The sequence below is a fragment of the Pelophylax lessonae genome (assembly GCF_965119305.1).
Source record: "Pelophylax lessonae genome assembly, chromosome: 3".
Taxonomy (NCBI): Eukaryota; Metazoa; Chordata; class Amphibia; order Anura; family Ranidae; genus Pelophylax; species Pelophylax lessonae.
The window spans coordinates 67,809,151-67,881,239 of NC_138770.1; the positions used below are offsets into that span (position 1 = coordinate 67,809,151).

Genomic DNA, 72,089 nt, shown 5'->3' on the forward strand with positions numbered 1-72,089 from the left:
CCTGCTTAATACCAACCCAGGGAAATGAATGGCTGCCCACCAGCTCAGTGCAGAGAGTCACTTCCTGCCCAAGGTTTACACCACTCAGCTCCAGCCAAAGAGGATCATCATGCAGGCAGCACTCCTGTGGGCTCCCTTCCTGCCTCTTGCCCCCCCCCCCCAACACTGGTGGAAAGCCAGGGCCTGGTAGTTCAGCCACTGCCCCTGACACCTGGCATCTTCCTCTGTCCATTCTTCCTCCCCCACTGCCGCCCCCTCCCCTCAGCTCACAAGGATCATTCATGATGGACAGAGAGTGCCGACTCATGGCTGCGCCCCTAGGTTGCAAAGCGCCCTAGGCGGCTGCCTAGTTTGCCTAGTGGAAGCACCGGCCCTGCTAGTACCTCCCCTCACACTGTAGATGGCTTCGCTTCTCTCACTTGCAATAAGATCATCCAGTGGGGGTGTCAAAATTCGCACTTCACCTTATGCACTGGCATCTTCTTTGTCCTCATACTGCACTTGGAAAACACAGTTAGCCAGACCTCTGAGTTTTTCAAGTGATATTGATGAGCAGGGAGCAGAGGGACTGGGCCAAAGGTGGTGGAACTGAGTTCCACCAATTTCCAGCTTAAAAAAAGCCCTGGTTTTCATTATTTCCCCCCTCTTGTAATGTCTGCATATATTTGTGTGATTTGGTGAGGCTGTCCTTGTGTTTGTATGTTTCTGGCTCCACTTGTCATCCTGGCTTTCTGTCTCTTTCTGTTCTTTTTCATTATCTCTACTCGCTCTTGCTATCTCTACTCGCTCTTGCGGAGTGTGGACAGGAGGGGCGCTCTTCCTTTGGACGTCCTTTGGAGGGGTATCAGAGACTGTCAGATCCCGAGATGTCGATGCACAATACAGTACATCATTTGTACAGGTTAGATTACCAGAGACTGCTAGATCCCACTAATATTGACAGGACTCCAGGATGTGGACGGGCAGCTTGTGGTTGTCTAGTTTCAGGTTACCAGAGACTGCTAAAGATTGTCATTGTGCATTAATAGGCAGGATTTGAGAATATGGATTTGCAGCAAGAGACTGTTAGATCTCACCATTGTGCACAGGACTTGTGGATGTGGATGGGCAGTGTGTAATTTGTGTTATTTGTACACTATATGTGTAGCTTGTTCAGCATCACCAGTCTGCTAGAGATCATCGCTGAAAATCATAGATAGGGTTGGGAAGATTTGGATGTACAACAAGAGACTGTCAGATCCCACTGTTGTGGACAGTGTGGGATTTGTCTAGCTTCAGGTTAGCAGAGACTGTTAGAGACCACCATTGTAGTCTATAAGCAGGGTGTGGTGGTTACAGTTTAGGTGTGGCCTGTTGCAGGTTACTAGAGACTGTAAGAGACCACCATTGTAGTCTATAAGCAGGCTGTGGTGGTTACAGTTTGGGTGTGGCCTGTTCCAGGTTACTAGAGACTGTTAGAAACCACCATTGTAGACTATAAGCAGGGTATGGTGGTTACAGTTTAGGTGTGGCCTGTTCCAGGTTACTAGAGACTGTTAGAAACCACCATTGTCAAACTTTACACAGGATTTGAAGATGTGGATGTAGAACAAGAGACTGTTAGATCACCATTGTAAACTATAAACAGGGTGTGATGGGTTAGGCTCCATGTACACGGGACGTTAGAAAAAACGTGCTGCAAAGCTAGTTCTGACACCGGGAAAAAGCAGCTGTAAAACGTGCTTTCAGTAGCTTTTTCCATTGGCGTTATTGCACGTTTGGCCAGGTTGCTTTTAGCAGCGTGTTTTCTGCCTCCATTCAAAATCAATGGTTCCCTATGGGATCCTATTGATTTGAATGGAAGGCGCACCGCAGGTCGGATCAGGATGATCCGACTTGCGGTGCGACTTGCGCTGTGAGAATCTTGAGAGGGAACTCCACTCCAAAAATTGGAAAAAAAACTGCGTGGGAGTCCCCCCCAGGTTCCAAACCAGGCCCTTCGGGTCTGGTATGGAATTTGAGGGTAGCCCCACGCCGAAAAAATGGCGTGGGGTCCCCCCCAAGATCCATACCAGACCCTTATCCGAGCATGCAGCCCGGTAGGGCAGGAAGGGGGAGGGGACGAGCGAGCGGCCCCACCCCACCCTGGACCATACCAGGCCACATGCCCTCAACATGGGGGGGTGTTGGTGCTTTGGGGCAGGGGGAGCTCTGCACCCCCCACCCCAAAGCACCTTGCCCCCATGTTGATGAGGACAAGGGCCTCATCCCCACAACCCTGGCCGGTGGTTGTGGGGGTCTGCGGGCAGGGGGCTCATCGAAATCTGGAAGCCCCCTTTAACAAGGGGGGCCCCCCCAGATCCCGGACCCCCTCCCTATGTGAATGGGAAGGGGTACACTGTACCCCTACCCATTCACCCCATAAAAGGCAGTGTATGTAAATAACGACAGGAGACGTTTTGGAAAGCTTATTAAAAATCTTCATCTGGTCTTCTCCGCTCTGGTCTTCTCCACTCTGCTCTTCTGCTCTTTTGCTGTCCGCTCTTCTGCTCTTTTGCTGTCCGATCTTCTGCTCTTTTGCTGTCCGATCTTCTGCTCTTTTGCTGTCCGCTCTTCTGCTCTTCTTTTTCCTCCGGTACTCCTCAGATTATGCTGGTCTCCGGTCTCTGCAGCTTGTTATATAGCCATTGTGGGCGTGGCCGCCAGGTGACATCATCAGGAGACCCCCGCCCCCTCATGTCACAGATGACGTCATGTGAAAGTAAAAGGGGCTGAATAATTTTGCACGCCCAATTTTTCAGTTTTTTATTTGTTAACAAAGTTTGAAATATCCAATACATTTCGTTCCACTTCATGATTGTGTCCCACTTGTTGTTGATTCTTCACAAAAAATTACAGTTTTATATCTTCATGTTTGAAGCCTGAAATGTGGCAAAAGTTCAAGGGGGACGACTACTTTCGCAAGGCACTGTATATGTGAGTTATTGGGAGTTCTTTTTGAGAGCCGTTTTATTCCCTTGTCCCTTTAACTACTATTTTTTGTGTTGTTTAAAATGCTGGGCATGTAATACGCTTCTATTATCCAATTTTGTATACTTTATACTTGTATATGATATATTCTTTGGATGTATATGTTGTTTTTTTATATTTATTTTTATGACTACACCAACGATTTATCATGAATGTTATTAACAATTGATATTTGTAAACATTGCATTTGGAGCCCATGATTAACCCCTCGTTCACATGCAGGCGACGCTACTTCGCACCGCGACCTCCGAGGTCGCGGTGCGAGCAGCGTGCCGCGACCTCGGAGCGGCCGCCACGGACTTCATAACATTGAAGTCTATGGCGGTCGCCTCCTGGTCGCCCCAAAGAAGCTCCGGACCCTTTTTCTAAGTCGGAGCGGCTTGTGTCGCTCCTATTAGAACGGGTCCACAGCTTCCCTATTGGAGGCGACCTACAGCGACCTGTGAGGCGACCAGGTCGCCTCACAGGTCGCCTTAGTGTGAACGGGGGCTAAATGTTTGCTATTGTTCCTCCGTGTTTGTTTTTTCCTATCCCCCCGACGCACACAGGGGACGGGATCGATTTCTTCTGTCTTGTCCCCTGTTTCTTTCCTGATCAGGGTTGAGCGCCATTCTGTGGTTCGCTCTTCCCTAAAGGATTTCCTGCGTCGGCGTGTCTGGAGCGCAGGACTCCGTCCGATTCACAGACTGGGCGGGGCCGTGCGTTCCAGACACAGGGGATCTTATTGGCTGCTTGCGTTGACACTCTTGATTGAGTCCATTGGTGCATGCGTGGGCGTCCTTTTAACCGGCGCAGATCTCGCCGCACCGGGGGAAGATCGTACCACCACTGCAGACAACAGGTATCCCACTGAAGGCTCCTCACGTATCGTACTTCATCGTTGAACCCCCCCTTTTTCTTTTATGTTATGAGCCTTTTGTGATCAGATTTTAAGTATATCTATCATATGTTTCCCTTATTAGCCTCACTACTTCCCGTGGCCTCCTGTTCACATATACGTCTACATATAGGTCGGTATCAGGGGCGTAACTACAGGGGTTGCAGGGGTTGCAGGGGTTGCAATCGCTACCGGGCCCCATGCTCCAGGGGGCCCGGTAGCAAACCAGTGGGTGAACTTCTAGGATCTCAAAGGTCACACTTGCGACCGGGCCCTGGCATTTCACCACTGTGGGGAGGCCCCAAGATTGCAGGAAGGGGGCCCACTGCAGAACTTGTGAAAGGATCCTGATGCGGGACCATAATAAAAGGCCATGCAATGAGATTAAAGAGCCCCAGGATTAGTGGGAAGAGCCCGGGGCTTGAAGGGAAGGGCCCCGGCCAGGGGTCTGGGGGGCCCTTCATGGTTTCTTGCATCGGGGCCCTGAAGGTTCTAGTTACGCCTCTGGTCGGTATACATTATTATTTTCCCAATACCTCTTTGTGTGGATTTCATTTTCACACCCCATCACTTCCTCACTCGTATCGGACCATCTCCCCGTCCTTGCACTTTTTTACACATGGTGGAGGTTCCCTCACATTTATGGTCTTTACCAGGCATTGTCACTGTTTCTTTTGCCTCCTTTTCCCCCCTCACCTTCCCCTTTTGTGTTCCCCAGTGTTTTTCTCTTTTTTTCTCCTGTTTTTTTCCCCCTTTCCCTCCTCTTTTTCTCCCTTTTCCTTCCCCCCTCTGTTCCCTCTCCCATGTTCTCCTTCCTTCAGCTACCACTCCTTTTCACCACCTCCTTTCCATCATTCTGGCACCGTCACATGCACACACTCTTCCCCTCCTCCCTGGTCTTTCCTCACACACCCCACATTCAATTTGTCCTCCTCTCACTCATTCAATTTCCCCCCCCCTCTTTTCCCTTCCCCCCTCCCTCCCTTTTCCCTCCCCTTTCACCTCCCCACCCTTTTCCGTTCTTTTCCCCTTTTCCCCATTTTGATCTTTTCTTTTCCTTCCCCTCCTTTCCTCGCTATTACCCTACCCCCTTCTTTTTTTTCCCCTCCTTTTTCCCTTTCGTTTCTTTTTCTTTTCTTTTTCTACTCACATTCCTACACATATGTTCATTTTTTCCTTTTTTTCTCATCTACACCTAAAACATTTTTCAGTGTTTTATTATATATTTTTTATTCAGATACTCTTTTGTGCCTCGCTAATTGCCCTCTGAGATCCGCGCGGGATAGGCCACGGAGGACCCAAACATAATAAAACCAACAAACAAGCTACAACACTTTTTACTTGATCCATTCATTGTTGGCTCTCCTACTCCCTCTTTCCCGTTGGTCTTCTCGCCTCCCCCTGACTGGTGCGCTTTTATTCAGTGCCGCAGACTTTTTGGACTGCGCCACTTTTTTGTATGCGGTTGCAATCATCTGGAAACTCGGCGAGTGGTGCGTATATATACATACCCTTTTTGTATTATGTATTACTGATTTATTATTATTTTTTTATATTTTTCGTCTTTTTCTTCACAAAAGATTTTTCTTTGGACAACGAATGCAATGTATATTCTCTTACTGTCTAAAGTACTGTTTTTGTGAGATAGAACTAATTTGTCTTTTTCATCCATACATAGAAGTGTATCCCAATTGACCTTCGGATAAAGGGTTTTCCCCGAAAAGCGTCAGGTCTAGTTCTGGGAGACTCCTATATTCTCGCCTTGTAGTTATCTCAGTGATGTATTTTCACCGCAAATCATGTTCAATGTTTTTTATCCTTGTATTTGATTTCTTACTTGTACATTTTCAATAAATTTATATGATCTTACAATTGTGCATATACTTGTACTTACTTTTATTTCTTTTGACGGTCAATTGCCTAAAAAGTCCCGCCCCCAGGGGAACCCTCTTTCTTTCCACAGTCTAATTATAAAGCTATATCCTCAGTTTAATTATAAAGCTATATCCTCTGATCTTTATCAAGTGCTGGGGGCTGGATCGTCTCCTTCAATCAGCTTCCCCGCAGGTCCTCCCCCCCCCCCCCCCCCCACTGGAGACTTGCCGAACTCAACTCAAGTGAATTAACCCCTTATAAGACAGATCGGCTTTATCTGGATGACAGCAGGACATGGGCTGCGTGACGGGGGGGACATGGGCTGCATAACGACGAGGACACAGGCTGCAAGATGGGGGACATGGGCTGCATGACGGGAGGACACAGGCTGTGTGACAGCGGGGACACAGGCTGCGTGATGGCGTCAGCTATTTCCAGGGCAACTTGAGAGTTTGTGGTCCTCGGCGGGAAGCGAGGAATTCTGGGTACCGCAGAAATCCCTGGACTCTTAGCTATTCAACAGTTTCTTTATTCAATAGTGGTAAGCCAAAAATACCCATATGCAGGTCCCTGTAACAATTAAGCATCGGCCCCGGAAAAAGCATGTGGCCCCAGGGAATCCTATAGTATTTCTGAGCCAAGTTTGAGGCCCCTAGTCACCAGGGTTCAGGTACCACGAGGCCCTCAATTTCAGTCAGCTTGGTGCTGTATGGCAATCTTTGAGTGGGCACAGTTGCTGGGTACCATATTAAGCTCCATATTCTTAGCTATCCAATGGTACCTATGTTCCACCGTATTCTGCAAATTGGACCCTAATGCCAGTCCTCGTAAAAATTAGGCATCAGCCATAAAAAAACTGTGTGGCCCCTGGGATCATCTAGTATCCCTGTACCAAGTTTGATTCCCATGACCCCCGTGGGTCGGGTACCACAGGGCCCTATATTTATGGTAGATTGGCCCACTATGTTAATCTATGGCTCGGTCACGGTTGGGAATTTGAACAGCCACACCTTGGGCCCCAAAACAGTCCAGGCTCCCACAGATTGAGCCCATGGACATGTTTGGGGCTCAAGCTTTGGCTCCTCAAAATTCCATACTGCGCCATATATTAACATAGATAGGCCAAACTAGCCTAAATGTAGGGCCCTGCAGTAGTGGAACCATGCTGTCAGGGGCACCAAACTTGGTACAGGGTTACTAGAGGACCCTCGGGCCACAAAACGTTTTTGGGGCCAATGCTTAATTTTCATTGGGCCTGCATGGGGGTGGAATTTGCCCGACCACCGTAGGACACACGAACTGCAGAGCCCCTCTCTGCAAATACTGTTAAATAGCAGTCCAGAGATTCCTGCAGTACTTAACAATCCCCACTCCGCAGTTGCACCCGAGGGCCACACACTCCCAAGGAGCCCCTTAAAAAGTTGACCATAAAATGTCAGGCTAGCGACCCCAAGATTGTAGGGGTGGTAAAGAAAGACATTCCCTACCTCTGTGCCAAATTTGGGCCCCTGGACAAATTCCCAATCGCGTCTGCACCATAGATTAAAATAGCAGGCCAGGCGAGCCGTGTGGTAGCCTAACCACGGTGTCCAGGGGCACCAAGTTTGGCACAGGGATACTATATGATCCCCAGGGGCCACATACATTTGTTTGGGGCCAATGCTTAATTTTCACACGGACCTGCATTGGGGTAGACTTTAGCTGACCACCGCAGAACATGGGAACTGAGGAGTCCCGCTCTGCAGGTACAGTTGAATAGCTAAGAGTCAAGGGATTCCTGCGGTATCCAGCACTCCCTGCTGCGCCATACGGCCCGGGGGCCACGTACTCTCAAGTGGCTGTAGAAAAAGTTGACCAGGAAATCTTGTGTTGCCAACCCCAAAATGTTTGGGGTGGTAAAGGAAGGCCTCCCTACCTCTATGCCAAATATGCCCCCCCCCCCAGGACTCATCTGGGGTCCAAGCTGTAGCCCCTCAAATTACCAGACCGCGGCCCTGCCATAGATTAACATAGCAGACCAAGCTTCTATAAATGTAGGGCCCAAACCACAGGGGTTCAGGGCACCATACTTTGCAAACTTATAATAGAGGACCTCCAGTAACCACACAAATCTTTTGGGGGCAATGCCTAATTTTCACAGGGACTGGCATGTTGATCGACTTTGGCCAAATACTGTGGAACATAGGTAATGCAAAGCCCCACTGCAAGGGTACTATCGGATAGCGAAGACAATGGAGGTTAACCACTTGCCGACCAGGGCATAGCCCAATGACGGCTACAGCATGGTTGGCTTATTCTGGGAGGGCGTACAGGGACGTCCTCCCAGAATCTCGCTTCCTGCCGATTGTGGTTAAGGGCCAACAACAGCAGCCCTTTACCACATGATCGCTTTATCCAATGACGGAGCGGTCATTCGTCAACAAACCACTGCATGTGCGGTTCAGCTCTCTCCTCGCACGTTGTACACACCGATTGGCACCACCCCTGCCTCATTCATGCTCACCTTTGCCTCATTCATGTGTACAACATCAGTGTTTCCCTCATCATCAAGCCTGTGTCGCCGTCATCATTTAGCCTGTGTGCCCGACGTCATGCAGCCTGTGTCCCCCCCTGTCGCACAGGCATTTTTAGCGGGACTGCAACATTGCGGTGGACAGATCAGACCCCTAACTGACATTTTTGGGGGGACCAGTGACGATACTACAGTAATCAGTGCTAACAATATGCACGGTTACTGAAATAATGACACTGGCAGGGAAGGGGTTAACACCAGGGGCGATCAAAGGGTTAAATGTGAGCCTAGGGGAGTGTTTTCTAACTGTGGGGGGGATGGACTTGTGAAATGATCATAGAGACCTGCGATCCTATATAGAAGGATAACAGGCGCTCTGTGATCATTTCAGAGAGAACAACGGCTTCTCTCTCAGCGGGGTGCGATCGCAGATACCCAGCGGCAATTGGTGCCACTGGTCCCATGGATCAGCATCCCCGCTGCCCCCAGGACCGCTCCTGCAAACAGACGTACCCATACATCGATTTGCGCAGTCGAGCCAGCCTGCCGCAGTATATCGTTTTGTCGTTTTATTTCTGTGTATACATTGTGTGGACTGCTTAATAAAGAATAAAACAAAAATTATATTACAATTAATTGCATTACTTTTGAAAGTGTCCTTCCCTTACACATTACCTGGTAGTTGTGGCCGAGCGGTTAAGGCAATGGATTTGAAATCAATTGGGGTTTCCCCGTGCAGGTTTAGCAGGGTAGCTTACCAAGGTGGAGACTCAAATCCAGTAGGATCTAAGGGGGTCTTCCATTAAGCTGGTGGAAGATTAAGCCCAGGCAGATGCCCACTGGCTAAACAAAAGCCATTACATTACAGGAAGCATGGGGACAGCAAAATCAGCGGGAAAACTTTTAAGGACAACAACAGATTTCAACCCTAGTATATCGCAGGCAGCCGATTCAAGTTGAGCTGAGATCAGGCATAGCGCGAGTCATATTATGTCTGAACTCTTAATTGGATGACCCAGGAAATAATGTGCATGTGCACGGTTGGTTAGCAACCCCGTCCATAACACAATGTATGCTAATGTATCGCAACAGATCACTCAAGTGTGAAGGGGCCCTTATAGATATAAAGTCCTGTGCTCTATTTCTCTTTTCTGTACCCAGAATCATAATAAAAACTTTGGAAGTCATCCGTGAAAAAAACTCAGGGATTGATTTACCCAATTTGGAGTGTGCAAAATCTGGTGCAGCTCTGCATAGAAACCAATCAGCTTCCAGGTATTTTTGTCAAAACTTACTTGAGCAAGCTAAAGTTAGAAGCTGATTGGATACCATGCACAGCTGCAACAGATTTTGCACTCTCCAGTTCTAGTAAATCCCCCCTCAGTGAACTGTCACAAGATTATTTGACCAACTAAACTCTGTCCAGTGGGGTGCCCTCTAGTGGTAAGATAAGAGTATACAAAACTCAGTAACAGAATTTGCAAAACAGTTTTATTAGAAATAAATAAAATGTTTTCCTAGGAAAAAGTAACACACACGCATTGTATAAATAAGGAGAGCGATCTACATGGAGTACTTAATAGATCGATGTATTAAAGTCAATGTCTACTTGGCTCACACTGGGAAGGATAACAGGTACACTTTACCATAGGGCAGTGATGGCGAACCTTGGCACCCCAGATGTTTTGGGACTACGTTTCCCATGATGCTCAACTACACTGCAGAGTGCATGAGCATCATGGGAAATGTAGTTCCAAAACATCTGGGGCGCCAAGGTTCGCCATCACTGCCATAGGGACTCTTCCCCTTCCCTGGGATGCCATGATGTGACACCCATGCTTGCCCAGAATGCAGCGCTCATTGTTGGAGTGGCCATACACCAGCCCTGATCATTGTCATATGAGGGTCAGAGGGAGTGAGCACTGTCCTGTGTAAGTCTGGACTCACTGAGCTGGTAATCTCAGGGGGCCCTTGGGCAGAGCAGAAGGCAAGGTAAAGCCTTAAAGTAGATGTAAACCTTCACATATAACCAGTGAAGTGAATAAGTCTCAGCTGATACACAGAGATTAAACAAATCTCCCTACATAAAATTTTACTTGTATTATGTGCTGTCTTCAGCTATCTACACTGTTTAGAAAGTGCACGTCCTGTTAGAATTTTCTCTTCCTGGTTCACCTGTGGGAGGGAAGTTTGGCCATGCACTGTGAGATAGCTGATTGGAGGAAAGGCACACACCCCCTCTCCACATAGGCAGAAACATGCAGAGCTGTGCTGTGAATAGACCAGCTGTCTGCTAATCTATTATCTATGCATCCACTCCGACACAAAATTCAGCCTGGTTCTATCTCAGTTGACGGAGAACTTGTCAGCAGTTATCATGCTGATAACAGAAGAGAAACAGAGCAGGAGAAAGCCACTTAAGGCTTTGAGGAGAGATAAGTAAACACTACAGATAGATGTGCCCAGGTTAAACTTCATGAATCAGGTTTACAACCACTTTAAAGTGGTTGCAAAGGCTGAAGGTTTCTTTACCTTTATGCATTCTATGCATGAAGGTAAAAAACCTTCTGTTTTCAGCCCCCTCCCTCCCAAATACTTGAGCTCCCTCTAGATCCAGCGATGTCCACAAGAGCCTTGCCTCTCGGGGGACTCGCACTCCTAATTGACTTTTGGCAGCAGCAGGAGCCATTGGCTCCCACTGCTGTCAATAACAGCCAGTGAGCCAATCAGGAGATAGAGAGAGCGGGCCAGAGCCTTGGCTCCATGTGTGAATGGACACAGAGCCATGCCTCAGGAGCACGCCTGCTTGGGTGCCCCCACAGCAAGTTGCTTGCTGTGGGGGCACCCGGAAGAAGAGAGAAGCCAGGAGCGCCGGGGGGGGGGGGGGACCCAAAAAGCAGAGGATTTGGGCTGCTCTGTGCAAAACCACTGCACAGAGCAGGTAAGTATGACAGGTTTGTTATTTAAGAACAAAAAAAACAAGGCTTTAGGCTGGGTTTACACTTATGCGATTGCAGACCTTGCATGGTATTCGCACCACATGCCTGTGGACATGACCTGCGATGTCTGTGCAGTACGAATTCAGCTATACAGTTTGTATTGCTGAAATCACGTAAAAATGGTGCAGAACCCTTTTTTTTTCCAGACCCATGCAATCTGATTCCACAGTTGGCACTGCATTCTGCGAACCAATTTGGGGGTGCCTTTACCCTTATATTGACACTTGCATCGGTTCGCAGCGCGCAGTGTTAACTGCCTGAGATTCAGATGCGATGCGGGAACCCGCACAGGAATGGATGTGGTTCCCGCATCACACAAGGGTGAACCCAGCCTTAATATCGCTTTAACCACTTTAGCCCCGCTCACATGGAGGCTACTGCGGCAAAGTGCCGCGATCCCGTCCAGCGACGTAGACCTACGTCGCTGGACTCCGCTCCTTGTGGGCGGCGCTCGCGCGCCGCCGGAGGCTCGCTCCCGCTGTGTTCATTCACAGCGGGAGTCGGGCCAGGGGAGGAGCAGCGGCGATTGCCGCTGCTCTGCCCCGATCGTCGGGGATCGAGTCTGGAGATCCGCCCGCTGTGTGTAAACACAGCGGGCGGATCTCCATAGTGACAGGGACTGACAGATCGGAGTGTTCAGCATAGCTGGACATCCGATCTGTCCTTCTGTCACAGTCACCTCCCCCCCACACGTCAGTAAGCACCAGGCATACATTAACCCCTCCCTCTCCAATAAAATTAACCCCTTCCCTGCCAGTGTCATTTTTACAGTAACAGTGCATATATATAGCACTGATTACTGTAGAAATGTCACTGGTACCCCTAAAAGTGTCAAAAATGTCAGTCAAGGGTCCGATCTGTCCGCCGCAATGTCGCAGTCCCGCAAAAAAAAATCGCAGATCACCGCCATTACGCGTTAAAAAAAAACCACCAAAAATGACAGAAATCTTTCCCTCAGTTAGTAAAAGCAATAACTTTTGCGCAAACCAATCAAAATACGCTTATTGCGATTTTTTTTACTAAACATAGGTAGCATAAAACAAATTGGCCAAAAATTTAAAAAAAATTTGATTTTTACATTTTTTTTGGGGGGAATTTCATATAAAAAAATGAGAAAAATATATATATATTTTTTTTAAATAAACGCTCTTTTTTTGTTTATAGCGCAAAAAGTAAAAATCGCACAGGTGATCAAATACCACCAAAAGAAAGCTCTGTTTATGGGAAAAAAAGGACGTAAATTTCGTTTGGGTACGGCGTCGCACGACCGCGCAATTGTCAGTTAAAGTCGCACAGCGCCGAATCGCAAAAAGTGGCCTGGACGGAAGACAGCAAAATCCTCCGGTGGTAAAGTGGTTAATGCTCAACTCAATGGCCTAAAGCTCAACTCTGGGCAAAATTCAGGATGACAAAAGAAGCCACAAGATGCCCAGCAATATTAAACTCGGAAGACTGAAGAATTTCAAGGAGGTCCGCTTAAAGTGACATTACAACGGTGCCCTGTATAATGATGCAAGGAAAGGTGATGCCATCATCACATCTGCATCACTGGAGACCACCCACCACCAGGAAAAAGTCCACATAGGACCTTGCATATCAGGTGACCAGACTGGATAAGGCTGAAAAAATAAAATCATGGTGACCACTGGGGTGTGGGAGTGGGCAGTGGTGGATGGGGGGCTAAGTGCAGCGTTTAGCTTGAAGGGTCCCTACAATAAATGAACCTGTTGCCCAGAATGAAAAAGGAGTACATATTCACTTTAAAATGCAGTACTTAAAAGGGTCAGCCTATCCAAAAGTAATATTTCAGCTTTAGTTGGGGTATGGTAAGCAGAAGACCAACAGTGGGATCTCCTCTCCGTAATTCCTGCTCACCGGGGAGATTGTACTGGGGTGATGCCTGCAGCTAGTGGGATCAACCCGGTACCGTTGTTTAGAGCCACGGTAATTTCTTGTAATTACAACCGATGCAACTAAGTAGCTGCTCGGTTGTGATTACAAGGCGCTGCCTTCCACGGCTCACTGGGGTCTCCCGTTCCAACGGCTGGCCGAAGACACGAACAAAAGCTGGAATCGGCTCTGATCAGGTCTCCGATGTACAAACCCAGAAGCGATGTCATGACATCCCTTCCGGTTACTGGAGCCTTAACCACTTTAGCCCAGGAGGATTTGGCTGCTCAATGACCAGGGCCTATTTTGCGATTCGGCACTGCGTTACTTTAACGGACAATTGCGCGGTAGTGCGACGCTGCACCCAAATGAAATTGATGTCCTTTTTTCCCCCACAAACAGAGCTTTATTGTGATGGTATTTGATCACCAGTGCGACTTTATTTTTTGCGCTATAAAACAAAAAAATAGCGACAATTTTGAAAAAATAACAATATTTTTCACATTTTTTATATGAAAATCTCAAAAAAAAATGTAAAAATCAAAATTTTTTAGGCCAATTTGTCTTCCACTACATATTTTTGGTAAAAAAAAAAAAAAAAATCGCAATAAGCGTATTTTTATTGGGTTTGCGCAAAAGTTATTGCGTTTACTAACTACGGGAAAGATTTATGTCATTTTTATTGTTTTTTTTTTAAACTAGTGGTGGCGATCTGCGATTTTTTTTTTTTGTGGGACTGCGACATTGCAGCGGACAGATCGGACCCCTAACTGACATTTTTGACACTTTTGGGGGTACCAGTGACATTACTACAGTAATCAGTGCTATAAATATGCACTGTTACTGTAAAAATGACACTGGCAGGGAAGGGGTTAACTTTACTGGTGATCAAGGGGTTAAGTGTGTCCCTAGGGGCGTGATTCTAACTGTCAGGGGGCGTGGCTTGTGAGATCATCACAGAGACATGTGATCCTATATAGCAGGATCGCATAGCCTCTGTGATAATATAAGGGAGAATGACAGACGGCTGTGTTTACATCAGCCGTCTGTCTTTCTCCCTCTGCTGCGGGAGATAGCGAGTGCTCGGCGGCCATTGGAGCCGCCGGTCACACGCGCTGGCTCCCCAGGGAACGAGCAGGGGGTGGGAGCGCGCCCCCCCCCCCACAAGCGCCTGAGCGAACGACGTAGTACTACGTCGCTTTGCCCAGCTGCGGCAGAGTGCCGCAGTAAATGTACGGTGGGCAGGGCGCAAGTGGGTAAAGAGGCCAAATTAAAAAAAAAAAAAAAAAGGCACTATTCAAAAACAGCCAAACTTGGCTTTTGAATGCTTTTAAGGTGTTTGGGTTTTTTAGACCCCAGATCCCTCCATAAGAGTACCAGCCACTGCCTATTACTGTCACAAGGGATGTTTATGTTTATATTCCTTGTGACAGCAATAAGACCCCGTTCACACTGGGGCGACCTGTCAGGCGACCTGGTTGCCTGCCATAGAGAAGCTGTGGACCCGTTCTAATAGGAGCGACACAAGTCGCTCCAAATTAGAAAAAGGGTCCGGAGCTTCTTTGGGGCGACCTGGAGCGACCTGCATAGACTTCAATGTTATGAAGTCCGTGCCGACCGATCCGAGGTCGCGGTGCGAGCTGCTCACCGCGACCTGTGAGGTCGCCCCAGCAAGTCGGATCGCCCCAGTGTGAACGGGGTCTAAAAGTGATCAAAATTTATTTATTTTTTTTTAAAAAGACAGTGCAAAAATAAATAGAATAAATAAGAAAAAAAACATTTAAAGTGTCCCAATCCTTCCGTATTTTGCATGCAGAAGGGAACGCATACGTAAGTCATGCCCGCATAAGTAAACGGTGTTCAAACCACACATGTGAGGAATCGCTGTGATCGTTAAAGTGAGAGCAATAATTCTAGCACATGACCTCCTCGAATTCCAAACGGGTAACCATTAACATTTTTTAAAGCGTCTCCTACAGAGATTTTTTAAGTACTATAGTTTGTCGCTATTCCACAAGTGTGCGCAATTTTAATGTGTGACATGTTAGGTATCCATTTACTCAGCGTAACATCATCTTTCACATTATACAAAAAATTGGGCTAATGCTACTGTTTTTTTTAAATTTTTTTTATTTCATGAAAATGTATTTCTTCCAAAAAATTTGCATTTGAAAGACCGCTCCCCAAAAACAGTGTGACAAAATATTGCAACGGCCACCATTTTATTCTCTAGGGTCTCTGCTATAAAAATGTAAGCAACAAATGTCAGAAAAAGGCTTAGGCATGAAGGGGGTTAATATAAAAATCAAGCCATCAGGGATGGTGGGAGCCCCTCATAATGGGGACAGCAGGTGTACAGACCCCGGAATGCAGGAAAGGGATGGTGGGAACCTCTTATAATGGGCACAGCAGGTTTAAATACCTGGGATGGGGAAGTAAAAAGCCGCACTTGGTCAAAAACACTGGTAGATGGTAGACCAAAAGGCTTATTACCATCAACTTGGTTAAACAGGGCTGCCAGCACAAAATGACATGATAAATCACCAGCAATACATAAATAAATAAAGTGCAGCGCCAAAAAATGAACAAATAAAGAGAACAATAAAGTTGGGGGGAGTACCGCGCTTTAAAAGTGCTTAAATAACATAGAAAAAAATATATAAATATGTAAATAAGTGAAAAAGTGCCAAAGTGCTTCTTAAATAATATTAAAATTAATGTGTCTTAATGTATACAATAATACAATCCAATACAATTCATACAATAAATATAATAGGTGATGAAATATTCACTAAACAAAAATAGATCTTATCGAAACCAACTATATCAATCCATTATACAGTGAAAAATTTATATAAAATTAAAATCGGTGACTTATTTAAATATAAAAAGTGCTCTAAATAGGTGATATCCAATAAAGTGCTGAAGTGTCCTTTTAAAATTATTTTTATAAATATATAGTGTGATGAACACAATCTTCTTAATCCAAATTTCACATGCAGGTGCTTCGTGCGGTGCCCACTAGGTGTCCTAAGCGCTCACCTCACTGCTCCTTTAAAAGAGCCTTAGGTTGTATTCCCCAGTATGCTGTTCCTTCCTCCTTATTGGCATATATGTACCATTATAAATCCTTGGTTATATCTCCCTTGTAAATGCAGCTATCTTCCAGGGGATATATGCGGTTCTTTGTATCTCCAAAAATATCAAATTGGGCCCAACATAGTGAAGTACGTCCCATAAATTTTATTTAGAAAAGTAAGAGTAACACTCACATTGCTTTGCGTCTTGTTTCTAGCATAACATACGATCCTTTGCCGATACGTCACTTCCGGTTTAGCTATCCTACGCGTTACGCTACGTCATCACGCAGCTTCTTCCAGGGATCTCTGGAAGAAGCTGCGTGATGACGCAGCGTAACGCGTAGGATAGCTAAACCGGAAGTGACGTATCGGCAAAGGATCGTATGTTATGCTAGAAACAAGACGCAAAGCAATGTGAGTGTTACTCTTACTTTTCTAAATAAAATTTATGGGACGTACTTCACTATGTTGGGCCCAATTTGATTTTTTTGGAGATACAAAGAACCGCATATATCCCCTGGAAGATAGCTGCATTTACAAGGGAGATATAACCAAGGATTTATAATGGTACATATATGCCAATAAGGAGGAAGGAACAGTATACTGGGGAATACAACCTAAGGCTCTTTTAAAGGAGCAGTGAGGTGAGCGCTTAGGACACCTAGTGGGCACCGCACGAAGCACCTGCATGTGAAATTTGGATTAAGAAGATTGTGTTCATCACACTATATATTTATAAAAATAATTTTAAAAGGACACTTCAGCACTTTATTGGATATCACCTATTTAGAGCACTTTTTATATTTAAATAAGTCACCGATTTTAATTTTATATAAATTTTTCACTGTATAATGGATTGATATAGTTGGTTTCGATAAGATCTATTTTTGTTTAGTGAATATTTCATCACCTATTATATTTATTGTATGAATTGTATTGGATTGTATTATTGTATACATTAAGACACATTAATTTTAATATTATTTAAGAAGCACTTTGGCACTTTTTCACTTATTTACATATTTATATATTTTTTTCTATGTTATTTAAGCACTTTTAAAGCGCGGTACTCCCCCCAACTTTATTTATCTGTATTGTGTAGGTTACCAATTTTAGTACCTGCAGCATTAAAGGTGCCTATTTTGTAGACAATAATTAGAGAGACAGCGCGAGAATTTCACCAACCCTCTATAAATAAAGAGAACAGTTTCCTGTATACCTTAAAGGTTATGTGCCTTAACAGATATGAGCAAATAAGACATTAGCTATTGGATGTCCATAGGAGCCACAGGGATAAAGACAGTCCAACCAAGGTGAAGAAGAATCATAACCAGATAGAAAAATAAGTCCCTTAGTGAAATAGATGGTAAATTGGAGACAAAGGAAATATCCCAGCTGCCAAGGATGAGACCTAATTCCACCGTCATGCCACGCACGGATATACCCTTACCGGAAGATGTAGACCCCCAAATTAATAAGTGGTCAGATGAGCTTGTGTATATAATGCACAGGTGTCAAACACAAGGCCCGCGAGCCGAATGCGGCCCCCCAGGCAATTTCATATGGCCCTCGCACCTCTTCTGCATCTGTGGCACACCCCTTGTCTCTGCCCCCACCTTGTCTCAGTAGTCGACAGCAGAGAGGACAGAACTCCTTTGCCAGATCCTGTACTTCTCTGTGCTGTTGCAGAAAGGCTCGTCTTTGCCCACCATCTCTTCTCAGCAGTCTGCAGCAGAGAGGAGGGCAGAGCTAATCCTACAGATCCTGCACCTCTTTGTGCAGCCACAACACCACCTTTTCTCTGCCTCCCCTGGTCTCAGCATTCAGCAGACTCTGGAAGCTGACTCCAGCCCTCCTCTGGTCCTTCTCCAGACCTTGCACATTTTTTTCCAAGATCCACCCACATCTTCTTCCTGGCAGTAGCACAAGATAAGGGGGTGCATTGTGATGTAAGGAAGGGTGGGTGACTCTTGACTTATGATGGTGGGGGGCTCTTGACATATCATGTAAGGGTGTAGATGTAGGGCATGAGCTGCTCTGGACATCTAATCTTACAGATACGTATAACCGGCCCTTTGAGGGCAACCATAATGCTGATGCGGCCCGCGATGAAATTTCGTTTGACACCCCTGATATAATGGATAAACATCATCCGCAATCAGTGTTGGGCAATCTCACGCTCCTCAATCTTGTCCAGTGTAGACGAAAAATCCCCCAGATCGCATCAGGTCACACAGACCTATGGAGCCCTTGATCCGTATTCAGTTAGGATGGATCAATCCTCCAACTGTCTCCTCCACCACAGTTTTCCTCTGGTATGTTAACCTCAATGGGATAAGATATTGCCTCCGGTGTTCCTCCTTCCCCTTACTCCTCCTTCTCTCCCGATCAGTGTTTGCTCCATAGGTCTGTGTGACCTGATGCGATCTGGGGGATTTTTCATCTATACTGGACAAGATTAAGGAGCGTGAGATTGGCAAACACTGATTGGGGGGTCTACATCTCCCGGTAAGGGTATATCCGTGCGTTGCACGACGGTGGAATTAGGTCTCATCCTTGGCAGCTGGGATCTTTCCTTTGTCTTCAATTTACCATCTATTTCCCTAAGGGACTTATTTTTCTATCTGGTTATGATTCTTCTTCACCTTGGTTGGACTGTCTTTATCCCTGTGACTCCTATGGACTTCCAGTAGCTAAGGTCTTATTTGCTCATATCTGTTAAGGCACATAACCTTTAAAGTATACAGGAAACTGTTCTGTTTATTTGTTCATTTTTTGGCGCTGCACTTTATCTATTTACATACCTGGGAACCTAGCACAAGGATGGTGTGTACTCAGCATAACACGCAGGTGTGCAGGGATCTCACCATGAGAGTCTTCAGAAACTGTTAGGTGGTTTGACTCTCCAGCATCAACCAAACACTGAAATATCAGTTTTAGGTGGACTAACCCTTTATTAAGATCCTCCCTCAAAGGGCCTATATGAGAAGCCTCATATGGGAGCTGATCTGATCCGATTCCCTGCCTGCAGAGAAAACCTAGGCAGTGACAACTCCCATAGTGATGTTGAAAATGTCTGAGGCCTGGGAGGCCAGTGTGGACGCTTCTGCCTCAGGATCCTCACACAGATCTATTGCTCATGATGTTTACTTTTACATTTAATACATTTTATACACACATTTTACGATTAAAATATCTTACAGAAGGTGACCCGGGGCTGGGCTCATACTGCACCCAGCAAGCCCAATATGACAGCATTGCCAGTAGAACTTGTATCCCAATAAGTCTTTAGTAAATTAAGTGCTACTGGGCTATGGCCTAGAATTAAACTACTTGGCTTGTGTCTAAGAGTTCATGTCCATCGTGTACAAAGTAACTACTGCTCTACAAAAATGGAGTCTGGTATAATGGTCGGTGGAACGGCCTGTTCGCTGACTTCATGCGTCTTGACGTGGACCTTCAGCTGATAGTTGATACTGAAGCTGCGCGGACAGTGGCTACATTTGTATGGCCGCTCCCCGCTGTGACCCCGGAGGTGAATCTTTAGTGTATAGGCCTTGGTAAAGCTTTTCTCGCACACGTCACAATTGTACGGTCTGGCCCCCACGTGGTTTCTCTGATGCTCGACAAAAGAGGAGCAGTCGCTGAACGCCCGCTCGCACTGGCTGCAGTTGTAGGGCCTCTCGCCGGTATGAATCCGTCTGTGCACGGTGAGGTGGGACTTCTCCCGGAAGCTCTTGCTGCAGATGGTGCAGAGGTAGGGCTTGGCGCCTGAGTGGATGCGCTGATGGCGCACCATGGAAGAGTAGTCACTGAAGCTCTTGGCACACTCAGTGCATTGGTAAGGCCGCTCTCCAGAGTGAGTTCTCTTGTGGACACGGAGGTGGGACAATGCGCTGAAGCGCTTCGGGCACTCCGGACAATGGTAAGGGCGCTCCCCGCTATGAATGCGCTTGTGTACAGTCAGTAGGTTGTTCTTGGAGAAGGCTTTGTGGCATTCATCGCACTGGTAAGGCTTTTCTCCCGAGTGGACTCTGAGATGGACCTTCAGGCTGTATGACTTAGTAAAGCTCTTCTCACACACCTCACACTTGTGGACCTTCTCTGGTGGGGCAGTGGGCTTGGCTCTTCGGAACCGGCTGGCCTCATGCGCCCACTCCTCATGCGTGGTCTGGTGGATCTTCAGCCCAATGTTCTGCGAGAAACACTTGCCACACTTCGGACACTGGTAAGGCTTCTCACCTGAGTGAATTCTCTGGTGGACCTTCAGATTGTACGATTTGGTGAAGCTTTTCTTGCATACATCACACACGTGGCTGCCTTTGGTGGCCAGGATGGGCATCGGGCAGGAGGGGTCTTGTCGGAGCAGCAGTTTCACCTCCTTCAGCCTGTGGTCCAACCTGTTATGTTGGTCCTGGCGGTGCTGTCTCAGGGTCGGTTTGTTGGGAAAACTACTGTTGCATTCTGGGCAATTGTAAGGGTTTTCTTCTGTGTGTAACCGGCGGTGAGATTTCAGGTAATCTCTTCGAGAGAAACCCTTACCGCAGTCCTGGCAGAGGAATGGCTTTTCCATGCAGTGAACCAGCGTGTGGTTCCATAAAAGGGAGCGGCTGGGAAAGGCTTTATTGCAAATTTTGCAAGGGTGCACTGAATCAGATCTTCGCAGAGTAACATCATGATCCTCAAGGGGTTCAAGAATTGCTGAAGATAAAGTACTCTTTACTGAGAATATCTTCTGCGACATACCATCATAACCGTTTGGTAGAGAGACCTCAACCAGATCTGAATGCCCACCTTCTTTTTTTATTTGCCTGGGCACCTCGTTAACATACGCACATGTCTTTGTTACCTTCTTTGGCCTGTTATGCGTTTTGGTGAGGAGTGTTGGTGGTAATGTGTGTTCTCTCTTCATGCTTGGTGTATTGTAAAAGTCACCGATCACTAACTCCTCACAGTTCATGCAATCTGCTAAAAGAAATCACTGTCAGTAACATGTTATAACTGTTCAATTTCACATGGTATGACCTTTTAAGATCATCAAAAATAATATAATAAAATTAGTCTGCGCCACAAAAATGTACCTGTGAATGTTAGAAACATACGGGGGCGATCATTAAAGTGGTATAGAAACTCAAGAATGACAAAATCTGCTAAAAAAATCCACTGACAGGCAGTTTTTTTTTTTTAAAGGAGAAGAGACCCTAGAGGGCTCTTCAATTGTAAATATCCCCCCCCCCCCCCGCCTGTCAGCGGAAATGCAATTTGAGCAGTGCATGTGCAGCTTGGACCGCATTTATGGCCCGCTGTGTGTGCCCTGGCGAAGTGACTCCCATGTGCATGCACGAGAGTGATGTTACTGCAGCTTGGCCATTCAAGTGGCTGATGATTCAGAACATGGAAGGAAGACTGGGTTAAGATGTAAGCACCAGGGAGAGCTGTGACAGCCCAGCACTGGAGGGCTCAGTTTTTAGGTAAATCTCTCATAATGTACTAGTACAGTGGTGTAACTAGGGTTGGTGTGAGCTGTTGCGGTAAACAAAGCCGCCATCAGGTGGCGACAGCCAACACACATTTAGGGAGCCCAGGCATCCTGAGGGGCCTGGGTGTCTCGAGGGCAGTGGTGGACTGGGTCAGGGGGCTGCTTTGATGCCCTGTAAAAAGCTGCACAGGTTAACAAGACCCAGAGCAGGAGGTGGAGTCTGTGTGTCTGTGTCTGTGTGTGCCTCCCATTTTTGTCCGTTCAACCCTGCCCACCTGAATGCAATGCACTGTGCTGTGAAAGGAGTTCTGTGGGCAGCTGGGGGGCAACTTTAAAAGGATAGCTGGTAGCTGCCATGACCCTGGGGGAGACATAACTGGTGAGTGAGCCCTCCGCACCCAGAACAGCCCCCTCTCTTTTTGCTCTGCTTCTTCTCTCTCCCCCTATCTCTCCCCTCCTTCTCGCTTTTATTCACTCTCTCATTCTCTCTCTCTCTCTCTCATTCACTCTGTCTCTCCTTCTCTCCCTCGTTCTCTCTCTAGACTGGAGGGGGAGGAGGACATGGGATGGAGGAGATGGGACTGGAGGAGGAGGACATGGGACTGCAGGAGGACATGAGATGGGGGAGGTGGGACTGGAGGAGGAGGACATGAGATGGGGGAGGTGGGACTGGAGGAGGAGGACATGAGATGGAGGAGGTGGGACTGGAGGAGGAGGACATGAGATGGAGGAGGTGGGACTGGAGGAGGAGGACATGAGATGGAGGAGGTGGGACTGGAGGAGGAGGACATGAGATGGGGGAGGTGGGACTGGAGGAGGAGGACATGAGATGGAGGAGGTGGGACTGGAGGAGGAGGACATGAGATGGAGGAGGTGGGACTGGAGGAGGAGGACATGAGATGGAGGAGGTGGGACTGGAGGAGGAGGACATGAGATGGAGGAGGAGGACATGAGATGGAGGAGGAGGGACTGGAGGAGGAGGACATGGGATGGGGGAAGATTGCACTGGAGGAGAAGGACATGGGATGGGGGAAGATGGCACTGGAGGAGAAGGACATGGGATGGGGGAAGATGGCACTGGAGGAGAAGGACATGGGATGAGGGGGGAGAGACACTGTCCTGGCTTTGTTCATGTGGCATGCAATACAATATATCCACTGACCAACTTCAAGAATGTATATCCGGGCTGTTCGCCATGCCCTGACCTACTAGTAGGTTCTGACCTACTTACCTGCAATTTCCTTTTTTTTATGTATGATTTTGGGCTGAGCAAATGAAAGGGACACCAATGTTTCTTCTGTTTTTATTGTTTGAGCTGACCATTCTGGTTGTGCGATCTATTGAATAGACACTGTACCCACTTGTACCCCGTACCTCTGAAGAAAGAGGAATCTCTGAAACGCATCAGTTGGTGGCAACAGGGGGTTTGATTCAGTTTACAGTGTCTATCCATGAATATTATATAGGTTTCTCTATGTCTGTTCAATTGGTCTGGCACTCTAATACCTGCATGTACGCCAGCTCATCTATGCAATGATGTTATTGATTTCTTGTTGTAATAAAGCGATTTTGTATTTTTTATACATATTCCTTGATATTTTTATTTTTTATACTTGACTCTCGAGTCACTTCAATGTTTGGCCTTTAAAGTCCCCCTTAGAGGCATTTCTTTCCTCATTGTTCCGTCTTATATATTTAAGGATGTGGGCCCTAGTCTTGAATTGATCCAACCTTCATTTCCTTCTCCATGGGATGGAGGAGAGGGAACTGGAGGAGGAAGAGGACGTGGGATGGAGGAGAGGGGACTGGAGGAGGAAGAGGACGTGGGATGGAGGAGAGGGGACTGGAGGAGGAAGAGGACGTGGGATGGAGGAGAGGGGACTGGAGGAGGAAGAGGACGTGGGATGGAGGAGAGGGGACTGGAGGAGGAAGAGGACGTGGGATGGAGGAGAGGGGACTGGAGGAGGAGGAGGACGTGGGATGGAGGAGGAAGAGGACGTGGGATGGAGGAGAGGGGACTGGAGGAGGAAGAGGACGTGGGATGGAGGAGAGGGGACTGGAGGAGGAGGAGGACGTGGGATGGAGAAGAGGGGACAGAAGGAGGAAGAGGACATGGGATGGAGGAGAGGGGACTGGAGGAGGAAGAGGACGTGGGATGGAAGAGAGGGGACTGGAGGAGGAAGAGGACATGGGATGGAGGAGGGGGGACTGGAGGAGGATGAGGACATGGGATGGAGGAGGGGGGACTGGAGGAGGATGAGGACATGGGATGGAGGAGGGGGGACTGGAGGAGGATGAGGACATGGGATGGAGGAGAGGGGACTGGAGGAGGAAGAGGACATGGGATGGAGTAGAGGGGACTGGAGGAGAAAGAAGACATGGGATGGAGGAGAGGGGACTGGAGGAGGAAGAGGACATGGGATGGAGGAGAGGGAACTGGAGGAGGAAGAGGACATGGGATGGGGGAGCGGGGACTGGAGGAGGAAGAAGACATGGGATGGAGGAGAGGGGACTGGAGGAGGAAGGGGACATGGGATGGAGGAGGGGGGACTGGAGGAGGATGAGGACATGGGATGGAGGAGGGGGGACTGGAGGAGGATGAGGACATGGGATGGAGGAGAGGGGACTGGAGGAGGAAGAGGACATAGGATGGAGTAGAGGGGACTGGAGGAGAAAGAAGACATGGGATGGAGGAGAGGGGACTGGAGGAGGAAGAGGACATGGGATGGAGGAGAGGGAACTGGAGGAGGAAGAGGACATGGGATGGAGGAGCGGGGACTGGAGGAGGAAGAAGACATGGGATTGAGGAGAGGGGACTGGAGGAGGAAGGGGACATGGGATGGAGGAGGGGGGACTGGAGGAGGAAGAGGACGTGGGATGGAGGAGAGGGGACTGGAGGAGGAAGAGGACGTGGGATGGAGGAGAGGGGACTGGAGGAGGAGGAGGACGTGGGATGGAGGAGGAAGAGGACGTGGGATGGAGGAGAGGGGACTGGAGGAGGAAGAGGACGTGGGATGGAGGAGAGGGGACTGGAGGAGGAGGAGGACGTGGGATGGAGGAGAAGGGACTGAAGGAGAAAGAGGACATGGGATGGAGGAGAGGAGACTGGAGGAGGAAGAGGACGTGGGATAGAGGAGAGGGGACTGGAGAAGGAAGAGGACATGGGATGGAGGAGGGGGGACTGGAGGAGGAAGAGGACATGGGATGGAGGAGAAAGAGGACATGGGATGGAGGAGAGGGGACTGGAGGAGGAAGAGGACATGGGATGGAGGAAGGGGGACTGGAGGAGGAAGAGGACATGGGATGGAGGAGAGGGGACTGGAGGAGGAAGAGGACATGGGATGGAGGAGGAAGAGGACATGGGATGGAGGAGGGGGGACTGGAGGAGGAAGAGGACATGGGATGGAGGAGAGGGGACTGGAAGAGAAAGAGGACATGGGATGGAGGAGAGGGGACTGGAGGAGGAAGAGGACATGGCAGAGGCGTAACTAGATTGATCAGGGCCCCAGTGCAAGAAATCACGAAGGGCCCCCCCCCCCCCCCCCGAAAAAACATTTTTTTGACACTTTTTTTTCCCCCAATGTATAACAAAGTAAAACACACATACAGGGGCGGACGTACAGGGGTCGCAGGGGGTCGCCATGGTGACCGGGCCCCATGCTGCAGGGGGCCTGAGAGGGCCCCCTGTATGTATAGAGATGAATTACTGCACACTTCAGCTTAAAATCATTTAAAAGTCCTTAAAAGTCCATAAACTCAAATAGGCAATACCTTGAAGCACACTCACGTACATATATCCACACACATATAAAACACACACACACACACACATACATACATACATGCACGCACATACAGTACACACACATACATACATACATGCACGCACATACATTACACACACATACATACATACATGCACGCACATACATTACACACACATACATGCACGCACATACATTACACACACATACATACATACATACATGCACCTACATACAGTACACACACATACATACATACATGCACGCACATACAGTACACACACATACATACATACATGCACGCACATACAGTACACATACATACATACATGCACGCACATACAGTACACATACATACATACATGCACGCACATACAGTACACACACATGCATACATATATGCACGCACATACAGTACACACACATACATACATACATGCACGCACATACATTACACACACATACATGCACGCACATACAGTACACATACATACATACATGCACGCACATACAGTACACACACATGCATACATACATGCACGCACATACAGTACACACACATACATACATACACGCACATACAGTACACACACATACATACATACATGCACATATGCACACACATACATACACACACATACATACAGTACACACACATACATACACACACATACAGTACACACACACACACATACATACATACACATACATACAGTACACACATACATATATAGATGCACATATGCACACACATACATACACACACATATATAGATGCACATATACACACACATACATACACACACATACATATATAGATGCACATATACACACATACAATACACACACATACATATATAGATGCACATATACACACATACATACACACACATACATATATAGATGCACATATACACACACATACATACACACACATACATATATAGATGCACATATGCACACACATACATACACACACATACATGCATATAAATACATACATACAGAAAGCCTTTTTAAAAGACGGCAGAGAGAGGACTGTTGTACCTTCCTGCCGGGTATTGCACTGTAGGGGGAGGCAGAGAGCACAGCACACTCTGCTTTCACTTTGCTATGTGAGAGACCAGCTCCTTCAGTGCCGATTTATTGGGGAGCTCGGGTCTCAGCTGCACTTGCCGCTCCTCATCTCTATACATACAGGGGCCCCTCTCAGGCCCCCTGCAGCATGGGGCCCGGTCGCCATGGCGACCCCTGCGACCCCTGTACGTCCGCCCCTGGGACATGGGATGGAGGAGAAGGGACTGAAGGAGAAAGAGGACATGGGATGGAGGGGAGGAGACTGGAGGAGGAAGAGGACGTGGGATGGAGGAGAGGGGACTGGAGGAGGAAGAGGACATGGGATGGAGGAGGGGGGACTGGAGGAGGAAGAGGACATGGGATGGAGGAGAGGGGACTGGAGGAGGAAGAGGACGTGGGATGGAGGAGAGGGGACTGGAGGAGGAAGAGGACGTGGGATGGAGTAGAGGGGACTGGAGGAGAAAGAAGACATGGAATGGAGGAGAGGGGACTGGAGAAGGAAGAGGACATGGGATGGAGGAGGGGGGACTGGAGGAGGAAGAGGACATGGGATGGAGGAGAGGGGACTGGAGGAGGAAGAGGACATGGGATGGAAGAGAGGGGACTGGAGGAGGAAGAGGACATGGGATGGAGGAGGGGGGACTGGAGGAGGAAGAGGACATGGGATGGAGGAGGAAGAGGACATGGGATGGAGGAGGGGGGACTGGAGGAGGAAGAGGACATGGGATGGAGGAGAGGGGACTGGAAGAGAAAGAGGACATGGGATGGAGGAGAGGGGACTGGAGGAGGAAGAGGACATGGCAGAGGCGTAACTAGATTGATCAGGGCCCCAGTGCAAGAAATCACGAAGGGCCCCCCCCCCCCCCCCCGAAAAAACATTTTTTTGACACTTTTTTTTCCCCCAATGTATAACAAAGTAAAACACACATACAGGGGCGGACGTACAGGGGTCGCAGGGGGTCGCCATGGTGACCGGGCCCCATGCTGCAGGGGGCCTGAGAGGGCCCCCTGTATGTATAGAGATGAATTACTGCACACTTCAGCTTAAAATCATTTAAAAGTCCTTAAAAGTCCATAAACTCAAATAGGCAATACCTTGAAGCACACTCACGTACATATATCCACACACATATAAAACACACACACACACACACATACATACATACATGCACGCACATACAGTACACACACATACATACATACATGCACGCACATACATTACACACACATACATACATACATGCACGCACATACATTACACACACATACATGCACGCACATACATTACACACACATACATACATACATACATGCACCTACATACAGTACACACACATACATACATACATGCACGCACATACAGTACACACACATACATACATACATGCACGCACATACAGTACACATACATACATACATGCACGCACATACAGTACACATACATACATACATGCACGCACATACAGTACACACACATGCATACATATATGCACGCACATACAGTACACACACATACATACATACATGCACGCACATACATTACACACACATACATGCACGCACATACAGTACACATACATACATACATGCACGCACATACAGTACACACACATGCATACATACATGCACGCACATACAGTACACACACATACATACATACACGCACATACAGTACACACACATACATACATACATGCACATATGCACACACATACATACACACACATACATACAGTACACACACATACATACACACACATACAGTACACACACACACACATACATACATACACATACATACAGTACACACATACATATATAGATGCACATATGCACACACATACATACACACACATATATAGATGCACATATACACACACATACATACACACACATACATATATAGATGCACATATACACACATACAATACACACACATACATATATAGATGCACATATACACACATACATACACACACATACATATATAGATGCACATATACACACACATACATACACACACATACATATATAGATGCACATATGCACACACATACATACACACACATACATGCATATAAATACATACATACAGAAAGCCTTTTTAAAAGACGGCAGAGAGAGGACTGTTGTACCTTCCTGCCGGGTATTGCACTGTAGGGGGAGGCAGAGAGCACAGCACACTCTGCTTTCACTTTGCTATGTGAGAGACCAGCTCCTTCAGTGCCGATTTATTGGGGAGCTCGGGTCTCAGCTGCACTTGCCGCTCCTCATCTCTATACATACAGGGGCCCCTCTCAGGCCCCCTGCAGCATGGGGCCCGGTCGCCATGGCGACCCCTGCGACCCCTGTACGTCCGCCCCTGGGACATGGGATGGAGGAGAAGGGACTGAAGGAGAAAGAGGACATGGGATGGAGGGGAGGAGACTGGAGGAGGAAGAGGACGTGGGATGGAGGAGAGGGGACTGGAGGAGGAAGAGGACATGGGATGGAGGAGGGGGGACTGGAGGAGGAAGAGGACATGGGATGGAGGAGAGGGGACTGGAGGAGGAAGAGGACGTGGGATGGAGGAGAGGGGACTGGAGGAGGAAGAGGACGTGGGATGGAGTAGAGGGGACTGGAGGAGAAAGAAGACATGGAATGGAGGAGAGGGGACTGGAGAAGGAAGAGGACATGGGATGGAGGAGGGGGGACTGGAGGAGGAAGAGGACATGGGATGGAGGAGAGGGGACTGGAGGAGGAAGAGGACATGGGATGGAAGAGAGGGGACTGGAGGAGGAAGAGGACATGGGATGGAGGAGGGGGGACTGGAGGAGGAAGAGGACGTGGGATGGAGGAGAGGGGACTGGAGGAGGAAGAGGACGTGGGATGGAGGAGGAAGAGGACGTGGGATGGAGGAGAGGGGACTGGAGGAGGAAGAGGACGTGGGATGGAGGAGAGGGGACTGGAGGAGGAGGAGGACGTGGGATGGAGGAGAAGGGACTGAAGGAGAAAGAGGACATGGGATGGAGGAGAGGAGACTGGAGGAGGAAGAGGACGTGGGATGGAGGAGAGGGGACTGGAGAAGGAAGAGGACATGGGATGGAGGAGGGGGGACTGGAGGAGGAAGAGGACATGGGATGGAGGAGAAAGAGGACATGGGATGGAGGAGAGGGGACTGGAGGAGGAAGAGGACATGGGATGGAGGAAGGGGGACTGGAGGAGGAAGAGGACATGGGATGGAGGAGAGGGGACTGGAGGAGGAAGAGGACATGGGATGGAGGAGGAAGAGGACATGGGATGGAGGAGGGGGGACTGGAGGAGGAAGAGGACATGGGATGGAGGAGAGGGGACTGGAAGAGAAAGAGGACATGGGATGGAGGAGAGGGGACTGGAGGAGGAAGAGGACATGGGATGGAGGAGAAGGGACTGAAGGAGAAAGAGGACATGGGATGGAGGAGAGGAGACTGGAGGAGGAAGAGGACGTGGGATGGAGGAGAGGGGACTGGAGGAGGAAGAGGACATGGGATGGAGGAGGGGGGACTGGAGGAGGAAGAGGACATGGGATGGAGGAGAGGGGACTGGAGGAGGAAGAGGACGTGGGATGGAGGAGAGGGGACTGGAGGAGGAAGAGGACGTGGGATGGAGTAGAGGGGACTGGAGGAGAAAGAAGACATGGAATGGAGGAGAGGGGACTGGAGAAGGAAGAGGACATGGGATGGAGGAGGGGGGACTGGAGGAGGAAGAGGACATGGGATGGAGGAGAGGGGACTGGAGGAGGAAGAGGACATGGGATGGAAGAGAGGGGACTGGAGGAGGAAGAGGACATGGGATGGAGGAGGGGGGACTGGAGGAGGATGAGGACATGGGATGGAGGAGGGGGGACTGGAGGAGGATGAGGACATGGGATGGAGGAGGGGGGACTGGAGGAGGATGAGGACATGGGATGGAGGAGGGGGGACTGGAGGAGGATGAGGACATGGGATGGAGGAGAGGGGACTGGAGGAGGAAGAGGACATGGGATGGAGTAGAGGGGACTGGAGGAGAAAGAAGACATGGGATGGAGGAGAGGGGACTGGAGGAGGAAGAGGACATGGGATGGAGGAGAGGGAACTGGAGGAGGAAGAGGACATGGGATGGAGGAGCGGGGACTGGAGGAGGAAGAAGACATGGGATGGAGGAGAGGGGACTGGAGGAGGAAGGGGACATGGGATGGAGGAGGGGGGACTGGAGGAGGAAGAGGACGTGGGATGGAGGAGAGGGGACTGGAGGAGGAAGAGGACGTGGGATGGAGGAGAGGGGACTGGAGGAGGAGGAGGACGTGGGATGGAGGAGGAAGAGGACGTGGGATGGAGGAGAGGGGACTGAAGGAGAAAGAGGACATGGGATGGAGGAGAGGAGACTGGAGGAGGAAGAGGACGTGGGATGGAGGAGAGGAGACTGGAGGAGGAAGAGGACGTGGGATGGAGGAGAGGGGACTGGAGGAGGAAGAGGACATGGGATGGAGGAGGGGGGACTGGAGGAGGAAGAGGACATGGGATGGAGGAGAAAGAGGACATGGGATGGAGGAGAGGGGACTGGAGGAGGAAGAGGACATGGGATGGAGGAAGGGGGACTGGAGGAGGAAGAGGACATGGGATGGAGGAGAGGGGACTGGAGGAGGAAGAGGACATGGGATGGAGGAGGAAGAGGACATGGGATGGAGGAGGGGGGACTGGAGGAGGAAGAGGACATGGGATGGAGGAGAGGGGACTGGAGGAGGAAGAGGACATGGGATGGAGGAGGGGGGACTGGAGGAAGAAGAGGACATGGGATGGAGGAGAGGGGACTGGAGGAGGAAGAGGACATGGGATGGAGGAGAGGGGACTGGAGGAGGAAGAGGACATGGGATGGAGGAGAGGGGACTGGAGGAGAAAGAGGACATGGGATGGAGGAGAGGGGACTGGAGGAGAAAAGACAAGGGATGGAGGAGAGGGGACTGGAGGAGAAAAGACAAGGGATGGAGGAGAGGGGACTGGAGGAGGAAGAGGACGTGGGATGGAGGAGAGGGGACTGGAGGAGGAAGAGGACATGGGATGGAGGAGAGGGGACTGGAGGAGGAAGAGGACATGGGATGGAGGAGAGGGGACTGGAGGAGGAAGAGGACATGGGATGGAGGAGGGGAGACTGGAGGAGGAAGAGGACATGGGATGGAGGAGAGGGGACTGGAGGAGGAAGAGGACATGGGATGGAGGAGAGGGGACTGGAGGAGGAAGAGGACATGGGATGGAGGAGAGGGGACTGGAGGAGGAAGAGGACATGGGATGGAGGAGGGGAGACTGGAGGAGGAAGAGGACATTGGATGGAGGAGAGGGGACTGGAGGAGGAAGAGGACATGGGATGGAGGAGAGGGGACTGGAGGAGGAAGAGGACATGGGATGGAGGAGGGGAGACTGGAGGAGGAAGAGGACATGGGGTGGAGGAGAGGGGACTGGAGGAGGAAGAGGACATGGGATGGAGGAGAGGGGACTGGAGGAGGAAGAGGACATGGGATGGAGGAGGATGGCATGGGATGGCCTGTCTAGCCTGCCACAGTGCCCTGCAGGGTAGGGTGGCTGTCGGCTGCTTGATTTAAAATTTCCACCCACACATCCTTTTCACATACAAAGCAAATGGGCTGCACAGAGTGTGAGTGGGCACAGGGAGGGAGGGGCAATACACCTCTCCTATACTGACTCTGGGTGAGTGCCCAAATACCCAAATGGTCAGTCCACCCTTGCTTCCTACTTGATTGTGTCACCCGGGTGCAGTCCGCATCCCCAAAGTGATGCTATTGTACTAATATGCACTGCATACTAGTACATTATGACTTAGCCCCGGTTCACACTTGTGCGTGTGCGGGGTTCGCATGTAATGTCGGAGCGCACTGCTCCGACATTACATGCGATCGGCTGTGCGGTGCGAATTTAGCCATACAGTTTGTATGGCTAAATTCGCACCGCAGCCGCAGCAAACACGCACAGGGACCCTTTTTGGCAACCGCATCAGGATCGGATCGCACATCGGTTCACACTTGTGCGATCCGATCCTGTGCGAACTGCACGATCGCACTGCGATATGCGATCAAACTGGGGGTGTCGTTAACATTACATTGACACCCCCAGCGTTTCGCATATGGCAGTGTGAACTGCCGGGGGTGCGTGTGCGATGCGGGAACAGGCTGCGGATTCGCAGCCTTCCCGCATCGCATAAATGTGAACCGAGGCTTAAACCTGCAAGGGGTCACTTTTTCTTTTATTTTACCTTCCCAAAGTGGTTGTAAAGGCTGTAAGTTTTTTTTACTTTCATGCATTCTAAGTTGAAGGTAAAAAACCTTCAGTGCGCAGCTCCCCCCTCAGCACCCCCCAATACGTACCTAAGCCCGATCTCAATCCAGCAATGTGTGGGAGACCCGAGGCTCTCCTGGGTCTCTCCCTCCTGATTGGCTGAGATGCAGGAGGCACTGGATGACACAGAGAGCTGGCTTGGGAGCAAGCATGCATGAGTGCCCTCACAGAAAGTGGCTTGCTATGGGGGCTCTTGGCAAGGGCCCAAAGCGCCAGTGGGGGATCCGAGAAGAGGAGAATCAAGGCTGCTCTGTGCAAAACCATTGCACAGAGCAGGTATGCCATTTTTGTTTTTTAACCACTTGCCGACTGTCCACAGTATATTTACTGCGGCAGTCAGCCCCTCACAGGCAAAGTGACATAGGACTACGTCGCTAGCCTGTGAGGCTCTAGGGGGCGGGGGCGAGCGCGCGCCGCCGGAGGCGCGCTCCTGCACATCCCCGCACGCGTGACCGGCGGCACCGATGTCCGCCGGCCACTCGCAATTTCTCCCGGTGGAGAGGGAGAAGGCCAGGCGGCTAATGTAAACAAAGCCGCCTGTCATTCTCCCCTGTGTAAGAACAGAGATCATATGGTCCTGCTATGTAGGATCGTATGTCTCTGTTGTTACACCACAAGCAACACCCCTTTACAGTTATAATCACGCCCCTAGGGACACACTTAACCCCTGCATCACGAATAAAGTTAACCCCTTCCCTGCCGGTGTCATTTTCACAGTAACAGTGCATATGTATAGCACTGATTACTGTAGTAATGTCACTGGTAACCCCAAAAGAGTCAAAAATGTCAGTCAAGGGTCCGATCTTTTCGCCGCAATGTCGCAGTCCCGCAAAAAAAAAAAAAAATCTGCAGATCGCCGCCATTACTCGTTAAAAAAAAAAAAACAACAAAAATGACAAATATCTTTCCCGTAGTGAGTAGATGCAATAACTTTTGCGCAAACCAATCAAAATACGCTTATTGTGATTTTTTTTTACCAAACATATGTAGCAGAAAACAAATTGGCCTAAAATGTTAAAAAATTTAGATTTTTACATTTTTTTGGGGGAATTTCATATAAAAAAATGTGAAAAATATTGTTATTTTTGCAAAATTTACGCTCTTTTTATGTTTATAGCGCAAAAAGTAAAAAAATCGCACAGGTGATCAAATACCACCAAAAGAAAGCTCTGTTTGTGGGAAAAAAAGGACGTCAATTTCGTTTAGGTACAGCGTCGCACGTCCACGCAATTGTCCGTTAAAATCACGCAGTGCCGAATCGCAAAATTGGGCCTGGTCAGGAAGGGGGTAAAATCTTCTGGGGCTTAAGTGGTTAAATAAAAAATTTTCCTTTACAATCACTTTAAAGTGCAAGTTCACCTTTACAGAAAATCTGGACCGCCTCCCCATTCCCGCGATACTGTAATCCAGGGATCCCGCTATGTCAGGGACCGGAATGCAGCTTCTGCGGTCCGGGGATTTGAAATCCCCGTGGCTTAATCTCCTTACCGTACTTTTTACATTAATGGACAAGACACATTCTAATTGGTAAGCACTGTAACATGGACAACGCTGACCAATCAGAATCCGTCTAGTTTGTCCCGTCAGAGGAAGCCAGGAGGATTTCAAATTCCCAGACCAGAGAAGCGGCGTTCCGGTCCCTGACAGAGCAGGATCTCAGGACTACGGCGGGACCGGGAAGGGATGGAGAAGGGGTCCAGTGTAAGGTCCCCTTACAGATTTTCTGTAAAAGTGAACTTACACTTTAAGGAGACTTTTTCTACCGCTTTAAAGTATAAAAAGACTTAAGTTCAGATATTCATCCCTGAAGACTTCAGCATGATGAAACGCGTAGGGTGGGGCTTTTTTGGCGTAATGCAGGATAGGTTAAAGAGGGGTGGGAGAAAGGGGTTGGGGGTGGGTTATTAGTTGCCAGAAGATGAGCTTTTTTTGTTTTTATCTACATTTTATTCATCTTACATGGGCCATTAGTGATCAGCACATATTAGGAAAATCTTTTGCAGGCTGAAGGTGGGACTCTGGACATGTGTAAAAGTGGTCCATCAGATACAGTACTGAACACAACAATGGTGGAAGCCATGTTTCGGGGTGTCACTTACCCTCTTCCTGTGGGTCATTTTCCTTTTTTACACGTATCAGCAGGAAGTCTGAGCTGTGAGCAGGGAATCCTGGGAATAAAAGGACAACTATAATGTATGTTATAGGGCCAAAGGAAAGGAATATGCCAGGCTCTAATAACTAAGCAAGTGCCTAAAAATGCTAAAGCTGAAGTTTAATACACTGATATTTTCCCATTCCTGGTTCCACCCAGCCTTATTAAAACCACGACCTCTGGAAGATTTACCTCCCTTAATGACCATGCCATTTTTTTGCAATAGGGCACTGCGTTACTTTAACTGGTAATTGCGTAGACATGCTGTACCCAAATAAAATTTCTTTTTTTTCCCCCACAAATAGAGCTTTCTTTTGGTGGTATTTGATCACCTTTTATATTTCGCGCTAAAAAAAAAAACAAAAAAAAAAACGAACAACAATTCTAAAAAAAAAACAAAACAATATTTTTTACTTTCTGCTGTAGAACATTCCCAATAAAAAAATAATAAAAATAAAAATCTAATTTTCTCATCATTTTAGGCCAGTTTGTATTCGGCTACATATTTTTGGTAAAAAAAAATCCCAATAAGCGTATTTTGATTGGTTTGCACAAAATGTATCGCGTCTACAAACTTTGGGAAAGATTTATGTCATTTTTATTTATTTATTCTTTACTAGTAATGGTGGCGATCAGCAATTTTTAGCGGGACTGCGACATTGCGGCAGACAGATCCGAAACCTAACTGACACTTTTGGGGGGACCAGTGAAATTACGTATATTGATTATAAGTATTGATTATACGTATAAGTGTATATTGGTTTGTACAAAAGTTTAGCGTCTACAAACTATGGGATATTTTTATTGATTTTTATTTTTTACTAGTAATGGTGGCGATCAGTGTCTTATAACGGGACTGCGATATTGTGGCCGACAAATCGGACACTGACACTTTTTGGGGGCCAGTGACACGAAAACAGTGATCAGTGCTTAAAATATGCATGGTCACTGTACTGACACTGGCAGGAAAGGGGGTTAACATCAGGGGCGATCAAAGGATTAAATGTGTGCTTAGGTTGTGCTTACTTAGTGTGTGGGAGGTGCTTTTACCAGGGGAAAGCAAAGATCCATGTTCCTGATTTACAGAAACACAGGATCAATACCTTCCCCTTTGACAGAACAACAATCTCCCTTACATAGGCAGATTGTCATTCTGCCTGTGTAATCGGCGGGTGCCGGCGGACATTGGAGTCCATCCGCTGCTAGGCTCCCGATGTGTATAATCACAGAGGGAGCGGGTTGCTGACGGTGCATGAGCGCACTTCCCAGACCCGGAAGTGTCAGGTGCAGAGCAGCTGCCCTGACGCAGTATATGTGCGTAATTTTCTTACCTGAGCCTGATCTGATCCAGAGAAGGCAGCAGCTCCAGCCGCTGTCTCCCTCCTCATTGGGCAGAATGAGAACAGTGAGAGCCATTGGCTTCTGTAAATCAAATGCTGTGACGCGGAGGCGGGGCAGAGTCCCGCTGTCTGTGTCAATGGAGGCAGCATCGGGGCTCGGAAACGAGCACACATGGGTGCCCCCATGAAAAGCAGCTTTCAGTGGGGGCACCCGCCAAAGAGGAGGGGCCAGGAGCCCCGGCGGGGGACCCGAGAATAAGAGGATTGGGTCTGCTCTGTGCAAAACCATTGCACAGAGCAGGCAAGTATAGGCATTTTTTTTTTTACTTAAAATAACAAACACACACATAACAAGGCTTTAATACCACTTTAAGGTAAAAAAAAATCTGTGTCCAGTATCTCCCCCCCCCCCCGGCTTATACTTACAGTTTCTGAGCCTGATCTCAATCCAGCACTCTCTCCCAGGGCAGATTGCTATCAATCAAATCCTATGACGAGGGAGCAGTAGGCGGATCAAAGCCACATTGTCGCTCTATGGATGCAGGCAGCGAGGCTCGGGAGGGAGACTGCACAAGTACCCTCTTTAGATAATGGCTTGCTGGGGGGGTTCTTGGCAGGGGGGGGGGGGCCAGACGCGCTGATGGGGGACCACAATAGATGAGGATCGGGGCTGCTATGTGCAAAACTATTGCACAGAGCAAGTAAGATAACATGTTTGTTATTAATGTGATTGTAATGGCAGAAGGTTTTTTTTTCTTTGCGTCTTAACCACTTGCTGACCGCCGCAAGTACATTTACTGCGGCAGTCAACCCCTCCTGGGCAAAGTGACGTAGTACTGCGTCGCTCGCCCAGGAGCCTGTCGGGGGCGAGCGCGTGCCGCCGGAGGCACGCTCCCGCCCCTGCTCGTTCACTGAGGTCCCCGTGCAAGTGACCGGCGGCCCTGATGTCCGCCGGTCACCCGCGATCTCCCGCTGGAGAGGGAGAAAGGCAGGCGGCTGATGTAAACAAAGCCACCTGTCATTCTCCCTGGTGTAACAGCAGAGATCATACGATCCTGCTATGTAGGATCGTATGTCTCTGTGGCTACATCAAAAGCCATACCTCTCTACAGTTAGAAGCACGCCCCTAGGGACACACTTAACCCCTTGATCTCTAGTAAAGGTAACCCCTTCCCTGCCAGTGTCATTTTTACAGTAACAGTGCATATGTATAGCACTGATTACTGTAGTAATGTCACTGGTACTCCCAAAAGTGTCAGAAATGTTAGTCAGGGGTCCGATCTGTGCGCCGCAATGTCGCAGTCACGCAAAAAAAAAAAAAAAAAAAATCGCAGATCGCCGCCATTACTAGTTAAAAAAAAAAAATAAATAAAAATTACATAAATCTTTCCCTTAGTAAACGCAATAACTTTTGCGCAAACCAATCAAAATACGCCCATTGCGATTTTTACCAAAAATATGTAGCAGAAAACAAATTGGCCTAAAATGTTAAAAACATTTTGATTTTTACATTTTTTTGGGGGGGAATTTCATATAAAAAAATTTGAAAAATATTGTTTTTTTTCAAAATTTACACTCTTTTTTTGATTATAGCGCAAAAAGTAAAAATCGCACAGGTGATCAAATACCACCAAAAGAAAGCTCTGTTTGTGGGAAAAAAAGGACGTCAATTTCCTTTGGGTACAGCGTCGCACGACCGCGCAATTGTCTGTTAAATTCACGCAGTGCCGAATCGCAAAATAGGCCCTGGTCTTTGAGCAGCCAAATCCTCCGGGGCTTAAGTGGTTAACCACTTCCGGCCCGCCCTATTACAGAATGACGGCGGGAATGTGGTTGAGTTATCCTGACCGGACGTCATATGACGTCGGCAGGATAACACAGCTCTGGGCGGACGGAGGCTCTTTACCATGTGATCAGCCGTGTCCAATCACGGCTGGTCACATCGTAAACAGGAACAGCCGTTGATCGGCTTTCCTTAGTTCGTGCCTGACAGGCATGAGTAAAGGAGCGCCGATCGGCGGCTCCCCTGACAGGGGGGGGGGGGGTCGGCACTGGTAATCAGATCATTGATTACCAGTGCAGACCCTCGGGGGGGGGGGATGCCACTAGATCCACCAGGGATGCCCACTATGACCCCAGGGATGGCACTATGACCCCAGGGATGCCCACTATGGCCACCAGGGATGGCAATCAGCGCTCAGGGAGCCCCCCATTGCCCTCCCCATCAGTGCTGCCCACAAGTGCCCATCATTGCCATCCTTTAGTGTCACCCACCAGTGCCCATTATTGCCCACCAGTGCCGCCTATCAGTGCCCATTAGTGCCCATCAGTGCCGCCCATCAGTGCCGATCAGTGCCCACCAGTGCCGCCTATCAGTGCCCATTAGTGCCCGTCAGTGCCACCTATCAGTGTCCGTCAGTGCCACCTATCAGTGTCCATCAATGCCGCCTATCAGTGCCCAGCAGTGCCGCCTATCAGTGCCCACCAATGCTGCATATCTGTGCTACCTATCAGTGCCACATATCAGTGCCGCATATCAGTGCCGCCTATCAGTGCCACCCCATCAGTGCCACCCCATCAGTGCCACCCCATCAGTGCCACCCCATCAGTGCCTCCTCATCAGTGCCTGTCAGTGCAGTCTCATCAGTGCAGGAAAAAACGTATTTATTTACAAAATTGTATAACAAAAAACTTTTTTTTTTTCAAACTTTTCGGTCTTTTTTTATTTGTTTAGCAAAAAGGAAAAAACCCAGAGGTGATCAAATACCACCAAAAGAAAGCTCTATTTGTGGGGGGAAAATGACCTAAATTTGGTGTAGGTACAGTGTTGCATGACCGCGCAATTGTCATTCAAAATGCAACAGCGCTAAAAGGGGAAAATTGGCCTGGGCAGGAAGAGAGGGAAGTGCCCGGTATTGAAGTGGTTAAAGCGGAGTTCCAGTTGGGGTAAAAAAAATTAAATAAAGTCAGCAGTTACAAATACTGTGGCTGCTGACTTTTAATATATAGACACTTACCTGTCCAGGGAGCCCGCAATGTCAGCACCACAGGCAATTTTCGGATCGGCTGCCGCCGCCATTCCTTCTTCTAAGGGAAACCGGCAGTGAAGCCTTTTGGCGGAACTCCACTTTAATGCATTCTCTGCATTAGGATCCAAAGCCTTCTGTATGCAGCAGTCCCCCTCAGCCCCTCTAATACTTACCTAAGGTCCCTCTAGATCCAGCGATGTTGCAGGAGTGTCTCAGCTGCCCAGGACTCCCCTCCTTATTGGCTGAGACAGCAGTGCGGCACCATTGGCTCCTGCTGCTGTCACAGTCAGTCAGCCTATGAGGAGAGAGAAGGAGGGGGCTGGGCGGGGCCACGCTCTGTTTCTGAATGGACACAGGGAGCTGCGGCTTAGCTCGGGTGCCCCCATAGCAACCTGGCTGAGGGGCCAGGAGCACCAAAGAGGAACCCGAGAAGAGGAGGATCTGAGCTGCCCTGTGCAAAACCACTGCAAATTGGAGGGAAGTATAACATGTTTGTTTTTTTAAAGTTAAATAAAGAGAGAATTTAAAATCACAGAAAGGGAAAAAAAGAAGAAGAAGAAGAAGAAACAACAAGGAAGAAGAAGGAACAAGGAAGAAGAAGAAAGAAGAAGAAGGAACAAGGAAGAAGAAGGAACAAGGAGGAAGAAGAAGAAGAAGGAACAAGGAGGAAGAAGAAGAAGAAGAAGGAACAAGGAGGAAGAAGAAGGAACAAGGAGGAAGAAGAAGGAACAAGGAGGAAGAAGAAGGAACAAGGAAGAAGAAGGAACAAGGAAGAAGAAGGAACAAGGAAGAAGAAGGAACAAGGAGGAAGAAGAAGAAGGAACAAGGAGGAAGAAGAAGAAGGAACAAGGAGGAAGAAGAAGGAACAAGGAAGAAGAAGGAACAAGGAAGAAGAAGGAACAAGGAGGAAGAAGAAGAAGGAACAAGGAGGAAGAAGAAGAAGGAACAAGGAGGAAGAAGAAGGAACAAGGAAGAAGAAGAAGGAAGAAGAAGAAGGAACAAGGAGGAAGAAGAAGGAACAAGGAGGAAGAAGAAGGAACAAGGAACAAGAAGAAGAAGGAACAAGGAAGAAGAAGGAACAAGGAAGAAGAAGGAACAAGGAAGAAGAAGGAACAAGGAAGAAGAAGGAACAAGGAAGAAGAAGAAGAAGGCACAAGGAGGAAGAAGAAGAAGGAACAAGGAGGAAGAAGAAGAAGGAACAAGGAGGAAGAAGAAGAAGGAACAAGGAGGAAGAAGAAGAAGGAACAAGGAGGAAGAAGGAACAAGGAGGAAGAAGAAGAAGGAACAAGGAGGGAGAAGAAGAAGGAACAAGGAGGGAGAAGAAGAAGGTACAAGGAGGGAGAAGAAGGAACAAGGAGGGAGAAGAAGGAACAAGGAGGGAGAAGAAGGAACAAGGAGGGAGAAGAAGGAACAAGGAGGGAGAAGAAGGAACAAGGAAGAAGAAGAAGGAACAAGGAAGAAGAAAGAAGAAGAAGGAGGAAGAAGAAAGAAGAAGAACAGACAGGTTTTTTATTCAGAAGAGACATACTGTGCCTCTTGTGCATTAAAGCTCCTTAGCTGCCTATCCTCTGCAGTACACTAAGGCTCTATTCACACCTGATCACAGGTGGAATCGCTGTGATTTCCATCCACATTTTTAAATAACTGCAAAGCGCAGGCCGCTTTTGCGATGCCATTAATTCTTAATGGAACCCCAATCGTCCAGCGATTGTCACACGGTAAGTCACGCTGCAGTCACAACGTGCTACGCTTGTTGCTCAAAAAGGAACATGAGCTTCTTTTTGGCAGCAGGGTTGCACATTGCGATTTGCGGCACAATTGGGGTGCCATTAAAAGAATTGGCATTACAAACGCGTCTCACGTTTTGTAGCGATTTGAAATCAGGTGTGAATGGAGCCTAAGCTGTGCATGTGCAGCTCCGTGCACAATTTCAGCAATGCTGTAAAGCATGCTCAGGAGTGATGTAACCTCAACCCGGTCAAGAGATTGGAATCCAGAAGCCGTCCGGCTGAAAATGACAGCAGCCAGAAGGGAGCTCTGGGACACCGCAGCGATAGAGTGAAGGTAAGTATAGACCATGGGTCTCCAAACTATGGCCCTCCAGTTGTTCAGGAACTACAATTCCCATCATGCCTAGTCATATCTGTGAATGTCAGTTTTACAATGCCTCATGGGACCTGTAGTTACGCAACAGCTGGAGGGCCGTAGTTTGGAGATCCCTGATATAGACCCACTTTAAGCCTCACATAATGATATAGAAGGAGATGGTATGACTCACCCCCAAATCCAGACCCGAACTCCTCCTTCACACATAGTGGGGTGCCTCCACTCAGCAGGATGTTGGAGTTAGGAGCCAGGAATCCTGGAAAGGAAAAAGTGACAGCTTTTGGATAACATGCACCAACATACCGCGGTACCTGCACTGCAATGACTGTGTCACTTACCCAGCGAGGATACCGCCTCATAGTTGTCCTTCATCACTGCCTGGTACAAGGTCTTCTGCCACTTCTCCAGCATCTGCCACTCCTCCTCCGAGAAATGTACTGCCACATCCTCAAATGTGATAGGTTCCTGGGAAAAGGAGAAGGAGAGACTGTCACTGACACCCATCTGTAACATAGAGGGCCATACGCAGGACATACATTACATGGCATATAATAGGGCCAGGCACTTTCACCCCCTTCCTGCCCAAGGCCAGTTTTCAGTGTTGTTACACTTCGTTTGACAACTGCGCGGTCATGCAACACTGCACCCAAACTACATTTTTGTCATTCTTTTCACACAAATAAAGCTTTCTTTTGGTGGTATTTAACCACTTTAATACAGGGCAGTTACACCCCCTTACTGCCCAGGCCAATTTTCAGCTTTTAGCGCTGTTGTATTTTGAATGACAATTGCGCAGTCATGCAACGCTGTACCTAAACCAAAATTTATGTAATTTTTTCCCCCCACAAATAGAGCTTTCTTTTGGTGGTATTTGATCAGGTTTTTTTTTTTTTGGTACACAAATAAAAAAAGAGCGAAAAGTTTGAAAAAAAAAAATAAGTTTTTTTGTTTAGGTTATAAAATTTTGGAAATAGATACGTTTTTCCTGCACCGATGAGCACAGATGAGGCCGCACTGACAGGCACTGATGAGGTGGCACTGATGAGGCACTGATATGCAGCACTGATATGCAGCATTGGTGGGCACTGATAGGCGGCACTGATGGGCAATAATGGGCACTGGTGGGCAGCACTGATAGATGGCAATGGTGGGCAGCACTGATAGGGAGGGCACCACTGGCAGGCTCCCTGAGCCCTGATTGCCATCCCTGGTGGCCATGGTGGGCATCCCTGGTGGTCATCCCTGGTGGTCATGGGTGGGCATCCCTGGTGGCGCCCCCCAGGGTCTGCACTGTTAATCGATGCTCTGATTACCAGCACAGACCCCCCCCCCCCCCCCTGTGAGGAGAGCCGCAGATCAGCTCTCCTCTACTACCTGTCAGGCACGAACTGAGGAAAGCCGATCAACGGCTCTTCCTGTGTACTATGTGACCAGCTGTGATTGGACACAGCTGGTCACATGGTAAAGAGCCTACGTTAGTAGGCTCTTTCCCGAGATCGGTGTGTCAGTGTGACACACCACAGCACCGATCGCGGCCTGGGGGCGCGCAGAGTGCATTATCATGCACAGGGTCATATGACGGCGGATCAGGATAATGTAACCACCTTCCTGCCATCAATTGCCTATAGGGCGGGCGGGAAGTGGTTAAAAGAGGAAGTAAACTCTTCCTGTTTTTTTTCCCCCTGCAAAGTAAATGCATAATGTGCTAGTATGCATCCCATACTAGCACACTATCTGACACTTACCTGCGAAGCCCGCGTTGTCCAAGCTGGTCTTATTTAAAAGTCTTATTGTATTCCCTTTCTATGAAAAGTTTGTTCGTTATGCTAGGGTCACCCGTACAGTATTTGTACGTTGCTATCCTATCCCCCCTCAATGGTCTCTTCTCCAGAGAGAATAGGTTCAGTGCTTGTAGTCTTTCCTCATAGCTGATGTCCTCCATTCCCCTAATTATTTTTGTTGCCCTTCTCTGGACTTTCTCCAGTTCCAGCACATCCTTCCTGAGGACCGGTGCCCAGAACTGGACAGCATACTCCAGATGTGGCCGGACCAGAGTCTTGTAGAGAGGGAGAATAATCTCTTTATTTCTGGAGTGAATCCCCTTTTTTATACATCCCAGTATTCTGTTCACTTTGCTTGCAGCCGCTTGGCATTTCATGCCACTGCCAAGCCTGTTGTCTACCAGTACCCCCAGGTCCTTTTCCATCCTAGACTCACCCAGAGGTTTCCCCCCCAGAAAGTAGCTTGATTTCGCAGTACTGATGCCCAGGTGCATTCTTTTACATTTTTCAACATTAAACCTCATCTGCCATGTAGTTGCCCACCCCATTATTTTGTTCAGATTCTCTTGTAAGGTTTCCACATCCTGCATAGAAGATATTGGCAAGCTTAGCTTAGTATCATCCGCAAATACTGAGATTGTACTAAATATCCCCTCCTCTAAATCATTTATGAATAAATTAAACAGGATTGGTACCAGGACAGAACCTTGGGGGACCCCACTTTCCACACCCGCCCAATCCGAGTACTCCCCATTAATCACCACCCTCTGTACTCTCCCCTGGAGCCAGTTCTCTATCCAGGTACTCACCTTATGGTCCATACCTATCTTCCTTAGTTTGTACAGTAAGCGTTTGTGGGGAACGGCGTCAAAGGCCTTTGCAAAGTCCAGATACACCACATCCACAGGCTTACCTTTATCTAGATGGCAGCTCACTTCATCATAGAAGGTTAATAGATTGGTTTGGCAAGAACGATTTTTCATGAATCCATGCATACTACTACTAATAATACCATTTTCATTACTAAAGTCTCAGAGGCGGCTCTAGGCTTTGTGAGGCCTAAGGCAAAACTTGGACATGAGGCCCCACTCACGCCCATAATGGGAAAAAAATAAAGCGATAAAAATTAACTGTATAAATTGCATATATTAAGAGCCTTAACCTTTGTACTATGAATTCACAGTTTCTAGAATTTTCTCTAACCAATTCTTCTTTAATCAAAGATCATTAAACATCGGGTATGTATGTATGAATATATGTCTGCTCTTACATCACAGTCCCCAGCATTTCCATATAGGTCATGATTCCCTGAGTCCCTCCTTACATCAGAGTTCAGTGTCCCCCCCTTACATAAGAGTTCTCCTTTAAATCAGATTCCCCCCAGCATCTCCTCCTTATATCAGAGTCCACAGAATTCCTCTTAACATTAGAGTCCCCCTCGTAAATCAAATTTCACAGAGCCTCCTTTACATCAGAGTCTCCAGAGTTTCCCCCTTACACTGTAAGAGGGAACTCTGAAGACTCTGATGTAAGAGGAGTTCTGGGAACCCTGATTTTGGGAGAATGTTGGGGACTCTGAAGTAAGGGGAGTTCTGGAAACCCCGATTTAAGGGGAAGTGCTGGAGACTCTGATGTAAGGAGAGTTCTGGGAACCCTGATTTGAGGGGTAAAGCTGGGGACTCTGGTGTAAAAGGGAACTCTGTGGTCACCAAAGCTCCCCCTTGCATCAGAGTTTCCAGAGACCCCCTTACACTTCTCTTCCTCAGTCCGCCACAGTCTAGGGCACGACAAGTCCCACTGCAGAAGGCTGCCATACCTGAGTCCCCACAGAGGGCACTGTAAATTCCAGTATAGTGCACTGCCATTCCTCCCTGAGGAATGGAAGCCTGCTATGCTTGGACTTGTACTGCTCTCTGTAGGGGACTGAGGAACTACTGCCTGCTATGCCAAGACTTGTAGTGCCCTCTGTGGGGACTAAGGCATGGCAGCCTGCTATTCTGGAACTTTTAGTGCCCTCTGTGAAGGACTGAGGATTTCTCAGTCCTCCACATTCTAGGGCACTATAAGTTCCAGCATAGTGGGCTGTCATTCCTCAGTCCCTCACAGCTGGGGGGAAAAACAACAGAGTTAAACATCTAAAGAACAACTCCAACCAAAACTACCAATAATGTACAGAGTCCATATGATATATAATGTCACAGCCCCGCTACCCCTCACCTTCCACCTTGGGTGCTGTCATTGTGTAGGGCAAAGGGCTCCAGCTCCACCATGTTTGGCTTTGATGTCAGATATGCAGGACTGGCTCAGCTCCACTCTCTTCCCTGGCAACTGACTCTGGCGTCACGGGGGGCCTCTCCTCCTCCCCCAGCCACCCAAGGGCCCTCTCCTTCTCCCCCAGCCACCCAGGGGCCCTCTCCTTCCCCAGCCACCCAGGGGCCCCTCTCCTTCCCCAGCCACCCAGGGGCCCCTCTCCTTTTCCTCCAGCCACCCAAGGGCCATCTCCTTCTCCCCCAGCCACCCAGGGGCTATCTCCTTCTCCCTCAGCCACTCAGGAGCCCTCTACTCCTCCCTCAGCGACCCTCTCCTTCTCCCTCAGCCACCCAGGGGCCCTTTCTTTCTCCTTCAGGGGCCCTCTCCTCCCTTAGCCACCCAGGTCCCCTCTCCTTCTCCAGCCACCCAGGGGCCCTTTCCTCTTCCCCTAGCCACCCAGGGGCCCTTTCCTCTTCCCCTAGCCACCCAGGGGCCCTCTCCTCTTCCCCTAGCCACCCAGGGGCCCTCTCCTCTTCCCCTAGCCACCCAGGGCCCCTCTCCTTTTTCCCTAGCCACCCAGGGGCCCTCTCCTTTTTCCCTAGCCACCCAGGGGCCCTCTCCTTTTCCCCTAGCCACCCAGGGGCCCTCTCCTTTTCCCCTAGCCACCCAGGGGCCCTCTCCTTTTCCCCTAGCCACCCAGGGGCCCTCTCCTTTTCCCCTAGCCACCCAGGGGCCCTCTCCTTTTCCCCTAGCCACCCAGGGCCCTCTCCTTTTCCCCTAGCCACCCAGGGACCCTCTCCTTCTCTTCCAGCCACCCTCTCCTCCCAGCCGCAGTGAAAGGACTGCACACTGCTGCAACTTTTATATCCGAGGATTTAAAACAATCTTTTACTTGGGAGATTTTCCTGACTGCGCCCTTCTAAATTTTGTCGCTCCGCCACTGGCTGCAAGGCCCCTGTAGGTGCGAGGCCTTAGGCGATCGCCTAATTTGCCTAATTAGAGAGCCGCCTATGTAAAGTCTTGTATGTGGTCCCTTAATATCCCCTCCAAAATCTTGCAGACTACAGATGTTAGGCTGACCGGCCTATAGTTACCCGGGATATATCTTGGCCCTTTTTTAAATATTGGTACCACATTGGCTTTTTTCCAATCAGCTGGCACCATACCTGTCTGTAGACTATCCCTAAAGATCAAGAATAATGGTCTGGCAATCACCTGGCTGAGCTCTTTAAGAACCCTCGGGTGCAAGCCATCCGGTCCCGGTGATTTATTTATGTTAAGTTTCTCTAGTTTGGTTCTAAGTCTATTCTCTGTTAGCCATGGTGGTACTTCCTGAGGTGTATTATTTAGATTAGCCTTACCAGTTGGGTTAGTGTAGCCCCCCGATTCTTCTGTGAAGACTGAAGAGAAGAAATTATTTAACACTTCCGCCTTTTCTCTGTCCTCTGTGGCCATATTCCCTTTGTCGTCTTTTATGGGGCCAGTGTGTTCTGGCCTCGCTTTCTTACTGTTTATACACTTAAAGAATTTTTTTGGGGTTCTTTTTATTCTCTTCCGCTATGTGTCTGTCGTGTTCTATTTTAGCCGCCCTGATTTCATCTTTACATTTCTTATTACACTCTTTGTAATGCTTGTATGCTGCCAATGACCCCTCAGTCTTGTATTTTTTGAAGGCCTTTTCTTTAGCACTAATATGCATTTTTATGTTGGAGTTTAGCCACCCAGGGTTTAGTTTTGCTCTTTTAAATTTGTTTCCCTTTGGAATGCACTGGCCAATCCCTTTGTTTAGTATGCTCTTGAAGCACTCCCATTTTTCCTCCGTGTTCTTTGTTCCCAGGGTTCTATCCCAATTGATATTTTCTAGCAGAGAGCGCAGTTTGGGGAAATTGGCTCTTTTGAAATTCAGTGTTCTTATATTACCCTTGTGTTTCCTATTACTATGATTAATACTGAAACTAATTGACCTATGGTCACTGTTTCCTAAGTTGCCCCGTATTTCTATATCCGTGAGCAGGTCTGTATTGTTGGTAATCAGTAGGTCAAGTACCGCATTGTTTCTTGTCGGTGCATTCACCATCTGACCCATGAAATTGTCCTGCAGAACATTTAGGAACTGCCGAGCCTTGGCTGAGTGTGCGGTCCCTTCTGCTCAGTCTATATCTGGATAATTAAAGTCCCCCATTATAATGACATTACTGCTCCTTGCTGCCAATCCTATCTGTAAAAGGAGGACCGCCTCCCTTTCCTCCCTCTGGTTGGGGGGCCTATAGCATACGCCCAATATTACCTTCCCCATAGTGCCTTCCCTTTTAAGTTCAACCCATAGGGATTCTGCCTCGTCCATAGCTCCATTATTATCATCCCTCATATTTACCTGTACACTGTTCTTAATATACAGACATACCCCTCCCCCTTTTTTACCTTCTCTATCCCTGCGATAAAGGGAATACCCCTGAATGGTCGCCATTCAATCATGAGAGCTGTCGAACCAAGTCTCTGTTATCCCCACAAAATCTAAGTCCTCCTCAAACATCATTAGCTCCAGCTCTCCCATCTTGTTGGCCAGGCTTCTGGCATTGGTATACAAACCTCGTAATTTTGACCGGTTGCCTATATCCTCATTTGATGTTTTTAGGCTGCTCTTGTGATTTTTCCCCGTACCCACCCTGGGTTTAGGAGCTCTGAACACCCTACCGCTAATGCCCCCATTTCTGCCCTCTGAATCTTGCTTTCCACTGGCTAATTCTACATCTGTACCCTCCCCCCCCATCACCTATAGGTGAGCTTTATTAAAGGCTTACCTATAGGTAAAAGTTCTTAAGGTCGGTTTACAACCACTTTAATCACCACTGGGTTTTTTATTTTTTCGCTAAATAAATGAAAAAAAAAAAAAAAAAAAACGAACGTTTAAAAAAAAAAAAAAAAAAAAAATGCACTTTTCTTTCGGTTATGAAATTTTGCAAATAAATATTCTTTCTTTATAAATTTAGGCCAAAATATATTCTGCTACATTTCTTTGGTGAAAATAACCTGAATACGGGTATATTATTTAGTCTGTAGGAAGGTTATAGAGTCCACGAACTATGGTATATTTTTCTGACAATTTCATTTCTTGAGGCCCAAAAATGCCAAGACAGTACAAATATCCCACAAATGACCCCTTTTTGAGAACTAGGAAGTCCAAGGTATTTAGTTAGAGGTATGGCAGTTTTTTGAGGTTGTAATTTTGTCACAATTTTTTGGAAAATTTGAAATTTAACAAATATTTTATTTTTTATTTTTTTCCCAACATACTGTCACCAGTGCAGTATAGCGTTATCATATAACTGGTGTGGCGGTGATCAGGGACACTGACTGGTGACAGTATGTAAAAAAAAAAAATATTATTTTTTTTTTGCAATGTTTTTCATTTTTTTTCCATATTATATTTTCTTTACAATTTTTTTTAACATGCTGTGACAAAGAAATATAGTGTTGCTATAGTAACCCTGTACTACTCTGGGGAATTGATTAGGATTTATTTATTTATTTATTTATTTTACACACTATGATAGCTTATACCAATAAATGTCACTGTTATATGCAACTATTTTTACTGAATGAAATGGATTAATTCAGGGTTTATTGTGATTATCTACAGCTAATCACATGCTCCCGATGAGCTGTAATTGGCCCTGTCTGTACCATGTGATCACTGTGACCAAACATAGATAGCAACACAATTGTACACAATGAATGGCATGAAAGGAAGCCATCCATTGTTTACAATTGTCATGTGATCTGCTGTGATTGGTCACAGCGATCACATGGTACTGGCAGCAGGTCAGTTATCAGACACAGCAGGTAAGAAATAGCGCAGCAGCGTGGCCTGTGTGCGAGGTGCATCTTGGGAGGACATCTTCTGATGTCCACTAGGAACGCCAAAGGTCCCACTTGGCCGTCATTGGACAATATACCGGGCGGGAACTGGTTATAAGACCAGTCCACCCAAAAATCACTTGGAGTGTGATGAACTGGGCCCCCTGCCGGCTTCTTGTATTTAGTGATGAAATCTCCCCATCAAAATGTTAAACTTTTTTTCTGCCCACCTGGAGGTTTTGGGTGTTACTGCTCCTCATGGGCGGAGATAAATATACAAGAGGGATGATGGGAGCTCCTCATAATCCAGCATTTACCAATCACTGAATTATCTCCAGGGGGGACAGACCCTTTAAATAGAATCCTGCTCCCTGTCAGTGAGTGAAGCCACCCATCAGAGGCCAATAGGGAAGAGCGGGGGGATTGGAAAGGTCACAATATTAACCTAGTGAACCCTGGTCTGATTTTGTATGGCAGAACACTCCAGATATTTGGACTCCTGGGAAGAGAACTGCAGCTGGGTGTCCCCGCTCTACTGTCCAGTGACTATTTACCATGAGAAGTTGTGACAGGGACACTTTCACCTGATTGAGGTAATCTACAAAGACATGGAATCCTTGCAAAAAGGGGGTGAAAATCTCTCTAAATACTGAATATAGTCAGTAATCTGTATTACCATGCTGGAGAGGAGCACATCCTGATCCATATCCCCCGACTTCAGGGATCCTACAACACAAAACACACCATGATATTAGAAGCTGATGGGAAGTTATACAGAGGGGATGTAGTATAAAGAGCAAGTAGGAAATTAGGAGATGTAGTGTATACAAAGTAGAGAGCATGCTGAGAGGTGTAGTGTATATATAGAGCCGAGAGGATGCTAGGAGATCATGTGTATACGGAGCATAGAGGATGCTGGGTAGTGTAGTGTATACAGATTAGAGAAGATGCTGAGAGCCTAGTGTATATAGAGCAGGGAGAATGCTGAGAGGTGTAATGTATACAGAGCAGAGAAGATGCTGAAAGGTGTACTAAACACAGAGTAGAGAGGATGCTGTGAGGTATACTGCATACAGAACAGAAAGCATGCTGGGAGGCGTAGTGTATACAGAGCAGAGAAGATGCTGAGAGATGTAGTGTATACAGAGCAGAGAGGATGTTGGGAGGTGTAGTGTATACAGAGCAGAGAGGATGCTGGGAGGTGTAGTGTATACAGAGCAGAGAGGATGCTGGGAGGTGTAGTGTATACAGAGCAGAGAGTATGCTGGGAGGTGTAGTGTATACAGAGCAGAGAGTATGCTGGGAGGTGTAGTGTATACAGAGCAGAGAGTATGCTGGGAGGTGTAGTGTATACAGAGCAGAAAGGATGCTGGGAGGTGTAATGTATGCAGAGCAGAGAGGATGTTGGGAGGTGTAGTGTATACAGAGTAAAGAGGATGCTGGGAGGTATAGTGCATACAGAGTAAAGAGGATGCTGGGAGGTGTAGTGTATACAGAGTAAAGAGGATGCTGGGAGGTGTAGTGTATACAGAGTAAAGAGGATGCTGGGAGGTGTAGTGTATACAGAGTAGAAAGAATGCTAGAAGATACAGTGCATGCTGGGAGGTGTAGTGTATACAAAGCAGAGAAGATGCTGAGAGATGTGGTGTATACAGAGTAGAGAAGATGCTGGGAGGTGTAGTGTATACAGAGCAGAGAGGATTCTGGGAGGTGTAGTGTATACAGAGCAGAGAGGATTCTGGGAGGTGTAGTGTATACAGAGGAGAGAGGATGCTGGGAGGTGAAGTGTATACAGAGGAGAGAGGATGCTGGGAGGTGTAGTGTATACAGAGTAGAGAGGATTCTGGGAGGTGTAGTGTATACAGAGGATAGAGGATGTTGGGAGATGTAGTGTATACAGAGGAGAGAGGATCCCGGGGAGGTGTAGTGTATACGGAGCAGAAAGGATGCTGGGAGGTGTAGTGTATACAGAGGAGAGAGGATGCTGGGAGGTTTAGTGTATACGGAGCAGAAAGGATGCTGGGAGGTGTAGTGTATACAGAGTAGAGAGGATGCTGGGAGTTGTAGTGTATACAGAGTAGAGAGGATGCTGGGAGGTGTAGTGTATACAGAGTAGAGAGGATGCTGGGAGGTGTAGTGTATACAGAGTAGAGAGGATTCTGGGAGGTGTAGTGTATACAGAGTAGAGAGGATGATGGGAGGTGTAGTGTATACAGAGTAGAAGGATGATGGGAGGTGTAGTGTATACAGAGTAGAAGGATGATGGGAGGTGTACCGTATACAGAGTAGAGAGGATGCTTGAAGTTGTAGTGTATACAGAGTAGAGAGGATGCTGGGAGGTGTAGTGTATACAGAGGAGAGAGGATGCTGGAAGGTGTACCGTATACAGAGTAGAGAGGATGCTGGGAGTTGTAGTGTATACAGAGTAAAGAGGATGCTGGGAGTTGTAGTGTATACAGAGGAGAGAGGATGCTGGGAGGTGTACCGTATACAGAGTAGAGAGGATGCTTGGAGTTGTAGTGTATACAGAGTAGAGAGCATGCTGGGAGGTGTACCGTATACAGAGTAGAGAGGATGCTGGGAGTTGTAGTGTATACAGAGTAGAGAGGATGCTCGGAGTTGTAGTGTATACAGAGTAGAGAGGATGCTGGGAGTTGTAGTGTATACAGAGGAGAGAAGGTGCTGGGAGGTGTAGTGTATACAGAGTAGAGAGGATGCTGGGAGTTGTAGTGTATACAGAGTAGAGAGGATGCTGGGAGGTGCAGTGTATACAGAGTAGAGAGGATGCTGGGAGGTGTAGTGTATACAGAGTAGAGAGGATGCTGGGAGTTGTAGTGTATACAGAGGAGAGAATGTGCTGGGAGGTGTAGTGTATACAGAGTAGAGAGGATGCTGGGAGGTGCAGTGTATACAGAGTAGAGAAGGTACTGGGAGGTGTAGTGTATACAGAGTAGAGAGGATGCTGGGAGGTGTGTATACAGAGTAAAGAGGATGCTGGGAGGTGTAGTGTATACAGAGTAGAGAGGATGCTCTGAGTTGTACTGTATACAGAGTAGAGAGGATGCTGGGAGGTGTAGTGTATACAGAGTAGAGAGGATGCTGGGAGTTGTAGTGTATACAGAGTAGAGAGGATGCTGGGAGTTGTAGTGTATACAGAGTAGAGAAGATGCTGGGAGGTGTAGTGTATACAGAGTAGAGAGGATGCTGGGAGGTGTAGTGTATACAGAGTAGAGAGGATGCTGGGAGGTGTAGTGTATACAGAGTAGAGAGGATGCTGGGAGTTTAAGTGTATACAGAGTAGAGAGGATGCTGGGAGTTGTAGTGTATACAGAGGAGAGAAGGTGCTGGGAGGTGTAGTGTATACAGAGTAGAGAGGATGCTGGGAGGTGCAGTGTATACAGAGTAGAGAGGATGCTCGGAGTTGTAGTGTATACAGAGTAGAGAGGATGCTGGGAGTTGTAGTGTATACAGAGTAGAGAGGATGCTGGGAGGTGCAGTGTATACAGAGTAGAGAGGATGCTGGGAGGTGTAGTGTATACAGAGTAGAGAGGATGCTGGGAGTTGTAGTGTATACAGAGGAGAGAAGGTGCTGGGAGGTGTAGTGTATACAGAGTAGAGAGGATGCTGGGAGGTGCAGTGTATACAGAGTAGAGAAGGTACTGGGAGGTGTAGTGTATACAGAGTAGAGAGGATGCTGGGAGTTGTAGTGTATACAGAGTAGAGAGGATGCTGGGAGGTGCAGTGTATACAGAGTAGAGAGGATGCTGGGAGTTGTAGTGTATACAGAGTAGAGAGGATGCTGGGAGGTGTAGTGTACAGTACACGGAGCAGAGTAGCGCTATGGGAGCAGTAGTCAGAAGTATGTAATATACAGCATAGTGTATAGAGTGGAGTGGCTAGGAGCATGTAAAGTACAACATAATATATTAGGTGCAGCAGTAAAGAGTACAGAACATGCAACATAGTCCATATTTCTTCCCTGTGTTTCTGCTGATTGACCTCTGCTGTGCCTTGGGACCTGTGCCGTGTGTCCCTCATTGTACCCAGGTCTGTCATGTGACCCTGGACTGAATCCTTTCTACACCATATTGTCACTTACCTCTTGCTGTGGCCTGCATGGCTGCCCCTAGGACTTCGGACTGGTCTTTGCTGTGCTGTATTTCTACCCCATCATCCTGCTGCTTATTCCTGCTGTGCCCGTATGGCTGAACCGGGACTCTGGGCTGACTCCTTGCTGTAGTCTGTGCTGCCCCATGACCCTGCTGGTTCCCTTCCTTATGCCCTAGATTGTTACCATTGGATGTACACATTGTCACCACATCCCACCTCCATCCTGTGCTCCTGCAGAGTCACCATACTATGCCGGGTGTTGTGGTAAGGAGTATGTGATGTACAACATAGGATATACAGTGCAGTGATACAGAGTTTGTAACCTACTGTAAGATTCTGGTACCTCTGGTACCCTTATTTTTCATATTCTTTACAACATTGCGTCCCACCTTTCTAATTAGGTGGAACGCATACACCTTTAAGACGGATGACGTCATCACTGAGCACCGCCGAGTGGCTATTTCAATCGCCAGCGTTCTCTCTCACGTTGTTCGTTCAATGTGACTGTGTGTCCACATGCTTACAAGCCTTGTCTTGCTATCAGAACCTCCAGCTATTTGCATTTACCTGGAACAGACCGGAACCTCGCTACGGATCCCGTATCTCGCTACCGGATCATTCCCTCACTACTGGACCCCGCTACTTACTAATCTTTACCTAGTGATAAGTACCCCACAGGGGAATCCTCCATAATTAACTTACACTATCATCTACTGCACATTAACGACTGTTACTTTCTATGCATACTAATTCTACCATCTGCACTGTTACATAGATTGCTAGCTCTTGAGTCTACTACCATCTATCCTTGCACTGGGTTACTCTATCCTGTGTGTGTCATCTGCTGTCCTTACCACCTATTACCATACCTGATTACTAACCTATCTGCATTCTACCTGTTACCATCTACTACTTTCCTGAACATTACTATCAAGTGCTTACCATTACTGTCACTGCTCACACCTGTCCCTTCAGCACATCACCCTCATACTATCATATACATCCCAACACTCCAGGAACATCTTATTGAGTGTGTGTATATCTGTATGCTGAAGCAGACAGGCCCACAATGATGAGTCTGGAGAGTTGGATCTGGTATTCCAACACATCTCTACATGACTGCTGAGTGGAGATTCTGCAGCTGCAAATCCAGCTTACTATAAAAACGCAGGAGCGTTACACCTACAAAATAGTGCTTAGAGTGCAATAGTAAGAAGTATGTAACGTACAACAACAGGGTGTACATAGTGCAATGGTAAGGAGTATGTAATATACAACATAGTGTGCAGGGTGCAATGGTAAGGAGTATGTAATATACAACATAGTGTACAGGGTGCAATGGTAAGGAGCATGTATGTTATATACAACATAGTGTACAGGGTGCAATGGTAAGGAGCATGCAATATACAACATAGTGTACAGGATGCAATGGTAGGGAGTATATAATATACAACATAGTGTACAGGGTGCAATGGGAAGGAGTATGTAATATGCAACATAGTGTACAGAGTGCAATGGTAAAGAGTATGTAATATACAACATAGTGTACAGAGTGCAATGGTAAGGAGTATGTAATATACAACATAATGTACAGGGTGCAATGGTAAGGAGTATGTATGTAATATACAACATAGTGTACAGGGTGCAATGGTAAGGAGTATGTAATATACAACATAGTGTACAGGGTGCAATGGTAAGGAGTATGTAATATACAACATAGTGTACAGGGTGCAATGGTAAGGAGTATGTAATATACAACATAGTGTACAGGGTGCAATGGTAAGGAGTATGTATGTAATGTACAACATAGTGTACAGGGTGCAATGGTAAGGAGTATGTATGTAATATACAACATAGTGTACAGAGTGCAATGGTAAGGAGCATGCAATATACAACAGTGTACAGGGTGCAATGGTAAGGAGCATGCAATATACAACATTGTGTACAGGGTGCAATGGTAGGGAGTATATAATATACAACATAGTGTACAGGGTGCAATGGTAAGGAGTATGTATGTAATATACAACATAGTGTACAGGGTGCAATGGTAAGGAGTATGTAATATACAACATAGTGTACAGGGTGCAATGGTAAGGAGTATGTAATATACAACATAGTGTACAGGGTGCAATGGTAAGGAGTATGTAATATGCAACATAGTGTACAGAGTGCAATGGTAAGGAGTATGTAATATACAACATAATGCACAGGGTGCAATGGTAAGGAGTATGTAATATACAACATAGTGTACAGAGTGCAATGGTAAGGAGTATGTGATATGCAACATAGTGTACAGAGTGCAATGGTAAGGGGTATGTAATATACAACATAGTATATATATATATCTTTTATTTATGTGGTGTACAGATATCTAATTTTTACATAGATACACATTGTCTTATACCTGTGGTACCCACTATATTACATCTTTTATATACTCACCCCCATTGGGCAGCACCATTTCCCTTCCCTTAATAAAAACCAAAAAATCCGCCTTTAGGATAAAACCAAAACAATACTTGGCTGCAGCCCACTTCAAAAAATACAGCCCTGTAAAAGGATGTATCAAATGTATAAAAAGAAGAAGGGGAAGTGATTGGCGCTGCCTGATATAGGATATGGGGGAAATGAATGGAGGGTCTTATCTAGTGATGATGGGTCTCTGTTAATGTGTAAAATCAACCTATATGAAGCAGGTGGTGGTGGATTTCAATATATATATATATATATAAATATATGAAAATGAAAAAACTAAAATGAAATCTTATATATGGTGTATATACTAGCAATGAGCATATACCGTGCCTGTGTACAAATACTCCTATAAGCAAAAGTTATCAAAAATGAAAAAGTGCTAAATGAAGCAGGTGTGCTTACCCAAGGTTTATGTGTAGATTAGTGAAAAAATATATATATATGTGTCCGTAATCATACATAAATATATGCAAGCTGCAAAATGGGTTAAATTTATAAGTAAATATATATGTGACAATAGATGCCTAATAAAATGTCATACAATGTGTAATGATAAATTAATAAATAATTGATAAGGTGTACAATACACGTGTAAATCTAGTGTACAAATATAAATATACCCCGCAAATAAATATAAATATATATCAAAAAATGCAATCCAGCACTAAATATATGCAAATCCAGCAGAAATGAATAAATATGTGCAAATCCAGCAGAAATGAATAAATATGTGCAAATCCAAATATAAATAAATATATGTATATATAAATATAAAAAATCCAACAATAAATATGTGCCGATCCAACAATCAGTGAAATGTGCAATCACAGATTAGTCCATACAAAAAATAATAAGGTGCTCTTTATAATAGCCCGGAGTGCCGTGAGTGGGCGAAAAGTAAGGTGCTCCCCCTCTCCTGAGGTCCTATGCTTACCAGAATCAGGTATCCCTACAGGGGTGGATCGCGGATCGATATTGGGGATCGCTCCCATACACCAACAATCCTATCTCTATTCCTGTTCGTCCTCTCCCAGTCAGCTCGGTCACTCCAAATCACTATGCAGTGGTTTCCAGCATCGATATCAAGGGAAATAGCCAGAACCTCCCCAGGGCATATATAGAAGAAAAAATGCCTCCAATAGTGAAGTATCGCTTAAAATCCTTTATCAAATAAATGTAGACAAGTACTCACATAACATCTTAAAGTATCGTATGCCCGTATGGCATAGGAGCCGCAAACTCCTCCCTTGCGGTGCGCGCTTAGAGACAGCGTGCGTTCCAACCGCCGGATGTGCGTTCCAAGCCTTCGGGTCAATAGATGGAAGTGATGTAATTACGCTCTCGACGCGTTTCGTCACACTGACGTCATCTGCCAGCACCTTACTTTTCGCCCACTCACGGCACTCCGGGCTATTATAAAGAGCACCTTATTATTTTTTGTATGGACTAATCTGTGATTGCACATTTCACTGATTGTTGGATCGGCACATATTTATTGTTGGATTTTATATATTTATATATACATATATTTATTTATATTGCTGGATTTGCACATATTTATTCATTTCTGCTGGATTTGCATATATTTAGTGCTGGATTGCATTTTTTGATATATATTTATATTTATTTGCGGGGTATATTTATATTTGTACACTAAATTTACACGTGTATTGTACACTTTATCAATTATTTATTAATTTATCATTACACATTGTATGACATTTTATTAGGCATCTATTGTCACATATATATTTACTTATAAATTTAACCCATTTTGCAGCTTGCATATATTTATGTATGATTACGGACACATATATATAAATATTTTTTCACTAATCTACACATAAACCTTGGGTAAGCACACCTGCTTCATTTAGCACTTTTTCATTTTTGGTAACTTTTGCTTATAGGAGTATTTGTACACAGGCACGGTATATGCTCATTGCTAGTATATACGCCATATATAAGATTTCATTTTAGTTTTTTCATTTTCATATATTTATATATATATATATATATATATATTGAAATCCACCACCACCTGCTTCATATAGATTGATTTTACACATTAACAGAGACCCATCATCACTAGATAAGACCCTCCATTCATTTCCCCATATCCTATATCAGGCAGCGCCAATCACTTCCCCTTCTTCTTTTTATACATTTCCCTTCCTTATCCATAACATACAATATAGTGTATAGGGTGCAGTGGTAAGGAGTATGTAATATACAACCAGTGGCGGCTGGTGCATTGGGGCACGCAGGGGCGACGCCCCCCCCCCCCCCCCCCGTCCATGCATCCAGCTCCCTAATCTACATGCAGGGCCCTAGATGCATGGAGTTCAATGGGGCTTTTTTTTTTTTTTTTTTTAACCATGTGATTAGAGCCGGAGGCTCTAATAGGCTAAAAAAAAAAGGGTGGGCTCGGGGCGCAGTTGTGTGACAATAGTGAATGAAAATTCGCTATTGTCACACGGATCCTCCTCCTGGCCAATCAGGAAGCGGTCCTTAGACCCGTTTCCTAATTGGCCGAAAGGAGAAGCCATGCCATTGGGCGTGGAAGAGGAAGGAGGAGAAGCAGAAGACTGAGGGGGAAGAAGCCAAAGCCGCCATCGTTTGCTGCTGCACATGTCCAGATGTCCAGGCAGGGTGAGTGAGCCAGGGGAGTACTGCTGTGGTCCTGGGGAGGGGGGGGGGTATGGGGCGAGGCCTGGTGTGGTCTGGGGGAGGGGTGTATGGCGCGGTCTGTCTGCCGCCCCTCTCGGCCCATGGAGCACCAGCCGCCAATGTATACATCACAGTGTATAGGGTATAGTTGTATGGAGTATGTGGTATATAACACATAGGATGCAATGGTGAGGAGTATGTGGTATATAACACATAGGATGCAATGGTGAGGAGTATGTAATGTATAACACATAGGATGCAATGGTGAGGAGTATGTAATGTATAACACATAAGATGCAATGCTGAGGAGTATGTAATATATAACACATAGGATGCAATGGTGAGGAGTATGTAATATATAACACATAAGATGCAATGCTGAGGAGTATGTAATATATAACACATAGGATGCAATGGTGAAGAGTATGTAATGTATAACACATAGGATGCAATGGTGAGGAGTATGTAATGTATAACACATAGGATGCAATGGTGAGGAGTATGTAATATATAACACATAGGATGCAATGGTGAGGAGTATGTAATGTATAACACATAAGATGCAATGGTGAGGAGTATGTAATGTATAACACATAGGATGCAATGGTGAGGAGTATGTAATGTATAACACATAGGATGCAATGGTGAGGAGTATGTAATATATAACACATAGGATGCAATGCTGAGGAGTATGTAATATATAACACATAGGATGCAATGGTGAGGAGTATGTAATATATAACACATAGGATGCAATGGTGAGGAGTATGTAATATATAACACATAGGATGCAATGGTGAGGAGTATGTAATGTATAACACATAGGATGCAATGGTGAGGAGTATGTAATATATAACACATAGGATGCAATGGTGAGGAGTATGTAATGTATAACACATAGGATGCAATGCTGAGGAGTATGTAATATATAACACATAGGATGCAATGGTGAGGAGTATGTAATATATAACACATAGGATGCAATGGTGAGGAGTATGTAATATATAACACATAGGATGCAATGGTGAAGAGTATGTAATATATAACACATAGGATGCAATGGTGAAGAGTATGTAATGTATAACACATAAGATGCAATGGTGAGGAGTATGTAATGTATAACACATAGGATGCAATGGTGAGGAGTATGTAATGTATAACACATAGGATGCAATGGTGAGGAGTATGTAATGTATAACACATAGGATGCAATGGTGAAGAGTATGTAATATATAACACATAGGATGCAATGGTGAAGAGTATGTAATGTATAACACATAGGATGCAATGGTGAGGAGTATGTAATATATAACACATAGGATGCAATGGTGAGGAGTATGTAATGTATAACACATAGGATGCAATGGTGAAGAGTATGTAATGTATAACACATAGGATGCAATGGTGAGGAGTATGTAATATATAACACATAGGATGCAATGGTGAAGAGTATGTAATATATAACACATAGGATGCAATGGTGAAGAGTATGTAATATATAACACATAGGATGCAATGCTGAGGAGTATGTAATGTATAACACATAGGATGCAATGGTGAGGAGTATGTAATATATAACACATAGGATGCAATGGTGAAGAGTATGTAATGTATAACACATAGGATGCAATGGTGAGGAGTATGTAATGTATAACACATAAGATGCAATGGTGAGGAGTATGTAATGTATAACACATAGGATGCAATGGTGAGGAGTATGTAATGTATAACACATAGGATGCAATGGTGAGGAGTATGTAATGTATAACACATAGGATGCAATGGTGAGGAGTATGTAATGTATAACACATAGGATGCAATGCTGAGGAGTATGTAATGTATAACACATAGGATGCAATGGTGAGGAGTATGTAATATATAACACATAGGATGCAATGCTGAGGAGTATGTAATGTATAACACATAGGATGCAATGGTGAGGAGTATGTAATATATAACACATAGGATGCAATGGTGAAGAGTATGTAATATATAACACATAGGATGCAATGGTGAAGAGTATGTAATGTATAACACATAAGATGCAATGGTGAGGAGTATGTAATGTATAACACATAGGATGCAATGGTGAAGAGTATGTAATGTATAACACATAGGATGCAATGGTGAGGAGTATGTAATATATAACACATAGGATGCAATGGTGAAGAGTATGTAATATATAACACATAGGATGCAATGGTGAAGAGTATGTAATGTATAACACATAAGATGCAATGGTGAGGAGTATGTAATGTATAACACATAGGATGCAATGGTGAGGAGTATGTAATGTATAACACATAGGATGCAATGGTGAGGAGTATGTAATGTATAACACATAGGATGCAATGCTGAGGAGTATGTAATGTATAACACATAGGATGCAATGGTGAGGAGTATGTAATATATAACACATAGGATGCAATGCTGAGGAGTATGTAATGTATAACACATAGGATGCAATGGTGAGGAGTATGTAATATATAACACATAGGATGCAATGGTGAAGAGTATGTAATATATAACACATAGGATGCAATGGTGAAGAGTATGTAATGTATAACACATAAGATGCAATGGTGAGGAGTATGTAATGTATAACACATAGGATGCAATGGTGAGGAGTATGTAATGTATAACACATAGGATGCAATGGTGAAGAGTATGTAATGTATAACACATAGGATGCAATGGTGAGGAGTATGTAATATATAACACATAGGATGCAATGGTGAAGAGTATGTAATATATAACACATAGGATGCAATGGTGAAGAGTATGTAATATATAACACATAGGATGCAATGCTGAGGAGTATGTACAGTAATGTATAACACATAGGATGCAATGGTGAAGAGTATGTAATATATAACACATAGGATGCAATGGTGAAGAGTATGTAATATATAACACATAGGATGCAATGCTGAGGAGTATGTAATGTATAACACATAGGATGCAATGGTGAGGAGTATGTAATATATAACACATAGGATGCAATGGTGAGGAGTATGTAATGTATAACACATAGGATGCAATGGTGAGGAGTATGTAATATATAACACATAGGATGCAATGGTGAGGAGTATGTAATGTATAACACATAGGATGCAATGGTGAAGAGTATGTAATGTATAACACATAGGATGCAATGGTGAGGAGTATGTAATATATAACACATAGGATGCAATGGTGAGGAGTATGTAATGTATAACACATAGGATGCAATGGTGAGGAGTATGTAATATATAACACATAGGATGCAATGGTGAGGAGTATGTAATGTATAACACATAGGATGCAATGGTGAAGAGTATGTAATGTATAACACATAGGATGCAATGCTGAGGAGTATGTAATGTATAACACATAGGATGCAATGGTGAGGAGTATGTAATATATAACACATAGGATGCAATGGTGAGGAGTATGTAATGTATAACACATAGGATGCAATGGTGAGGAGTATGTAATATATAACACATAGGATGCAATGGTGAGGAGTATGTAATATATAACACATAGGATGCAATGCTGAGGAGTATGTAATATATAACACATAGGATGCAATGGTGAAGAGTATGTAATATATAACACATAGGATGCAATGGTGAAGAGTATGTAATATATAACACATAGGATGCAATGGTGAAGAGTATGTAATGTATAACACATAGGATGCAATGGTGAGGAGTATGTAATATATAACACATAGGATGCAATGCTGAGGAGTATGTAATGTATAACACATAAGATGCAATGGTGAGGAGTATGTAATATATAACACATAGGATGCAATGCTGAGGAGTATGTAATGTATAACACATAGGATGCAATGCTGAGGAGTATGTAATGTATAACACATAGGATGCAATGCTGAGGAGTATGGTATACAGAGTATGTATTATACTGCATAGTACATAGGGGGCAGTTGTATATAGAGTATGTACAATATAATATATAACATAAGGTGTTGTGATATATAGAGTATGTAATAAATAGCACAGTACATAAGGAAGGCAGTAGTATACAGACTATGTAATATATAGCATAGTGTATAAGGTATAGTGGTATATAGAGTATGTACCGTGTTTCCCCGAAAATAAGACCGGGTCTTATATTAATTTTGGCTACAAAAAACACACTAGGGCTTATTTTCAGGGGATGTCTTATTTATTTACGGTATGTAAAAAGACGATCTTAAAGGGATTGTAACCCTAAAATAAATAAATATCCTGATCCTTTAAAGCATGGTAGACAGCACAGTGCTTGTGTTGTGTCATTTAGCCTTCTTTATGTTCTAAAAAACCTGGAATAAAATAATAAAATTAAAAAAATTAAGTTCTCTCCCCCTGTCAGCTCAGGAGTCAGCATTATGACATTCTGTAATCCCAAAAATAAACCATGGATAAAGTCATTGCAAAAATATGTAATGGATTTTGTAAAAAGATTATGTAATGTGCAGTGTGTCTCCTTTTGTAACTTTATTGTGGAAAATACCTTATTTACAGCACCGCTGGGCACTCACGTGACCCTCCTGAGCTCTACCTTCCCTCTCCAAATACTGCAGAGGGAGGGGCTGAGATCAAGGCAGTGGCGTACCAATGGGGGGGGGGGGGCGGCCCGCCCCAGGTGCCACGCTCTGGGGGGTGTCAGCCGGTGTCCTGCCCGGTGTGTTCAGACAGATCCCGCAGTGTGAAGGCAGCTGCAGTGGCAGCTCCTTCAGTCCGTGCTGCTAGCGGGGGGGGCGGAGCCACGGTGGGAATAAGGGGGCGGAGCCTCCGTGGGGAGAAGGGGGCGGAGCCTCGGCGGGAAGAAGGTGAGTGCCCATTGCCCAGGTGTGTGTGCTGGATAGGAGGGGGATGGGGCTGCTGCATATAGAGGAATTCATCTTTCTCTATTCTTCCTGCAGCTGCTGAATAACTGATTCTCCTCCTCTCCCTCCTGCAGGAAGAATAGGGAAAGATCAATTCATCTATATGCAGCTGCCCCATCCCCCCTCCTATACAACTTCTTTTGCTGGCCCCCCTCCAGTGCTCCTAATCCCCCCCTCGGTGCTCTTAGCCCCCCCCAGTTGTTTAGCCCCCCCCCGATGCTCTTCAGCTCCCCACAGTGCTTTCTCCCGCCCCCCAAGTTCTCCCTGTCCCCCCCCAGTGCTCTCCACCCCCCTGGTTTTCCCTGCCCGCCCCCTAAGTGCTCCCTGTCCCCCCCAATGCTCTCCACCCCCCTGGTTTTCCTTGCCCGCCCCCCATGTGCTCCCTGCCCCCCCCCCAGTGCTCTCCACCCCCCTTGTTTTTCCCTGCCCGCCCCCCAAGTGCTCCCTTTCCCCCCCCAGTGCTCTCCACCCCCCTGGTTTTCCTTGCCCGCCCCCCAAGTGCTCCCTGTCCCCCCCAGTGCTCTCCACCCCCCTGGTTTTCCCTGCCCGGCCCCCAAGTGCTCCCTGTCCCCCCCAGTGCTCTCCACCCCCTGGTTTTCCCTGCCCGCCACCCAAGTGCTCCCTGTCCCCCCCAGTGCTCTCCACCCCCCTGGTTTTCCCTGCCCGCCCCCTAAGTGCTCCCTGTCCCCCCCCCCCAGTGCTCTCCACCCCCCTGGTTTTCCTTGCCCGCCCCCCAAGTGCTCCCTGTCCCCCCCAGTGCTCTCCACCCCCCTGGTTTTCCCTGCCCGGCCCCCAAGTGCTCCCTGTCCCCCCCAGTGCTCTCCACCCCCCTGATTTTCCCTGCCCACCCCCCCCCTGATTTTCCCTGCCCACCCCCCCAAGTTCTCCCTGTCCCCCCCAGTGCTCTCCACCCCCCTGGTTTTCCCTGCCCGGCCCCCAAGTGCTCCCTGTCCCCCCCAGTGCTCTCCACCCCCCTGATTTTCCCTGCCCACCCCCCCCTGATTTTCCCTGCCCACCCCCCCAAGTTCTCCCTGTCCCCCCCAGTGCTCTCCACCCCCCTGATTTTCCCTGCTTGCCCCCCAAGTACTCCCTGTCCCCCCCAGTGCTCTCCGCCCCCCTGATTTTCCCTGCCCACCCCCCCAGTGCTCTCCAGCCCCCTGGTTTTCCCTGCTCGCCCCCCAAGTGCTCCCTGTCCCCCCAGTGCTCTCTACCCCCTGCACCTTCCAACCCCCCTACAATGCTTTCCAATCCCCCTCTTAATTTTCTCCAGCCCCCCCCCCCACCGTGCCCTTCAGCTCCTCCAGTGCTCTCTGCTTCGTCTGTGCTCTCCGGCCCCCCTAGTGCTCTTCTATCTTCTATCATGTCCTCAGTCTCTGAGCATCTCTTGTATCATGTCTGTAGTCTCTGACCATCTACTGTATCATGTCTTCAGTCTCTGACCATCTCCTGTATCATGTCTTCAGTCTTTGACCATCTCCTGTATCATGCCCTTAGTCTCTGACCATCTCCTGTATCATGCCCTTAGTCTCTGACCATCTCCTGTATCATGCCCTTAGTCTCTGACCATCTACTGTATCATGTCCTCAGTCTCTGACCATCTCCTGTATCATGTCTTCAGTCTCTGACCATCTCCTGTATCATGTCCTCAGTCTCTGACCATCTCCTGTATCATGTCTTCAGTCTCTGACCATCTCCTGTATCATGTCCTCAGTCTCTGACCATCTCCTGTATCATGTCTTCAGTCTCTGACCATCTACTGTATCATGTCCTCAGTCTCTGACCATCTCCTGTATCATGTCTTCAGTCTCTGACCATCTCCTGTATCATGTCCTCAGTCTCTGACCATCTCCTGTATCATGTCCTCAGTCTCTGACCATCTCCTGTATCATGTCCTCAGTCTCTGACCATCTCCTGTATCATGCCCTTAGTCTCTGACCATCTACTGTATCATGCCCTTAGTCTCTGACCATCTCTTGTATCATGTCCTCAGTCTCTGACCATCTCCTGTATCATGCCCTTAGTCTCTGACCATCTCCTGTATCATGTCTACAGTCTCTGACCATCTCCTTTAGCAAGTCTCCAATCTCTTACTCAAACTTAAACACATTGCTAATAATATTAGCTATCTATCTATGCTGAAGGTAGGACTGTGCAGGGGAGGCAGAGAGTGCAAAAGGGGGAACTGTGATTAGAGAGACGGGGGAGGGGGCAGACGTCAAGGGGCACTGTGATGGGGGGGGCTGTGAAATTTGTGCAAAAAATATTCTTGAACACATTACAATTTTTTGTGGGTGTTTTTACATTTTAAAGTTGGGGGGGGGGGGGGTGCCAGATATAGGATCCGCCCCGGGTGCCAAATGCTCTAGGTACACCACTGGATCAAGGATTTTACTAGGGCTTATTTTCAGGGTAGGGCTTATTTTCAGGGAAACAGGGTAATATACATTAGGGATATGTAGATATGAACTTTTCCCGCTATATTGGAATCGGCCCCGGAGGTCACCGATATTGCCGATATTTCAGGAAATTGCTGTACCGGAGTGATGTCTGCCCCTAGAGGCATCTCCCCGGTACCGGCGTCCATAGCCGACGGTCGGCTGTCTTGTAATGACAACCAATGCAGCTGAGATCACTAATATACACCACAGTGTATAGGGGCAGTGGTATACAGAATATATGGGGTGTAGTAGTATACAGAGTATGCAAAATATATATAGCACAGTATATAGGATGCAGTGGTATATAGCACAGTATACAGGGTGTAGAGGTATACAGAGTATGTAGTATATAGCACAGTATACAGGGTGTAGAGGTATACAGAGTATGTGGTATATAGCACAGTATACAGGGTGTAGAGGTATACAGAGTATGTAGTATATAGCACAGTATACAGGGTGTAGAGGTATACTGAGTATATGGTCTATAGCACAGTATACAGAGTGTAGAGGTATACAGAGTATGTAGTATATAGCACAGTATACAGGGTGTAGAGGTATACAGAGTATGTAGTATATAGCACAGTATACAGGGTGTAGAGGTATACAGAGTATGTGGTATATAGCACAGTATACAGGGTGTAGAGGTATACAGAGTATGTAGTATATAGCACAGTATACAGGGTGTAGAGGTATACAGAGTATGTGGTATATAGCACAGTATACAGGGTGTAGAGGTATACAGAGTATGTGGTATATAGCACAGTATACAGGGTGTAGAGGTAAATAGAGTATGTAGTATACAGTGCAGTATATAGGGTGTAAAGATGTATATAGCACAGTATATAGGGTGTAGTGGTATAAAAAGTATGTAGTATACAGCACAGTATATAGGGTGTAGAGGCATACAGAGTATGTAGTATATAGCACAGTATATAGGGTGTAGAGGTATGTAGTATACAGCACAGTATATAAGGTCTACAGAGAATGTAGTATATAGCACAGTATATAAGGTGTTGAGGTATACAGACTGAGTATGTAGTGTATAGCACAGTATATAGGGTGTGTGGGAGGAGACTCAATCACAGAGTATATAGGGTGTGTGGGAGGAGACTCATACACAGAGTATATAGGGTGTGTGGGAGGAGACTCATACACATAGTATATAGGGTGTGTGGGAGGAGACTCATACACAGAAAAATGGGGTGTGGGAGGAGACTCATACACAGAGTATATAGCCTGAGGCTGACAGAAGATCGGGCAACCCTGGCAGAGAGCATGCTGGGAGGTATACCTGAAATGACGTCACTCCTCCGCTCTGCAGTGTGCTCTGAAGAAAGAATGTTTATGTTTGGAAAGGTGTTCGATGGGAAGTGACGTCTGAAGTCTTCTGGTCTCTGAAAAGATGGCCGCCTGTACTCTTATTATACACGACCTCTATCGTAACGTAGGCCTCGTTCTGGGCATGCGCAGCACGATAGGTTTAACGGTACATTCGCCGGTGTCCTAAAAATTCTCTGTCCGGTGAAATGCCGATAGAGAGAGGAGGGGCCAGCGGGGACCAGGAGCACTGCGGGTGTTCTGTCAGAACACCGTTATGGACGTAACGTCACTTCCGGTCACTATGGCAAACCACCTGCCAGTTCATAGTTTTGGGCGGAAGTTCTTCGGCGCCCATATTGGATGAGGGAACGGCGGTGTTCCGTGAGAATTACCTACCCTGTTAGAATAACCTACCCTCGTCACTTCCTGTCGATTGCGCATGCTCACAGCTGAACTTTAATTCTCACGGAACAGCGGCTCTCCTAAGCTGCATTAACATAACTCTACCCATCCATGCAGTCTCATCTTGTTCTCCGGTTATCGGCTAGGTGTGTGGGAGGATCCTAAGAGGTCAGTGGGTGGAGTCGGTGGTGAATACAAGGGGGCGTGTAGAAGCAGCGATGATGCCCCGAGGGAGCATGCGCACTGTAATCAATATGGCGGCGCCCTGTTTGTAGATTCTCCGCTGAGTTCTCCGGTAGGTGCAGTCCTGTCCGCCTTTCTGGAGGAAGTGTAGGGTTTGTATGAGCAGGGGGTGCTGTGTAATAGAAGACCCCCCCTCCCCCCATGGGAAGACTCAGGCTGGGGGATTTCACCTCCACACCAATGTTTTCCTGTCTCTGCAGGGGGAAATCTGCATCACCCACATAATAATAGATTTTCTAAAGGCAGAGGCCCTGGAGAATAAAATGGTGCTTTTTACTTTTTATTCATCTTTTTGTGTCACACCGTATTGGCACAGCTGTTTCTCAATCGCAAATCTGTGTGCCAGACCTTTGTTTGCGTTTTTGTGAGCGCGGGGGACAGCGGGTGCATTGCAAATATATATATATATATATATATATATATATATATATATATAGTCTGTATACTACTGCCTTCCTTATGTACTGTGCTATTTATTACATACTCTATATATCACAACACCTTATGTTGTATATTATATTGTCCATACTCTATATACAACTGCCCCCTATGTACTATATATATATATATATATATATATATACATATATATATACATTTTTTTTGCTAATCGTCACTGTGACGCTGTACATAAATAAAATGGATTGGGGTCAATAAGACCTCAGATCTCTCCTACAGACAGGAAATCCTGAAATAAAAAAAAAAATAAAAAAAATCTCGGCTACATCAGGGCAGTATTGAAAACTGCCAGGCTGGGCATGACGTCATCACGTTGCGCACAGGCCTTTCGAGATTCATAGACTGCCAGGGACCATCTGGTCATCGGCAGTCTCTATGGTGTACTTCCACCGGCGACCGATTCCTTCTCCGGCTCGCCGATCCGGTAGAAGCACCAGAGGGTGGCGGGAGGGAGGGGAGATGTCCTCTCCCGCCGCCTGTAAGCACGATCAAACGGACTGCTGTCCCTAGCCCTTGTTTGCATTGCAATGGAGCCATTGGCTGAGGCCTTGCGGAAGGCTCTGGGGTTGCGGGGGATTTGCGTTTGCCCTGTTGTGGAAAAATTGGCACTGTACACGGATGATCTCATTCTTTTTTTTTTTTTTTAGGGGACCCCGGTCCGTCGCTTGCTGAATCATGGCTCTTTTTGCGGACATCTCAGGTTTGTGCACTAGTGACACTTTTGCACTGCATGGAACCGAACAGTTCGGCTCGCTTCTGTGCTTTTCCACTGCTGGTACCGCATGGTACGGCGGCGCTTTTCCACTACATGAATCTGAACGGTACGGCTCACTTAAACGGTACCACCTCCGTTGTGGTTCCAAGAGGGCCGTACCGGTACAATATCCCACAATCCTTTGCATGCAGCCTTGACTGTTTGTCACTACTAGCCACTGATTGGTCAGAGAATCGTTGTTATCCCACCCACTTACTTTAGTACTACTTTAGTGGAAATGCAAACTGTTCCAACACCGTACCATGCTGTGGAAAACCAAACCGGCGAAGTAGAGCCGAGCCGGTACTTGCACTGGAAAAGTGCCATAATTGGGACAAGTCCTTGATCCTGCCCATAGATGCAGGAGCCGCTGCTTCTTGGGATCCCGCATCCCCCATCGCGGTTAGCCATTAAATATCTAGGTATTCACATCTCCTCAGATACTAAGGATTTTATTAAACTTGACATACAGTCCAAAATACATTGGTGCAGACAGCGGTTGAGGGCGTGGTCACAGCTCCCATTATCCCTTATTGGCTGGATTAACTTGCTAAAAATGAAAATCCTCCCGGTTCTACTTTATACCCTTTCGGAATTCCCCAATTTGAATCCCGAAGTCGCATTTCGCCCAATTAAACTCCCTGGTGACAAACTTTCTATGGTCTTCCCAACCTGCACGGTTTAGCAAGAGAACACTCCTTGGGCCAAGACACAGGGTGGGCTTGCCTGCCCTGACTTCTATTCTTGCTATCTGGCAGCTATGCTAGGACATGCGCACAACTGGCTGCTGTCTCATGATACCAACTTCTCTGGTATACTGGAGGCAGCTTATGCTGGCTCTTGTGAAACTCTCCGTAACGCCCTCTACAGGGGCCTGCAGATTTCCTATCCCCCCTGACTCCGGCTATGCGGGTGGTGGTGAGGATGTGGACTCTCCTGGTCTCTGGACACCCCACTGTGGTTCAACCCCCACTTGGCGGAGTTCCTGTCTATTCCGGATGATGCCTTGTGGGCAACCAAGGACATTAAGACTCTGGCGGACATTAGCGATGGCAGCACCCTGGCCACGTTTGACAACCTTAAGGCTAAGTTTCAGCTTCCCAACTCCTTCTTTTTTAGGTTCCTCAAAACTCCACCATGCCTATTGTGCACAGTTAGTCACTCCCTTGTCTAGCCTGGAGCGCAGTGGCTTTGAATCCCTACTGTGGGACCCTGCCTTGCGCAAGCCGTTGTCCACCATCTGCAGGGCCTTGTTGCCCTCTGTCCACGCTGGGCTGCAGGCGGTATGGGGTGCGGAGGAGGAGGGTGTGGTTGACGAGGACTGGGAGGATGTGTGGGACATTCCGCTTCAGCCTCTTATCGCGACCAGGGATATCTTAATTCAAATTAAAATTTTATTTGGGATATATTCTACTCCTCAGCGGCTACATCGTATTTATCCCAGTGTCTCGGCTTCATGCTGGAGATGCACTTGCGACTCTGCAGGCTTCTCCCACATTTTCTGGGAATGCCTGCAGATCGCTTCCTGTTGGTTGGGGGTGTCCTGGTTTATCTCTAGCCTAACTTTTACTTCAATTCCTTTAACAGTAGGGGCTTGTCTCCTTGGCCTGGTAGACCAGTTGGGGACGGCCAGGGCGACACGTACCCTGATAGGTATCCTGTTATTTTATGCCAGGAAGGCAATAGTCCTTAAGTGGAGATCGCACCTCCCCCCCCAACCCTGGGTTTTGGGAAGGGACTGGTTAATGCTGTGGTGCCGCTTTACAAGGCGACATACATTTGTAGAAATTTCCCTAAGAAATATGAAAAGGTATGGATCACGTCTGCATCTACGGTAAATGAACGGGACTCAGAGCTTGGAACTCCCTGTGGTACAGTCGTTGCATGGAGGGTAGCCCATTTGCACACATGATGAATACAGCCGGAGTTTGTACCACTTCTAGCATTGCTTTTGAGTAACGGGACTGGTGGGGCGGTAGGGCGGGACACGAGGGGAGTGACAATGTCGTTTCCTGACTTTGCATGTTATATACTTCTTCATCTGCTGTATTTGACTATTGGGCATTGAGCAGTTAGTGTGTGGGAGGTCTCTGTTTTGACCTCCATTTTGTTTGTGTCTTTGTGTTTTTTGAGTGTTTTGGTTTTGTTTGCCGGGGTATGCCCCTGAGGCCCTGTTTTGCACTTAAAAATTCCAATAAAAAGAATTTATAAAAAACTAAAAGAACGATCAAGCGGCTGAAGAGCCGCCCTGATTGTTCTTATGGTGAAGGGAATCGCCTGCTGAAAAAAAATTATATCTGAATGATGCCTGCAGCTGCACCCATCATTCTGATATCCCCACTTAAAGCCCTGGATGTCATATGACGCCCAGCGGTAAGGAAGTGGTTCTGTTCGCCAATCGAATATTGGTTTGATAGATTTGAAGGTCCAGATAATCCACACTGATGACTTCAGCTCCCAGTAAACGAAATGCCATAGATGTTTTGGTTGATCTCCTCAGAAAACTTTTGCAAGGAGTCTACTGTGCCCCTCCAAATCATCACAATATCGTCTATATACCTTTTGGTAAAATTCAGTTCTCGCTCTACACTGTATATTTTTCTCTTCTTCCCATTTATTCATAAAAATGTTAGCCACATTTGGGGCATATTTCGCTCCCATGGCCACTCCTTTTGTTTGCACATAGTGATCCCCCTTGTACCAAAAATAATTACTAGTCATGGACATTTTGAGACCCTCTAATATATATTTCCCTTAACGTCTTTCAGGACAGCACCTTGAGAGATGGCTCCTCCCGCTCACCAACAGGAAACGCCCCATCCACCAGATTTTAAAAGGAGGCTTCTCCCACCATACATCAGTTTTTGTGTTTCCTCCAGCCGAGGAAAACCTGTGGGGAGTCTGGGGCTCTTTAGGT

General features: G+C 46.8%; 1 protein-coding gene across 1 annotated transcript; it reads right to left on the bottom strand.

Annotated features, from left to right (window-relative positions):
- Positions 1–19,618: 19,618 nt before the first annotated feature.
- Positions 19,619–53,732, bottom strand: LOC309550332 (uncharacterized protein; the record flags this gene model as incomplete). The annotated part of the gene is made up of 6 exons (XM_082250729.1): positions 19,619–21,207; positions 35,006–35,074; positions 41,706–41,789; positions 41,872–42,037; positions 50,099–50,148; positions 53,522–53,732. 6 exons carry the CDS (start codon positions 53,730–53,732, stop codon positions 19,619–19,621), a joined length of 2,169 nt encoding a protein of 722 aa, XP_082106855.1.
- Positions 53,733–72,089: the final 18,357 nt, after the last annotated feature.